Source organism: Spermophilus citellus, assembly GCF_964194105.1.
Source record: "Spermophilus citellus genome assembly, chromosome: 10".
NCBI lineage: Eukaryota > Metazoa > Chordata > Mammalia > Rodentia > Sciuridae > Spermophilus > Spermophilus citellus.
The window spans coordinates 22761608-22833696 of record NC_138197.1 but is presented as its reverse complement, the minus strand read 5'-3'; positions in this window follow the sequence as shown (position 1 = coordinate 22833696).

The window sequence follows — 72089 nt, the reverse complement described above, 5'->3', positions numbered from 1 at the left end:
ATTGTGTCAAGTTTGAAAGAGCTAGCACAAACCGTGTTTGATTTAGAGTTCAAAATACATGTATCAAAATAGGACAAAACAGAGTGAAACCTAAAAATTAAAACTGTTACTGTCAACGAACGGTTTAGCCTAGAAGAACGAAATTTGGTGAGCCAAGTGGGATTGGGTAGTGATCATTACCTGAAAGTGTCATCAAGATTGGGTGAAAAAATGTGTGCTGAGATTTCAGGAAACTCGTAGTTTTTTGGAAGCTTGGCAACCCCGTTCTATGAAAGTTATTTGCGCCAGTCTCTGCTTTGGGCTACATCAATAGGAAACAAACCATAGAGATAGAAATTGGAACTACTTTATTGTGTCAAGTTTCAAAGAGCTTGCACAAACCGTGTTTGATTTAGAGTTCCAACTACATGTTTCCATATAGGAGAAAACAGAGTGAAACTTAAAAATTGAAACTGTTACTGCAAACGAACGGTTTAGCCTAGAAGAACGAAATTTGGTGAGCCAAGTGGGATTGGGGTACTGATCATTACCTGTAAGTGTCATCAAGATGGGGTGAAAAAATTGTGCTGAGATTTCAGGAAATTCGTAGTTTTTTGGAAGCTTGGCAACCCCTTTCCCTGAAAGTGACTTGCGCCAGTCACTGCTTAGGGCTTCATCAATAGGAAACAAACCATAGAGTTAGATATTGGAACTATTTCATTGTGTCAAGTTTCAAAGAGCTAGTACAAACCGTGTTTGATTTAGAGTTCCGAATAAATGTATCCATATAGGAGAAAACAGAGTGAAACCTAAAAATTAAAAATGTTACTGCCAACGAACGGTTTAGCCTAGAAGAACGAAATTTGGTGAGCCGAGTGAGATTGGGGTAGTGATCATTACCTGAAAGTGTCATCAAGATTGGGTGAAAAAATGTGTGCTGAGATTTTAGGAGACACGTAGTTTTTTGGGAGCTTGGCAACCCCTTTCCATTAAAGTGATTTGCGCAAGTCTCTGCTTAGGGCTACATCAATAGGAAACAAACCATAGAGATAGAACTTGGAACTACTTTATTGTGACAAGTTTCAAAGAGCTAGCACAAACCGTGTTTGATTTAGAGTTCCAAATACATGTTTTCATATAGGAGAAAACAGAGTGAAACCTAAAAATTAAAACTGTTACTGCAAACGAACGGTTTAGCCTAGAAGAAGAAAATTTATTGAGCCAAGTGGGATTGGGGTACTGATCATTATCTGAAAGTGTCATCAAGATTGGGTGAAAAAATGTGTGCTGAGATTTCAGGAAACTCGTACTTTTTTGGAAGCTTGGCAACACCGTTCCATGAAAGTTATTCTCGCCAGTCTCTGCTTTGGGCTACATCAATAGGAAACAAAGCATAGAGATAGAACTTGGAACTACTTTATTGTGTCAAGTTTGAAAGAGCTAGCACAAACCGTGTTTGATTTAGAGTTCAAACTACATGTATCAAAATAGGAGAAAACAGAGTGAAACCTAAAAATTAAAACTGTTACTGTCAACGAACGGTTTAGACTAGAAGAACGAAATTTGGTGAGCCAAGTTGGATTGGTGTAGTGATCATTACCTGAAAGTGTCATCAAGATTGGGTGAAAAAATATGTTCTGAGATTTCAGGAAACTCGTAGTTTTTTGGAAGCTTGGCAACCCCTTTCCATGAAAGTGGTTTGCGCCAGTCTCCCCTTAGGTCTACATCAGTAGGAAACTAAGCATAGAGATAGAACTTGGAACTACTTTATTGTGTCAAGTTTCAAAGAACTAGCACAACCTTGTTTGATTTAGAGTTCCGACTACATGTATCCAAATAGGAGAAAACAGAGTGAAACCTAAAAATTAAAAGTGTTACTGCCAACAAGCGGTTTAGCTTAGAAGAACGAAATTTGGTGAGCCAAGTGGGTTTGGGGTACTGATCATTACCTGAAAGTGTCATCAAGATTGGGTGAAAAAATGTGTGCTGAGATTTCAGGAAATTCGTAGTTTTTTGAAAGCTTGGCAACCCATTTCCATGAAAGTGATTTGCGACAGTCTCTGCTTAGGGCTACATCAATAGTAAACAAACCATAGAGATATAACTTGGAACTACTTTATTGTGAAAAGTTTCAAAGAGCTAGCACAAACCGTGTTTGATTTAGAGTTCCAACTACATGTATCCAAATTGGAGAAAACAGAGTGAAAAATAAAAATTAAAACTGTTACTGCCAAGGAACGTTTAAGCCTAGAAGAACGAAATTTGGTGAGCCAAGAGGGACTGGGGTACTGATCATTACCTGAAAGTGTCATCAAGTTTGGGTGAGAAAATTTGTGCTGAGATTTCAGGAGACTCGTAGTTTTTTGGAAACTTGGCAACCCCTTTCCCTGAAAGTGATTTGCGCCAGTCTCTGCTTTGGGCTACATAAATAGGAAACAAACCATAGAGAGAGAACTGGAAGTAATTTATTGTGTCAAGTTACAAAGAGCTAGCACAAACCGTGTTTGATTTAGAGTTCCAAATACATGTTTCCATATAGGAGAAAACAGAGTGAAACCTAAAAATTAAAACCGTTACTGCAAACGAACAGTTTAGCCTAGAAGAACGAAATTTGGTGAGCCAAGTGGGATTGTGGTACTGATCATTACCTGAAAGTGCATCAAGAATGGGTGAAAAAATTGTGCTGAGATTTCAGGAAACTCGTAGTTTTTTGGAAGCTTGGCAACCCCTTTCCCTGAAAGTGATTTGCGCCAGTTTCTGCTTAGGGCTACATCAATAGGAAACAAACCATAGAGATAGAACTTGGAACTACTTTATTGTGTCAAGTTTCAAAGAGCTAGCACAAACCGTGTTTGATTTAGAGTTCCAAATACATGTTTCCATATAGGAGAAAACAGAGTGAAACCTAAAAATTAAAACTGTTACTGCAAACGAACGGTTTAGCCTAGAAGAACAAAATTTATTGAGCCAAGGGGGATTGGGGAACTGATCATTACCTGAAAGTGTCATCAAGATTGGGTGAAAAATGTGTGCTGAGATTTCAGGAAACTCGTAGGTTTTTGGAAGCTTGGCAACCCCTTTCCATGAAAGTGATTTGCGCCAGTCTCCCCTTAGGGCTACATCAATAGGAAAAAAAAACATAGAGATAGAACTTCGAACTAATTTATTGTGTCAAGATTCAAAGAGCTAGCACAAACCATGTTTGATTTAGAGTTCCGACTACATGTATCCATATAGGAAAAAACAGAGTGAAACCTAAAAATTAATACTGTTACTGCAAACGAACAGTTTAGCCTAGAAGATGAAATTTGGTGAGCCAAGTGGGATTGGGGAACTGATCATTACCTGAAAGTGTCATCAAGATTGGGTGAAAAAATTGTGCTGAGATTTCAGGAAACTCATAGTTTTTTGGAAGCTTGGCAACCCCTTTCCATGAAAGTGATTTGCGCCAGTCTCTGCTTAGGGCTACATCAATAGGAAACAAACCATAGAGATAGAACATGGAACTATTTTATTGTGTCAAGTTTCAAAGAGCTAGCAGAAACCGTGTTTGATTTAGAGTTCCAAATACATGTTTCCATATAGGAGAAAACAGAGTGAAACCTAAAAATTAAAAATGTTACTGCAAACGAACGGTTTAACCTAGAAGAACAAAATTTGGTAAACCAAGTGGGATTGGGGTACTGATCATTACCTGAAAGTGTCATAAGATTGGGTGAAAAAATGTGTGCTGAGATTTCAGGAAACTCGTAGTTTTTTGGAAGCTTGGCAACCCCGTTCCATGAAAGTTATTCTCGCCAGTCTCTGCTTTGGGCTACATCAATAGCAAACAAAGCATAGAGATAGAACTTGGAACTACTTTATTGTGTCAAGTTTCAAAGAGCTAGCACAAACCGTGTTTTATTTAGAGTTCAAAATACATGTATCCAAATAGGAGAAAACAGAGTGAAACCTAAAAATTAAAACTGTTACTGCCAACGAACGGTTAAGCCTAGAAGAAGGAAATTTGGTGAGCCAAGTGGGATTGGGGTACTGATCATTACCTGAAAATGTCATCAAGAATGGGTGAAAAAATTGTGCTGAGATTTCAGGAAACTCGTAGTTTTTTGGAAGCTTGGCAATCCCTTTCAATAAAAGTGATTTGGGCCAGTTTCTGCTTAGGGGTACATCAATAGGAAACAAACCATAGAGATAGAACTTGGAACTACTTTATTGTGTCAAGTTTCAAAGAGCTAGCACAAACCGTGTTTGATTTAGAGTTCCAAATACATGTATCCATGTAGGAGAAAAAAGAGTGAAAGCTAAAAATTAAAACTGTTACTGCAAACGATCGGTTTATCCTAGAAGAAGAAAATTTATTGAGCCAAGTGGGATTGGGGTACTGATCATTACCTGAAAATGTCATCAAGATTGGTTTAAAAAAATGTGTGCTGTGATTTCAGGAAACTCGTAGTTTTTTGGAAGCTTGGCAACCCCGTTCCATGAAAGTTATTCTCGCCAGTCGCTGCTTTGGGCTTCATCAATATGAAACAAAGCATAGAGATAGAATTTGGAACTACTTTATTGTGTCAAGTTTCAAAGAGCTAGCACAAACCGTGTTTGATTTAGAGTTCCGACTACATGTATCCAAGTAGGAGAAAACAGAGTGAAACCTAAAAATTAAAAATGTTACTGCCAACGAACGGATTATCCTAGAAGAACGACATTTGGTGAGCCAAGTGGGATTGGGGTACTGATCAATACCTGAAAGTGTCATCAAGATTGGGTGAAAAAATTTGTGCTGATATTTTAGGAAACTCGTAGTTTATCGAAGCTTGGCAACCCCGTTCCATGAAAGTTATTCACTCCAGTCTCTGCTTTGGGCTACATCAATAGGAAACAAACCATAGAGATAGAACTTGGAACTACTTTATTGTGTCAAGTTTGAAAGAGCTAGCACAAACCGTGTTTGATTTAGAGTTCCGACTTCATGTATCCAAATAGGAGAAAACAGAGTGAAACCTAAAAATTAAATATGTTACTGCCAACGAACGGATTAGCCTAGAAGAACGACATTTGGTGAGCCAAGTGGGAATGGGGTACTGATCATTACTTGAAAGTGTCATCAAGATTGGGTGAAAAAATGTGTGCTGAGATTTCAGGAAACTCGTAATTTTTTGGAACATTGCCAACCCCTTTCCATGAAAGTTATTTGCGCCAGTCACTGCTTTGGGCTACATAAATAGGAAACAAACCATAGAAAGAGAACTTGGAACTACTTTATTGTGTCAAGTTTCAAAGAGCTAGCACAAACTGTGATTGATTTATAGTTCAAACTACATATATCCAAATAGGAGAAAACAGAGTGAAACCTAAAAATTAAAACTGTTACTGACAACGAACTGTTTAGCCTAGAAGAACGAAATTTGGTGAGCCAAGTGGGATTGGGGTAGTGATCATTACCTGAAAGTGTCATCAAGATTGGGTGAAAAAATGTGTGCTGAGATTTCAGGAGACTCATAGTTTTTTGGAAGCTTGGCAACCCCTTTCCATGAAAGTGATTTGCCCCAGTCTCCCCTTAGGGCTACATCAATAGGAAAAAAAAAACAGAGAGATAGAACATGGAACTACTTTATTGTGTCAAGTTTCAAGGAGCTAGCACACACCGTGTTTGATTTAGAGTTCCGAATACATGTATCCAAATAGGAGAAAACAGAGAAAAACCTAAAAATTAAAAATGTTACTGCCAACGAACGGTTTAGCCTAGAAGAACGAAATTTGTTGAGACAAGTGGGATTGGGGTACTGATCATTACCTGAAAGTGTCATCAAGATTGGGTGAAAAAATGCGTGCTGAGATTTCAGGAAAGTCATAGTTTTTTGGAGGCTTGGCAACCCCTTTCCATGAAAGTTATTCACGCCAGTCTGTGCTTTGGGCTACATCAATAGGAAACAAACCATAGAGATAGAAGTTGGAACTACTTTATTGTGTCAAGATTCAAAGATCTAGCACAAACCGTGTTTGATTTAGAGTTCCGACTACATGTTTCCAAATTTGCCAAAACAGAGTGAAACCTAAAAATTAAAAATGTTAGTGCCAACGAACGGTTTAGACTAGAAGAACAAAATTTGGTGAGCCAAGTGGGATTGGGGTAATGATCATTACCTGAAAGTGTCATCAATATTGGTTGAAAAAATTGTGCTGAGATTTCAGGATCTCGTAGTTTTTTGGAAGCTTGGCAACCCCTTTCCCTGAAAGTGATTTGCGCCAGTCTCTGCTTAGGGCTACATCAAAAGGAAACAAACCATAGAGATAGAACTTGGAACTACTTTATTGTGTCAAGTTTCAAAGAGCTAGCACAAACCGTGTTTGATTTAGAGTTCCAACTAAATGTTTCCATATAGGAGAAAACAGAGTGAAAATTAAAAATTAAAAATATTACTGCCAACGAACTGTTTAGCCTAGAAGAACGAAATTTGGTGAGCCAAGTGGGATTGGGGTACTGATCATTATCTGAAAGTGTCATGAAGTTTGGGTGAAAAAATGTGTGCTGAGATTTCAGGAAACTCGTAGTTTTTTGGAAGCTTGGCAACCCCTTTCCATGAAAGTTATTCGCGCCAGTCTCCGCTTAGGGCTACATAAATAGGAAACAAACGATAGAGATAGAACTTCGAACTACTTTATTGTGTCGAATTTCAAAGAGCTAGCACAAAACGTGTTTGATTTAGAGTTCCATCTACATGTAACCATATAGGAGAAAACAGAGTGAAACCTAAAAATTAAAACTGTTACTGTCAACGAACGGTTTACCTAGAAGAACAAAATTTGGTGAGCAGAGTGGGATTGGGGTAGTGATCATTACATGAAAGTGTCATCAAGATTGGGTGAAAAAATGTGTGCTGAGATTTCAGGAAACTCGTAGTTTTTTGCAAGCTTGGCAACCCGTTCCATGAATGTTATTCACGCCAGTCTCTGCTTTGGGCTACATCATAGGAAACAAAGCATAGAGATAGAACTTGGAACTACTTTATTTTGTCAAGTTTCAAAGAGCTAGTACAAACTGTGTTTGATTTAGAGTTCCGACTTCATGTATCCAAATAGGAGAAAACAGAGTGAAACCTAAAAATTTAAACTGTTACTGCAAACGAACGGTTTAGCCTAGAAGAACAAAATTTGGTGAGCCAAGTGGGATTGGGGTAGTGATCATTACCTGAAAGTGTCATCAAGATTGGGTGAAAAAATGTGTGCTGAGATTTCAGGAAACTCGTAGTTTTTTGGAACATTGCCAACCCCTTTCCATTAAAGTTATTTGCACCAGTCACTGCTTTGGGCTACATAAATAGGAAACAAACCATAGAGAGAGAACTTGGAACTACTTTATTGTTTCAAGTTTCAAAGAGCTAGCACAAACTGTGATTGATTTATAGTTCAAACTACATGTATCCAAATAGGAGAAAACAGAGTGAAACCTAAAAATTAAAACTGTTACTGTCAACGAACTGTTTAGCCGAGAAGAACGAAATTTGGTGAGCCAAGTGGGATTGCGGTAGTGATCATTACCTGAAAATGTCATCAAGATTGGGTGATAAAATGTGTGCTGAGATTTCAGGAGACTCGTAGTTTTTTGAATGCTTGGCAACCCCTTTCCATGAAAGTGATTTGCCCCAGTCTCCCCTTAGGGCTACATCAGTAGGAAAAAAAAACCATAGAGATAGAACTTGGAACTACTTTATTGTGTCAAGATTCAAAGAGCTAACACAAACCGTGTTTAATTTAGAGTTCCGAATACATGTATCCAAATAGGAGAAAACAGATTGAAACCTAAAAATTAAAAATGTTACTGCCAACGAACGGTTTAGCCTAGAAGAACGAAATTTGGTGAGACAAGTGGGATTGGGGTACTGATCATTACCTGAAAGTGTCATCAAGAATGGGTGAAAAAATTGTGGTGAGACTTCCGGAAACTCATAATTTTTTGGAAGCTTGGCAACCCCTTTCCATGAAAGTCACTGGCGCCAGTCTCCCCTTAGGGCTACATCAATAGGAAAAAAAACCTTAGAGATAGAACTTGGAACTACTTTATTGTGTCAAGTTTCAAAGAGCTAACACAAACCGTGTTTGATTTAGAGTTCCGACTACATGTATCCATATAGGAGAAAACAGAGTGAAACCTAAAAATTAAAACTGTTCCTGCAAACGAACGGCTTAACCTAGAAGATGAAATTTGGTGAGGCAAGTGGGATTGGGGAACTGATCATTACCTGAAAGTGTCATCAAGATAGGGTGAAAAAATTGTGCTGAGATTTCAGGAAACTCATAGTTTTTTGGAAGCTTGGCAACCCCTTTCCATGAAAGTGATTTGCGCCAGTCTCTGCTTAGGGCTACATCAATAGGAAACAAACCATAGAGATAGAACTTGGAACTACTTTATTGTGTCAAGTTTCAAAGAGCTAGCACAAAGGGTGTTTGATTTAGAGTTCCAACTACATGTATCCATATAGGAGAAAACAGAGTGAAACCTAAAAATTAAAACTGTTACTGCCAACGAACGGTTTAACCTAGAAGAACAGAATTTGGTAAACCAAGTGGGATTGGGGTACTGATCATTACCTGAAAGTGTCATCAAGATTGGGTGAAAAAATATGTGCTGAGATTTCAGGAAACTCGTAGTTTTTTCGAAGCTTGGCAACCCCTTTCCATGAAAGTGATTTGCGCCAGTCTCTTCTTAGGGCTACATCAATAGGAAACAAACTATAGAGATAGAACTTGGAACTACTTTATTGTGTCAAGTTTCATAAAGCTAGCACAAACCGTGTTTGATTTAGAGTTCCAACTACATGTATCCATATAGGAGAAAACAGAGTGAAACCTAAAAATTAAATCTGTTACTGCCAATGAACGGTTTATCCTAGAAAAACGAAATTTGGTGAGCCAAGTGGGATTGGGGTACATTACCTGAAAGTGTCATCAAGATTGGGTGAAAAAATGTGTGCTGAGATTTCAGGAAACTGGTAGTTTTTTGAAAGCTTGGCGACTCCTTTCCATGAAAGTGATTTGTGACACCCTCTTCTTGGGGCTACATCAATAGGAAACAAACCATAGAGATAGAACTTGGAACTACTTTATTGTGCCAAGTTTCAAAGAGCTAGCACCAACCATGTTTGATTTAGAGTTCCAACTACATGTATCCCTATAGGAGAAAACAGAGTGAAAGATAAAAATTAAAACTGTTACTTCAAACGAATGGTTTAACCTAGAAGAACGAAATTTGGTGAGGCAAGTGTGATTGGGGTACTGATCATTATCTGAAAGTGTCATTAAGATTGGGTGAAAAAATGTGTGCTGAGATTACAGGAAACTCATAGTTTTTTGGAAGCTTGGCAACCCCTTTCCATGAAAGTGATTTGCGCCAGTCCTGCTTAGGGCTACATAAATAAGAAACAAATCATAGAGATAGAACTTGGAACTACTTTATTGTGTCAAGTTTGAAAGAGCTAGCACCAACCGTGTTTGATTTAGAGTTCCAAAGACATGTATCTATATAGGAGAAAACAGAGTGAAAGCTAAAAATTAAAACTGTTACTGCAAACGAACGGTTTAACCTAGAAAAATGAAATTTGGTGAGCCATGTGGGATTGGGTACATTACCTGAAAGTGTCATCAAGATTGGGTGAAAAAATGTGTGCTGAGATTTTCGGAAACTCGTAGTTTTTTGGAAGCTTGGCAACCCCTTTCCATGAAAGTGATTTCTGAAAGTCTCTGCTTAGGGCTACATCAATAGGAAACAAACCATAGAGATAGAACTTGGAACTACTTTATTGTGTCAAGTTTCAAAGAGCTAGAAAAACCGTGTTTGATTTAGAGTTTCAAAGACATGTATCCATATAGGAGAAAACAGAGTGAAAGCTAAAAATTAAAACTGTTACTGCAAACGAACGGCTAAACCTAGAAGAACGAAATTTGGTGAGCCTAGTGGGATTTGGGTACTGATCATTACCTGAAAGTGTCATCAAGATTGGGTGAAAAAATGTGTGCTGAGATTTCAGGAAACTCGTTGTTTTTTGGAAGCTTGGCAACCCCTTTCCATGAAAGTGATTTGTGCCAGTCTCTGCTTAGGGCTACATCAATAGGAAACAAACCATAGAGATAGAACTTGGAACTACTTTATTGTGTCAAGTTTCAAAGAGCTAGCACAAAGCGTGTTTGATTTAGAGTTCCAACTACATGTATCCATATAGGAGAAAACAGAGTGAAACCTAAAAATTTAAACTGTTACTGCCAAAGAACGGTTTAACCTAGAAGAACAAAATTTGGTAAACCAAGTGGGATTGGGGTACTGATCATTACCTGAAAGTGTCATCAAGATTGGGTGAAAAAATGTGTGCTGAGATTTCAGGAAACTGGTAGTTTTTTGGAAGCTTGGCAACCCCTTTCCATGAAAGTGATTTGCGCCAGTCTCTTCTTAGGGCTACATCAATAGGAAAAAAAAACCTTAGAGATAGAAATTCGATCTACTTTATTGTGTCAAGTTTCAAAGCGCTAGCACAAACCGTGTTTGATTTAGACTTCCGACTACATGTATCCATATAGGTGAAAACAGAGTGAAACCTAAAAATTAAAACTGTTACTGCAAACGAACAGTTTAGCCTAGAAGAAGGAAATTTGGTGAGCCAAGTGGGATTGGGGTCCTGATCATTACCTGAAAGTGTCATCAAGAATGGGTGAAAAAATTGTGCTGAGATTTCAGGAAACTCGTAGTTTTTTGGAAGCTTGGCAACCCCTTTCCCTGAAACTGATTTGCGCCAGTTTCTGCTTAGGGCTACATCAATAGGAAACAAACCATAGAGATAGAAGTTGGAACTACTTTATTGTGTCAAGTTTCAAAGAGCTAGCACAAACCGTGTTTGATTTAGAGTTCCGACTACATGTATCCAAATAGGAGAAAACAGAGTGAAACCTAAAAATTAAATATGTTACTGCCAACGAACGGATTAGCCTAGAAGAACGACATTTGGTGAGCCAAGTGGGATTGGGGTACTGATCATTACTTGAAAGTGTCATCAAGATTGGGTGAAAAAATGTGTGCTGAGATTTCAGGAAACTCGTAATTTTTTGGAACATTGCCAACCCCTTTCCATGAAAGTTATTTGCGCCAGTCACTGCTTTGGGCTACATAAATAGGAAACAAACCATAGAAATAGAACTTGGAACTACTTTATTGTGTCAAGTTTCAAAGAGCTAGCACAAACTGTGATTGATTTATAGTTCAAACTACATATATCCAAATAGGAGAAAACAGAGTGAAACCTAAAAATTAAAACTGTTACTGACAAAGAACTGTTTAGCCTAGAAGAACGAAATTTGGTGAGCCAAGTGGGATTGGGGTAGTGATCATTACCTGAAAGTGTCATCAAGATTGGGTGAAAAAATGTGTGCTGAGATTTCAGGAGACTCATAGTTTTTTGGAAGCTTGGCAACCCCTTTCCATGAAAGTGATTTGCCCCAGTCTCCCCTTAGGGCTACATCAATAGGAAAAAAAAAAAAAAACAGAGAGATAGAACATGGAACTACTTTATTGTGTCAAGTTTCAAGGAGCTAGCACACACCGTGTTTGATTTAGAGTTCCGAATACATGTATCCAAATAGGAGAAAACAGAGAAAAACCTAAAAATTAAAAATGTTACTGCCAACGAACGGTGTAGCCTAGAAGAACGAAATTTGTTGAGACAAGTGGGATTGGGGTACTGATCATTACCTGAAAGTGTCATCAAGATTGGGTGAAAAAATGCGTGCTGAGATTTCAGGAAAGTCATAGTTTTTTGGAGGCTTGGCAACCCCGTTCCATGAAAGTTATTCATGCCAGTCTGTGCTTTGGGCTACATCAATAGGAAACAAACCATAGAGATAGAAGTTGGAACTACTTTATTGTGTCAAGATTCAAAGATCTAGCACAAACCGTGTTTGATTTAGAGTTCGGACTACATGTTTCCAAATTTGCCAAAACAGAGTGAAACCTAAAAATTAAAAATGTTAGTGCCAACGAACGGTTTAGACTAGAAGAACATAATTTGGTGAGCCAAGTGGGATTGGGGTAATGATCATTACCTGAAAGTGTCATCAATATTGGTTGAAAAAATTGTGCTGAGATTTCAGGATCTCGTAGTTTTTTGGAAGCTTGGCAACCCCTTTCCTTGAAAGTGATTTGCGCCAGTCTCTGCTTAGGGCTACATCAAAAGGAAACAAACCATAGAGATAGGACTTGGAACTACTTTATTGTGTCAAGTTTCAAAGAGCTAGCACAAACCGTGTTTGATTTAGAGTTCCAACTAAATGTTTCCATATAGGAGAAAACAGAGTGAAAATTAAAAATTAAAAATATTACTGCCAACGAACTGTTTAGCCTAGAAGAACGAAATTTGGTGAGCCAAGTGGGATTGGGGTACTGATCATTATCTGAAAGTGTCATGAAGTTTGGGTGAAAAAATGTGTGCTGAGATTTCAGGAAACTCGTAGTTTTTTGGAAGCTTGGCAACCCCTTTCCATGAAAGTTATTCGCGCCAGTCTCCGCTTAGGGCTACATAAATAGGAAATAATCGATAGAGATAGAACTTCGAACTACTTTATTGTGTTGAATTTCAAAGAGCTAGCACAAAACGTGTTTGATTTAGAGTTCCATCTACATGTAACCATATAGGAGAAAACAGAGTGAAACCTAAAAATTAAAACTGTTACTGTCAACGAACGGTTTACCTAGAAGAACAAAATTTGGTGAGCAGAGTGGGATTGGGGTAGTGATCATTACATGAAAGTGTCATCAAGATTGGGTGAAAAAATGTGTGCTGAGATTTCAGGAAACTCGTAGTTTTTTGGAAGCTTGGCAACCCGTTCCATGAATGTTATTCACGCCAGTCTCTGCTTTGGGCTACATCAATAGGAAACAAAGGATAGAGATAGAACTTGGAACTACTTTATTTTGTCAAGTTTCAAAGAGCTAGTACAAACCGTGTTTGATTTAGAGTTCCGACTACATGTATCCAAATAGGAGAAAACAGAGTGAAACCTAAAAATTTAAACTGTTACTGCAAACGAACGGTTTAGCCTAGAAGAACAAAATTTGGTGAGCCAAGTGGGATTGGGGTAGTGATCATTACCTGAAAGTGTCATCAAGATTGGGTGAAAAAATGTGTGCTGAGATTTCAGGAAACTCGTAGTTTTTTGGAACATTGCCAACCCTTTTCCATTAAAGTTATTTGCACCAGTCACTGCTTTGGGCTACATAAATAGGAAACAAACCATAGAGAGAGAACTTGGAACTACTTTATTGTTTCAAGTTTCAAAGAGCTAGCACAAACTGTGATTGATTTATAGTTCAAACTACATGTATCCAAATAGGAGAAAACAGAGTGAAACCTAAAAATTAAAACTGTTACTGTCAACGAACTGTTTAGCCGAGAAGAACGAAATTTGGTGAGCCAAGTGGGATTGCGGTAGTGATCATTACCTGAAAATGTCATCAAGATTGGGTGATAAAATGTGTGCTGAGATTTCAGGAGACTCGTAGTTTTTTGGATGCTTGGCAACCCCTTTCCATGAAAGTGATTTGCCCCAGGCTCCCCTTAGGGCTATATCAGTAGGAAAAAAAAAACCATAGAGATAGAACTTGGAACTACTTTATTGTGTCAAGATTCAAAGAGCTAGCACAAACCGTGTTTGATTTAGAGTTCCGAATACATGTATCCAAATAGGAGAAAACAGATTGAAACCTAAAAATTAAAAATGTTACTGCCAACGAACGGTTTAGCCTAGAAGAACGAAATTTGGTGAGACAAGTGGGATTGGGGTACTGATCATTACCTGAAAGTGTCATCAAGAATGGGTGAAAAAATTGTGGTGAGACTTCAGGAAACTCATAATTTTTTGGAAGCTTGGCAACCCCTTTCCATGAAAGTCACTGGCGCCAGTCTCCCCTTAGGGCTACATCAATAGGAAAAAAAACCTTAGAGATAGAACTTGGAACTACTTTATTGTGTCAAGTTTCAAAGAGCTAACACAAACCGTCTTTGATTTAGAGTTCCGACTACATGTATCCATATAGGAGAAAACAGAGTGAAACCTAAAAATTAAAACTGTTACTGCAAACGAACGGCTTAACCTAGAAGAACGAAATTTGGTGAGCAAAGTGGGATTCGGGTACTGATCATTACCTGAAAGTGTCATCAAGATTGGGTGAAAAAATGTGTGCTGAGATTTCAGGAAACTCGTTGATTTTTGGAAGCTTGGCAACCCCTTTCCATGAAAGTGATTTGCGCCAGTCTCTGCTTAGGGCTACATCAATAGGAAACAAACCATAGAGATAGAACTTGGAACTACTTTATTGTGTCAAGTTTCAAAGAGCTAGCACAAAGTGTGTTTGATTTAGAGTTCCAACTACATGTATCCATATAGGAGAAAACAGAGTGAAACCTAAAAATTAAAACTGTTACTGCCAACGAACGGTTTAACCTAGAAGAACAAAATTTGGTAAACCAAGTGGGATTGGGGTACTGATCATTACCTGAAAGTGTCATCAAGATTGGGTGAAAAAATGTGTGCTGAGATTTCAGGAAACTCGTAGTTTTTTCGAAGATTGGCAACCACTTTCCATGAAAGTGATTTGCGCCAGTCTCTTCTTAGGGCTACATCAATAGGAAACAAACTATAGAGATAGAACTTGGAACTACTTTATTGTGTCAAGTTTCATAGAGCTAGCACAAACCGTGTTTGATTTAGAGTTCCAACTACATGTATCCATATAGGAGAAAACAGAGTGAAACCTAAAAATTAAATCTGTTACTGCCAATGAACGGTTTATCCTAGAAAAACGAAATTTGGTGAGCCAAGTGGGATTGGGGTACATTACCTGAAAGTGTCATCAAGATTGGGTGAAAAAATGTGTGCTGAGATTTCAGGAAACTGGTAGTTTTTTGAAAGCTTGGCGACTCCTTTCCATGAAAGTGATTTGTGACACCCTCTGCTTGGGGCTACATCAATAGGAAACAAACCATAGAGATAGAACTTGGAACTACTTTATTGTGCCAAGTTTCAAAGAGCTAGCACCAACCATGTTTGATTTAGAGTTCCAACTACATGTATCCCTATAGGAGAAAAGAGAGGGAAACCTAAAAATTAAAACTGTTACTGCAAACGAACGGTTTAGCCTAGAAGAAGAAAATTTATTGAGCCAAGTGGGATTGGGGTACTGATCATTATCTGAAAGTGTCATTAAGATTGGGTGAAAAAATGTGTGCTGAGATTTCAGGAAACTCATAGTTTTTTGGAAGCTTGGCAACCCCTTTCCATGAAAGTGATTTGCGCGAGTCCTGCTTAGGGCTACATAAATAAGAAACAAGTCATAGAGATAGAACTTAGAACTACTTTATTGTGTCAAGTTTGAAAGATCTAGCACCAACCGTGTTTGATTTAGAGTTCCAAAGACATGTATCCATATAGGAGAAAACAGAGTGAAAGCTAAAAATTAAAACTGTTACTGCAAACGAACGGTTTAACCTAGAAAAATGAAATTTGGTGAGCCATGTGGGATTGGGTACATTACCTGAAAGTGTCATCAAGATTGGGTGAAAAAATGTGTGCTGAGATTTTCGGAAACTCGTAGTTTTTTGGAAGCTTGGCAACCCCTTTCCATGAAAGTGATTTCTGACAGTCTCTGCTTAGGGCTACATCAATAGGAAACAAACCATAGAGATAGAACTTGGAACTACTTTATTGTGTCAAGTTTCAAAGAGCTAGGAAAAACCGTGTTTGATTTAGAGTTTCAAAGACATGTATCCATATAGGAGAAAACAGAGTGAAAGCTAAAAATTAAAACTGTTACTGCAAACGAACGGCTTAACCTAGAAGAACGAAATTTGGTGAGCCTAGTGGGATTTGGGTACTGATCATTACCTGAAAGTGTCATCAAGATTGGGTGAAAAAATGTGTGCTGAGATTTCAGGAAACTCGTTGTTTTTTGGAAGCTTGGCAACCCCTTTCCATGAAAGTGATTTGCGCCAGTCTCTGCTTAGGGCTACATCAATAGGAAACAAACCATAGAGATAGAACTTGGAACTACTTTATTGTGTCAAGTTTCAAAGAGCTAGCACAAAGCGTGTTTGATTTAGAGTTCCAACTACATGTATCCATATAGGAGAAAAGAGAGTGAAACCTAAAAATTTAAACTGTTACTGCCAAAGAACGGTTTAACCTAGAAGAACAAAATTTGGTAAACCAAGTGGGATTGGGGTACTGATCATTACCTGAAAGTGTCATCAAGATTGGCTGAAAAAATGTGTGCTGAGATTTCAGGAAACTGGTCGTTTTTTGGAAGCTTGGCAACCCCTTTCCATGAAAGTGATTTGCGCCAGTCTCTTCTTAGGGCTACATCAATAGGAAAAAAAAAAACATAGAGATAGAAATTCGATCTACTTTATTGTGTCAAGTTTCAAAGCGCTAGCACAAACCGTGTTTGATTTAGACTTCCGACTACATGTATCCATATAGGTGAAAACAGAGTGAAACCTAAAAATTAAAACTGTTACTGCAAATGAACAGTTTAGCCTAGAAGAAGGAAATTTGGTGAGCCAAGTGGGATTGGGGTCCTGATCATTATCTGAAAGTGTCATCAAGAATGGGTGAAAAAATTGTGCTGAGATTTCAGGAAACTCGTAGTTTTTTGGAAGCTTGGCAACCCCTTTCCCTGAAAGTGATTTGCGCCAGTTTCTGCTTAGGGCTACATCAATAGGAAACAAACCATAGAGATGGAAGTTGGAACTACTTTATTGTGTCAAGTTTCAAAGAGCTAGCACAAACCGTGTTTGATTTAGAGTACCAAATACATGTTTCCATATAGGAGAAAACAGAGTGAAACCTAAAAATTAAAACTGTTACTGCAAACGAACGGTTTAGCCTAGAAGAAGAAAATTTATTGAGCCAAGTGGGATTGGGGTACTGATCATTACCTGAAAGTGTCATCAAGATTGGGTGAAAAAATGTGTGCTGAGATTTCAGGAAACTCGTAGTTTTTTGGAAGCTTGGCAACTCATTTCCATGAAAGTGATTTGTGACAGTCTCTGCTTAGGGCTACATCAATAGTAAACAAACCATAGAGATAGAACTTGGAACTACTTTGTAGTGTCAAGTTTCAAAGAGCTAGCACAAACCGTGTTTGATTTAGAGTTCCAACTACATGTATCCAAATAGGAGAAAACAGAGTGAAAAATGAATATTAAAACTTTTACTGCCAACGAGCGGTTAAGCCTAGAAGAACGAAATTTGGTGAGCCAAGAGGGACTGGGGTACTGATCATTACCTGAAAGTGTCATCAAGATTGGGTGAAAAAATTTGTGCTGAGATTTCAGGAGACTCGTAGTTTTTTGGAAGCTTGGCAACCCCTTTTCCTGAAAGTGATTTGCGCCAGTCTCTGCTTTGGTCTACATAAATTGAAACAAACCATAGAGAGAGAACTTGGAATTAATTTATTGTGTCAAGTTACAAAGAGCTAGCACAAACCGTGTTTGATTTAGAGTTCCAAATACATGTTTCCATATAGGAGAAAACAGAGTGAAACCTAAAAATTAAAACCGTTACTGCAAACGAACGGTTTAGCCTAGAAGAACGAAATTTGGTGAGCCAAGTGGGATTGGGGTACTGATCATTACCTGAAAGTGTCATCAAGAATGTGTGAAAAAATTGTGCTGAGATTTCAGGAAACTAGTAGTTTTTTGGAAGCTTGGCAACCCCTTTCACTGAAAGTGATTTGCGCCAGTTTCTGCTTAGGGCTACATCAATAGGAAACAAACCATAGAGATAGAACTTGGAACTACTTTATTGTGTCAAGTTTGAAAGAGCTAGCACAAACCGTGTTTGATTTAGAGTTCAAAATACATGTTTCCATATAGGAGAAAACAGAGTGAAACCTAAAAATTAAAAATGTTACTGCAAACGAACGGTTTAGCCTAGAAGAAGAAAATTTATTGAGCCAAGTGGGATTGGGGTACTGATCATTACCTGAAAATGTCATCAAGATTTGGTGAAAAAAATGTGTGCTGAGATTTCAGGAAACTCGTAGTTTTTTGGAAGCTTGGCAACACCGTTCAATGAAAGATATTCTCGCCAGTCTCTGCTTTGGGTTACATCAATAGGAAACAAAGCATAGAGATAGAACTTGGAACTACTTTATTGTGTCAAGTTTGAAAGAGCTAGCACAAACCGTGTTTGATTTAGAGTTCAAAATACATGTATCAAAATAGGACAAAACAGAGTGAAACCTAAAAATTAAAACTGTTACTGTCAACGAACGGTTTAGCCTAGAACAACGAAATTTGGTGAGCCAAGTGGGATTGGGGTAGTGATCATTACCTGAAAGTGTCATCAAGATTGGGTGAAAAAATGTGTGCTGAGATTTCAGGAAACTCGTAGTTTTTTGGAAGCTTGGCAACCCCGTTCTATGAAAGTTATTTGTGCCAGTCTCTGCTTTGGGCTACATCAATAGGAAACAAACCATAGAGATAGAAATTGGAAATACTTTATTGTGTCAAGTTTCAAAGAGGTTGCACAAACCGTGTTTGATTTAGAGTTCCAACTACATGTTTCCATATAGGAGAAAACAGAGTGAAACTTAAAAATTGAAACTGTTACTGCAAACGAACGGTTTAGCCTAGAAGAACGAAATTTGGTGAGCCAAGTGGGATTGGGGTACTGATCATTACCTGAAAGTGTCATCAAGATTGGGTGAAAAAATTGTGCTGAGATTTCAGGAAACTCGTAGATTTTTGGAAGCTTGGCAACCCCTTTCCATGAAAGTGATTTGCGCCAGTCTCTTCTTAGGGCTACATCAATAGGAAACAAACTATAGAGATAGAACTTGGAACTACTTTATTGTGTCAAGTTTCATAGAGCTAGCACAAACCGTGTTTGATTTAGAGTTCCAACTACATGTATCCATATAGGAGAAAACAGAGTGAAACCTAAAAATTAAATCTGTTACTGCCAATGAACGGTTTATCCTAGAAAAACGAAATTTGGTGAGCCAAGTGGGATTGGGGTACTGATCATTACCTGAAAGTGTCATCAAGATTGGGTGAAAAAATGTGTGCTGAGATTTCAGGAAATTCGTAGTTTTTTGAAAGCTTGGCAACCCATTTCCATGAAAGTGATTTGCGACAGTCTCTGCTTAGGGCTACATCAATAGTAAACAAACCATAGAGATATAACTTGGAACTACTTTATTGTGACAAGTTTCAAAGAGCTAGCACAAACCGTGTTTGATTTAGAGTTCCAACTACATGTATCCAAATTGGAGAAAACAGAGTGAAAAATAAAAATTAAAACTGTTACTGCCAACGAACGTTTAAGCCTAGAAGAACGAAATTTGGTGAGCCAAGAGGGACTGGGGTACTGATCATTACCTGAAAGTGTCATCAAGTTTGGGTGAGAAAATTTGTGCTGAGATTTCAGGAGACTCGTAGTTTTTTGGAAACTTGGCAACCCCTTTCCCTGAAAGTGATTTGCGCCAGTCTCTGCTTTGGGCTACATAAATAGGAAACAAACCATAGAGAGAGAACTTGGAAGTAATTTATTGTGTCAAGTTACAAAGAGCTAGCACAAACCGTGTTTGATTTAGAGTTCCAAATACATGTTTCCATATAGGAGAAAACAGAGTGAAACCTAAAAATTAAAACCGTTACTGCAAACGAACAGTTTAGCCTAGAAGAACGAAATTTGGTGAGCCAAGTGGGATTGTGGTACTGATCATTACCTGAAAGTGCATCAAGAATGGGTGAAAAAATTGTGCTGAGATTTCAGGAAACTCGTAGTTTTTTGGAAGCTTGGCAACCCCTTTCCCTGAAAGTGATTTGCGCCAGTTTCTGCTTAGGGCTACATCAATAGGAAACAAACCATAGAGATAGAACTTGGAACTACTTTATTGTGTCAAGTTTCAAAGAGCTAGCACAAACCGTGTTTGATTTAGAGTTCCAAATACATGTTTCCATATAGGAGAAAACAGAGTGAAACCTAAAAATTAAAACTGTTACTGCAAACGAACGGTTTAGCCTAGAAGAAGAAAATTTATTGAGCCAAGTGGGATTGGGGTACTGATCATTACCTGAAAGTGTCATCAAGATTGGGTGAAAAATGTGTGCTGAGATTTCAGGAAACTCGTAGGTTTTTGGAAGCTTGGCAACCCCTTTCCATGAAAGTGATTTGCGCCAGTCTCCCCTTAGGGCTACATCAATAGGAAAAAAAAACCATAGAGATAGAACTTCGAACTAATTTATTGTGTCAAGATTCAAAGAGCTAGCACAAACCATGTTTGATTTAGAGTTCCGACTACATGTATCCATATAGGAAAAAACAGAGTGAAACCTAAAAATTAATACTGTTACTGCAAACGAACAGTTTAGCCTAGAAGATGAAATTTGGTGAGCCAAGTGGGATTGGGGAACTGATCATTACCTGAAAGTGTCATCAAGATTGGGTGAAAAAATTGTGCTGAGATTTCAGGAAACTCATAGTTTTTTGGAAGCTTGGCAACCCCTTTCCATGAAAGTGATTTGCGCCAGTCTCTGCTTAGGGCTATATCAATAGGAAACAAACCATAGAGATAGAACTTGGAACTACTTTATTGTGTCAAGTTTCAAAGAGCTAGCAGAAACCGTGTTTGATTTAGAGTTCCAAATACATGTTTCCATATAGGAGAAAACAGAGTGAAACCTAAAAATTAAAAATGTTACTGCAAACGAACGGTTTAGCCTAGAAGAACGAAATTTGGTGAGACAAGTGGGATTGGGGTACTGATCATTACCTGAAAGTGTCATAAGATTGGGTGAAAAAATGTGTGCTGAGATTTCAGGAAACTCGTAGTTTTTTGGAAGCTTGGCAACCCCGTTCCATGAAAGTTATTCTCGCCAGTCTCTGCTTTGGGCTACATCAATAGCAAACAAAGCATAGAGATAGAACTTGGAACTACTTTGTTGTGTCAAGTTTCAAAGAGCTAGCACAAACCGTGTTTTATTTAGAGTTCAAAATACATGTATCCAAATAGGAGAAAACAGAGTGAAACCTAAAAATTAAAACTGAACTGCCAACGAACGGTTAAGCCTAGAAGAAGGAAATTTGGTGAGCCAAGTGGGATTGGGGTACTGATCATTACCTGAAAATGTCATCAAGAATGGGTGAAAAAATTGTGCTGAGATTTCAGGAAACTCGTAGTTTTTTGGAAGCTTGGCAATCCCTTTCAATAAAAGTGATTTGGGCCAGTTTCTGCTTAGGGCTACATCAATAGGAAACAAACCATAGAGATAGAACTTGGAACTACTTTATTGTGTCAAGTTTCAAAGAGCTAGCACAAACCGTGTTTGATATAGAGTTCCAAATACATGTATCCATATAGGAGAAAAAAGAGTGAAACCTAAAAATTAAAACTGTTACTGCAAACGAACGGTTTATCCTAGAAGAAGAAAATTTATTGAGCCAAGTGGGATTGGGGTACTGATCATTACCTGAAAATGTCATCAAGATTGGTTTAAAAAAATGTGTGCTGAGATTTCAGGAAACTCGTAGTTTTTTGGAAGCTTGGCAACCCCGTTCCATGAAAGTTATTCTCGCCAGTCGCTGCTTTGGGCTTCATCAATAGGAAACAAAGCATAGAGATAGAACTTGGAACTACTTTATTGTGTCAAGTTTCAAACAGGTAGCACAAACCGTGTTTGATTTAGAGTTCCGACTACATGTATCCAAGTAGGAGAAAACAGAGTGAAACCTAAAAATTAAAAATGTTACTGCCAACGAACGGATTATCCTAGAAGAACGACATTTGGTGAGACAAGTGGGATTGGGGTACTGATCATTACCTGAAAGTGTCATAAGATTGGGTGAAAAAATGTGTGCTGAGATTTCAGGAAACTCGTAGTTTTTGGGTAGCTTGGCCACCCCTTTCCATGAAAGTGATTTGCACCAGTCTCTGCTTAGGGCTACATCAATAGGAAACAAACCATAGAGATAGAACTAGGAACTACTTTATTGTGTCAAGTTTCAAAGAGCTAGCACAAACCGTGTTTGACTTAGAGTTCCAAATACATATTTCCATATAGGAGAAAACAGAGTGAAACCTAAAAATTAAAACTGTTACTGCAAATGAACGGTTTAGCCTAGAAGGAGGAAATTTGGTGAGCCAAATGGGATTGGGGTACTGATCAATACCTGAAAGTGTCATCAAGATTGGGTGAAAAAATTTGTGCTGATATTTTAGAAAACTCGTAGTTTATCGAAGCTTGGCAACCCCGTTCCATGAAAGTTATTCACTCCAGTCTCTGCTTTGGGCTACATCAATAGGAAACAAAGCATAGAGATAGAACTTGGAACTACTTTATTGTGTCAAGTTTGAAAGAGCTAGCACAAACCGTGTTTTATTTAGAGTTCCGACTACATGTATCCAAATAGGAGAAAACAGAGTGAAACCTAAAAATTAAATATGTTACTGCCAACGAACGGATTAGCCTAGAAGAACGACATTTGGTGAGCCAAGTGGGATTGGGGTACTGATCATTACCTGAAAGTGTCATCAAGATTGGGTGAAAAAATGTGCTCTGAGATTTCAGGAAACACGTAGTTTTTTGGAAGCTTGGCAACCCCTTTCCATGAAAGTGGTTTGCGCCAGTCTCCCCTTACGGCTACATCAATAGGAAACTAAGCATAGAGATAGAACTTGGAACTACTTTATTGTGTCAAGTTTCAAAGAACTAGCACAACCTTGTTTGATTTAGAGTTCCGACTACATGTATCCAAATTGGAGAAAACAGAGTGAAACCTAAAAATTAAAACAGTTACTGCCAACGAACTGTTTAACCGAGAAGAATGAAATTTGGTGATCCAAGAGGGATTGGGGTACTGATCGTTACCTGAATGTGTCATCAAGATTGGGTGAAAAATGTGTGCTGAGATTTCAGGAAATTCGTAGTTTTTTGGAAGCTTGGCAACCCCTTTCCATGAAAGTGATTTGCGCCAGTCTCCGCTTAGGGCTACATCAATAGGAAACAAACGATAGAGATAAAACTTGGAACTACTTTATTGTGTCAAGTTTCAAAGAGCTAGCACAAACCGTGTTTGATTTAGAGTTCCGACTACATGTATCCAAATAGGAGAAAACAGAGTGAAACCTAAAAATTAAAAATGTTACTGCCAACAAGCGGTTTAGCTTAGAAGAGCGAAATTTGGTGAGCCAAGTGGGTTTGGGGTACTGATCATTACCTGAAAGTGTCATCAAGATTGGGTGAAAAAATGTGTGCTGAGATTTCAGGAAATTCGTAGTTTTTTGAAAGCTTGGCAACCCATTTCCATGAAAGTGATTTGCGACAGTCTCTGCTTAGGGCTACATCAATAGTAAACAAACCATAGAGATATAACTTGGAACTACTTTATTGTGACAAGTTTCAAAGAGCTAGCACAAACCGTGTTTGATTTAGAGTTCCAACTACATGTATCCAAATTGGAGAAAACAGAGTGAAAAATAAAAATTAAAACTGTTACTGCCAACGAACGTTTAAGCCTAGAAGAACGAAATTTGGTGAGCCAAGAGGGACTGGGGTACTGATCATTACCTGAAAGTGTCATCAAGTTTGGGTGAGAAAATTTGTGCTGAGATTTCAGGAGACTCGTAGTTTTTTGGAAACTTGGCAACCCCTTTCCCTGAAAGTGATTTGCGCCAGTCTCTGCTTTGGGCTACATAAATAGGAAACAAACCATAGAGAGAGAACTTGGAAGTAATTTATTGTGTCAAGTTACAAAGAGCTAGCACAAACCGTGTTTGATTTAGAGTTCCAAATACATGTTTCCATATAGGAGAAAACAGAGTGAAACCTAAAAATTAAAACCGTTACTGCAAACGAACTGTTTAGCCTAGAAGAACGAAATTTGGTGAGCCAAGTGGGATTGTGGTACTGATCATTACCTGAAAGTGCATCAAGAATGGGTGAAAAAATTGTGCTGAGATTTCAGGAAACTCGTAGTTTTTTGGAAGCTTGGCAACCCCTTTCCCTGAAAGTGATTTGCGCCAGTCTCCCCTTAGGGCTACATCAATAGGAAAAAAAAACCATAGAGATAGAACTTCGAACTAATTTATTGTGTCAAGATTCAAAGAGCTAGCACAAACCATGTTTGATTTAGAGTTCCGACTACATGTATCCATATAGGAAAAAACAGAGTGAAACCTAAAAATTAATACTGTTACTGCAAACGAACAGTTTAGCCTAGAAGATGAAATTTGGTGAGCCAAGTGGGATTGGGGAACTGATCATTACCTGAAAGTGTCATCAAGATTGGGTGAAAAAATTGTGCTGAGATTTCAGGAAACTCATAGTTTTTTGGAAGCTTGGCAACCCCTTTCCATGAAAGTGATTTGCGCCAGTCTCTGCTTAGGGCTACATCAATAGGAAACAAACCATAGAGATAGAACTTGGAACTACTTTATTGTGTCAAGTTTCAAAGAGCTAGCAGAAACCGTGTTTGATTTAGAGTTCCAAATACATGTTTCCATATAGGAGAAAACAGAGTGAAACCTAAAAATTAAAAATGTTACTGCAAACGAACGGTTTAGCCTAGAAGAACGAAATTTGGTGAGACAAGTGGGATTGGGGTACTGATCATTACCTGAAAGTGTCATAAGATTGGGTGAAAAAATGTGTGCTGAGATTTCAGGAAACTCGTAGTTTTTTGGCAGCTTGGCAACCCCGTTCCATGAAAGTTATTCTCGCCAGTCTCTGCTTTGGGTACATCAATAGGAAACAAAGCATAGAGATAGAACTTGGAACTACTTTATTGTGTCAAGTTTGAAAGAGCTAGCACAAACCGTGTTTTATTTAGAGTTCCGACTACATGTATCCAAATAGGAGAAAACAGAGTGAAACCTAAAAATTAAATATGTTACTGCCAACGAACGGATTAGCCTAGAAGAAGGAAATTTGGTGAGCCAAGTGGGATTGGGGTACTGATCATTACCTGAAAATGTCATCAAGAATGGGTGAAAAAATTGTGCTGAGATTTCAGGAAACTCGTAGTTTTTTGGAAGCTTGGCAATCCCTTTCAATAAAAGTGATTTGGGCCAGTTTCTGCTTAGGGCTACATCAATAGGAAACAAACCATAGAGATAGAACTTGGAACTACTTTATTGTGTCAAGTTTCAAAGAGCTAGCACAAACCGTGTTTGATATAGAGTTCCAAATACATGTATCCATATAGGAGAAAAAAGAGTGAAACCTAAAAATTAAAACTGTTACTGCAAACGAACGGTTTATCCTAGAAGAAGAAAATTTATTGAGCCAAGTGGGATTGGGGTACTGATCATTACCTGAAAATGTCATCAAGATTGGTTTAAAAAAATGTGTGCTGAGATTTCAGGAAACTCGTAGTTTTTTGGAAGCTTGGCAACCCCGTTCCATGAAAGTTATTCTCGCCAGTCGCTGCTTTGGGCTTCATCAATAGGAAACAAAGCATAGAGATAGAACTTGGAACTACTTTATTGTGTCAAGTTTCAAACAGGTAGCACAAACCGTGTTTGATTTAGAGTTCCGACTACATGTATCCAAGTAGGAGAAAACAGAGTGAAACCTAAAAATTAAAAATGTTACTGCCAACGAACGGATTATCCTAGAAGAACGACATTTGGTGAGACATGTGGGATTGGGGTACTGATCATTACCTGAAAGTGTCATAAGATTGGGTGAAAAAATGTGTGCTGAGATTTCAGGAAACTCGTAGTTTTTGGGTAGCTTGGCCACCCCTTTCCATGAAAGTGATTTGCACCAGTCTCTGCTTAGGGCTACATCAATAGGAATCAAACCATAGAGATAGAACTAGGAACTACTTTATTGTGTCAAGTTTCAAAGAGCTAGCACAAACCGTGTTTGACTTAGAGTTCCAAATACATATTTCCATATAGGAGAAAACAGAGTGAAACCTAAAAATTAAAACTGTTACTGCAAATGAACGGTTTAGCCTAGAAGGAGGAAATTTGGTGAGCCAAATGGGATTGGGCTACTGATCAATACCTGAAAGTGTCATCAAAATGGGTGAAAAAATTTGTGCTGATATTTTAGGAAACTCGTAGTTTATCGAAGCTTGGCAACCCCGTTCCATGAAAGTTATTCACTCCAGTCTCTGCTTTGGGTACATCAATAGGAAACAAAGCATAGAGATAGAACTTGGAACTACTTTATTGTGTCAAGTTTGAAAGAGCTAGCACAAACCGTGTTTTATTTAGAGTTCCGACTACATGTATCCAAATAGGAGAAAACAGAGTGAAACCTAAAAATTAAATATGTTACTGCCAACGAACGGATTAGCCTAGAAGAACGACATTTGGTGAGCCAAGTGGGATTGGGGTACTGATCATTACCTGAAAGTGTCATCAAGATTGGGTGAAAAAATGTGCTCTGAGATTTCAGGAAACTCGTAGTTTTTTGGAAGCTTGGCAACCCCTTTCCATGAAAGTGGTTTGCGCCAGTCTCCCCTTAGGGCTACATCAATAGGAAACTAAGCATAGAGATAGAACTTGGAACTACTTTATTGTGTCAAGTTTCAAAGAACTAGCACAACCTTGTTTGATTTAGAGTTCCGACTACATGTATCCAAATTGGAGAAAACAGAGTGAAACCTAAAAATTAAAACAGTTACTGCCAACGAACTGTTTAACCGAGAAGAATGAAATTTGGTGATCCAAGAGGGATTGGGGTACTGATCGTTACCTGAATGTGTCATCAAGATTGGGTGAAAAATGTGTGCTGAGATTTCAGGAAATTCGTAGTTTTTTGGAAGCTTGGCAACCCCTTTCCATGAAAGTGATTTGCGCCAGTCTCCGCTTAGGGCTACATCAATAGGAAACAAACGATAGAGATAAAACTTGGAACTACTTTATTGTGTCAAGTTTCAAAGAGCTAGCACAAACCGTGTTTGATTTAGAGTTCCGACTACATGTATCCAAATAGGAGAAAACAGAGTGAAACCTAAAAATTAAAAATGTTACTGCCAACAAGCGGTTTAGCTTAGAAGAACGAAATTTGGTGAGCCAAGTGGGTTTGGGGTACTGATCATTACGTGAAAGTGTCATCAAGATTGGGTGAAAAAATGTGTGCTGAGATTTCAGGAAATTCGTAGTTTTTTGAAAGCTTGGCAACCCATTTCCATGAAAGTGATTGCGACAGTCTCTGCTTAGGGCTACATCAATAGTAAACAAACCATAGAGATATAACTTGGAACTACTTTATTGTGACAAGTTTCAAAGAGCTAGCACAAACCGTGTTTGATTTAGAGTTCCAACTACATGTATCCAAATTGGAGAAAACAGAGTGAAAAATAAAAATTAAAATTGTTACTGCCAACGAACGTTTAAGCCTAGAAGAACGAAATTTGGTGAGCCAAGAGGGACTGGGGTACTGATCATTACCTGAAAGTGTCATCAAGTTTGGGTGAGAAAATTTGTGCTGAGATTTCAGGAGACTCGTAGTTTTTTGGAAACTTGGCAACCCCTTTCCCTGAAAGTGATTTGCGCCAGTCTCTGCTTTGGGCTACATAAATAGGAAACAAACCATAGAGAGAGAACTTGGAAGTAATTTATTGTGTCAAGTTACAAAGAGCTAGCACAAACCGTGTTTGATTTAGAGTTCCAAATACATGTTTCCATATAGGAGAAAACAGAGTGAAACCTAAAAATTAAAACCGTTACTGCAAACGAACAGTTTAGCCTAGAAGAACGAAATTTGGTGAGCCAAGTGGGATTGTGGTACTGATCATTACCTGAAAGTGCATCAAGAATGGGTGAAAAAATTGTGCTGAGATTTCAGGAAACTCGTAGTTTTTTGGAAGCTTGGCAACCCCTTTCCCTGAAAGTGATTTGCGCCAGTTTCTGCTTAGGGCTACATCAATAGGAAACAAACCATAGAGATAGAACTTGGAACTACTTTATTGTGTCAAGTTTCAAAGAGCTAGCACAAACCGTGTTTGATTTAGAGTTCCAAATACATGTTTCCATATAGGAGAAAACAGAGTGAAACCTAAAAATTAAAACCGTTACTGCAAACGAACAGTTTAGCCTAGAAGAACGAAATTTGGTGAGCCAAGTGGGATTGTGGTACTGATCATTACCTGAAAGTGCATCAAGAATGGGTGAAAAAATTGTGCTGAGATTTCAGGAAACTCGTAGTTTTTTGGAAGCTTGGCAACCCCTTTCCCTGAAAGTGATTTGCGCCAGTTTCTGCTTAGGGCTACATCAATAGGAAACAAAGCATAGAGATAGAACTTGGAACTACTTTATTGTGTCAAGTTTCAAAGAGCTAGCACAAACCGTGTTTGATTTAGAGTTCCAAATACATGTTTCCATATAGGAGAAAACAGAGTGAAACCTAAAAATTAAAACTGTTACTGCAAACGAACGGTTTAGCCTAGAAGAAGAAAATTTATTGAGCCAAGTGGGATTGGGGTACTGATCATTACCTGAAAGTGTCATCAAGATTGGGTGAAAAATGTGTGCTGAGATTTCAGGAAACTCGTAGGTTTTTGGAAGCTTGGCAACCCCTTTCCATGAAAGTGATTTGCGCCAGTCTCCCCTTAGGGCTACATCAATAGGAAAAAAAAAAACCATAGAGATAGAACTTCGAAGTAATTTATTGTGTCAAGATTCAAAGAGCTAGCACAAACCATGTTTGATTTAGAGTTCCGACTACATGTATCCATATAGGAAAAAACAGAGTGAAACCTAAAAATTAATACTGTTACTGCAAACGAACAGTTTAGCCTAGAAGATGAAATTTGGTGAGCCAAGTGGGATTGGGGAACTGATCATTACCTGAAAGTGTCATCAAGATTGGGTGAAAAAATTGTGCTGAGATTTCAGGAAACTCATAGTTTTTTGGAAGCTTGGCAACCCCTTTCCATGAAAGTGATTTGCGCCAGTCTCTGCTTAGGGCTACATCAATAGGAAACAAACCATAGAGATAGAACTTGGAACTACTTTATTGTGTCAAGTTTCAAAGAGCTAGCAGAAACCGTGTTTGATTTAGAGTTCCAAATACATGTTTCCATATAGGAGAAAACAGAGTGAAACCTAAAAATTAAAAATGTTACTGCAAACGAACGGTTTAGCCTAGAAGAACGAAATTTGTTGAGACAAGTGGGATTGGGGTACTGATCATTACCTGAAAGTGTCATAAGATTGGGTGAAAAAATGTGTGCTGAGATTTCAGGAAACTCGTAGTTTTTTGGAAGCTTGGCAACCCCGTTCCATGAAAGTTATTCTCGCCAGTCTCTGCTTTGGGCTACATCAATAGCAAACAAAGCATAGAGATAGAACTCGGAACTACTTTGTTGTGTCAAGTTTCAAAGAGCTAGCACAAACCGTGTTTTATTTAGAGTTCAAAATACATGTATCCAAATAGGAGAAAACAGAGTGAAACCTAAAAATTAAAACTGTTATTGCCAACGAACGGTTAAGCCTAGAAGAAGGAAATTTGGTGAGCCAAGTGGGATTGGGGTACTGATCATTACCTGAAAACGTCATCAAGAATGGGTGAAAAAATTGTGCTGAGATTTCAGGAACCTCGTAGTTTTTTGGAAGCTTGGCAATCCCTTTCAATAAAAGTGATTTGGGCCAGTTTCTGCTTAGGGCTACATCAATAGGAAACAAACCATGCAGATAGAACTTGGAACTACTTTATTGTGTCAAGTTTCAAAGAGCTAGCACAAACCGTGTTTGATATAGAGTTCCAAATACATGTATCCATATAGGAGAAAAAAGAGTGAAACCTAAAAATTAAAACTGTTACTGCAAACGAACGGTTTATCCTAGAAGAAGAAAATTTATTGAGCCAAGTGGGATTGGGGTACTGATCATTACCTGAAAATGTCATCAAGATTGGTTTAAAAAAATGTGTGCTGAGATTTCAGGAAACTCGTAGTTTTTTGGAAGCTTGGCAACCCCGTTCCATGAAAGTTATTCTCGCCAGTCGCTGCTTTGGGCTTCATCAATAGGAAACAAAGCATAGAGATAGAACTTGGAACTACTTTATTGTGTCAAGTTTCAAACAGGTAGCACAAACCGTGTTTGATTTAGAGTTCCGACTACATGTATCCAAGTAGGAGAAAACAGAGTGAAACCTAAAAATTAAAAATGTTACTGCCAACGAACGGATTATCCTAGAAGAACGACATTTGGTGAGACAAGTGGGATTGGGGTACTGATCATTACCTGAAAGTGTCATAAGATTGGGTGAAAAAATGTGTGCTGAGATTTCAGGAAACTCGTAATTTTTGGGTAGCTTGGCCACCCCTTTCCATGAAAGTGATTTGCACCAGTCTCTGCTTAGGGCTACATCAATAGGAAACAAACCATAGAGATAGAACTAGGAACTACTTTATTGTGTCAAGTTTCAAAGAGCTAGCACAAACCGTGTTTGACTTAGAGTTCCAAATACATATTTCCATATAGGAGAAAATAGAGTGAAACCTAAAAATTAAAACTGTTACTGCAAATGAACGGTTTAGCCTAGAAGGAGGAAATTTGGTGAGCCAAATGGGATTGGGGTACTGATCAATACCTGAAAGTATCATCAAGATTGGGTGAAAAAATTTGTGCTGATATTTTAGGAAACTCGTAGTTTATCGAAGCTTGGCAACCCCGTTCCATGAAAGTTATTCACTCCAGTCTCTGCTTTGGGCTACATCAATAGGAAACAAAGCATAGAGATAGAACTTGGAACTACTTTATTGTGTCAAGTTTGAAAGAGCTAGCACAAACCATGTTTTATTTAGAGTTCCGACTACATGTATCCAAATAGGAGAAAACAGAGTGAAACCTAAAAATTAAATATGTTACTGCCAACGAACGGATTAGCCTAGAAGAACGACATTTGGTGAGCCAAGTGGGATTGGGGTACTGATCATTACCTGAAAATGTCATCAAGATTGGTTTAAAAAAATGTGTGCTGAGATTTCAGGAGACTCATAGTTTTTTGGAAGCTTGGCAACCCCTTTCCATGAAAGTGATTTGCCCCAGTCTCCCTTTAGGGCTACATCAATAGGAAAAAAAAAAACATAGAGATAGAACATGGAACTACTTTATTGTGTCAAGTTTCAAGGAGCTAGCACAAACCGTGTTTGATTTAGAGTTCCAAATACATGTATCCAAATAGGAGAAAACAGATTGAAACCTAAAAATTAAAAATGTTACTGCCAACGAACGGTTTAGCCTAGAATAACGAAATTTGTTGAGACAAGTGGGATTGGGGTACTGATCATTACCTGAAAGTGTCATCAAGAATGGGTGAAAAAATTGTGCTGAGATTTCAGGAAACTCGTAGTTTTTTGGAAGCTTGGCAATCCCTTTCAATAAAAGTGATTTGGGCCAGTTTCTGCTTAGGGCTACATCAATAGGAAAAAAACCATAGAGATAGAACTTGTAACTACTTTATTGTGTCAATGTTCAAAGAGCTAGCACAAACCGTGTTTGATTTAGAGTTCCGACTACATGTATCCAAATAGGAGAAAACAGAGTGAAACCTAAAAATTAAAAATGTTACTGCCAATGAACGGTTTAGCCTAGAAGAACGAAATTTGGTGAGCCAAGTGGCAATGGGGTACTGATCATTACCTGAAAGTGTCATCAAGATTGGGTGAAAAAATGTGTGCTGAGATTTCAGGAATCTCGTAGTTTTTTGGAAGCTTGGCAACCCCTTTCCATGAAAGTTATTTGCGCCAGTCTCTGCTTTGGGCTACATAAATAGGAAACAAACCATAGAGAGAGAACTTGGAACTACTTTATTGTGTCAAGTTTCAAAGAGCTAGCACAAACCGTGTTTGATTTAGAGTTCCAACTACATGTATCCAAATAGGAGAAAACAGAGTGAAAAATAAAAATTTAAAACTGTTACTGCCAAAGAACGGGTAAGCCTAGAATAACGAAATTTGGTGAGCCAAGTCGGATTGGGGTACTGATCATTACCTGAAAGTGTCATCAAGAATGGGTGAAAAAATTGTGCTGAGATTTCAGGAAACTCGTAGTTTTTTGGAAGCTTGGCAACCCCTTTCCCTGAAAGTGATTTGCGCCAGTTTCTGCTTAGGGCTACCTCAATAGGAAACAAAGCATAGAGATAGAACTTGGAACTACTTTATTGTGTCAAGTTTGAAAGAGCTAGCACAAACCGTGTTTGATTTAGAGTTCAAAATACATGTATCAAAATAGGACAAAACAGAGTGAAACCTAAAAATTAAAACTGTTACTGTCAACGAACGGTTTAGCCTAGAACAACGAAATTTGGTGAGACAAGTGGGATTGGGGTAGTGATCATTACCTGAAAGTGTCATCAAGATTGGGTGAAAAAATGTGTGCTGAGATTTCAGGAAACTCGTAGTTTTTTGGAAGCTTGGCAACCCCGTTCTATGAAAGTTATTTGCGCCAGTCTCTGCTTTGGGCTACATCAATAGGAAACAAACCATAGATATAGAAATTGGAACTACTTTATTGTGTCAAGTTTCAAAGAGCTTGCACAAACCGTGTTTGATTTAGAGTTCCGACTACATGTATCCAAATATTAGAAAACAGAGTGAAACCTAAAAATTAAAAATGTTAGTGCCAACGAACGGTTTAGCCTAGAAGAAGGAAATTTGGTGAGCCAAGTGGGATTGGGGTACTTATCATTACCTGAAAGTGTTATCAGGATTGGGTGAAAAAATGTGTGCTGAGATTTCAGGAGACTCGTAGTTTTTTGGAAGTTTTGCAACCCCTTTTCCTGAAAGTGATTTGTGCCAGTCTCTGGTTAGGGCTACATCAATAGTAAACAAACCATAGAGATAGAACTTGGAACTACTTTATTGTGTCAAGTTTCAAAGAGCTAGCACAAACCGTGTTTGACTTAGAGTTCCAAATACATATTTCCATATAGGAGAAAACAGAGTGAAACCTAAAAATTAAAACTGTTACTGTCAACGAACGGTTTAGCCTAGAACAACGAAATTTGGTGAGACAAGTGGGATTGGGGTAGTGATCATTACCTGAAAGTGTCATCAAGATTGGGTGAAAAAATGTGTGCTGAGATTTCAGGAAACTCGTAGTTTTTTGGAAGCTTGCAAACTCCTTTCCATGAAAGTTATTTCCGCAAGTCTCTGCTTTTGGCTACATCAATAGGAAACAAAGCATAGAGATAAAACTTGGAACTACTTTATTGTGTCAAGTTTCAAAGAGCTAGCACAAACCGTGTTTGATTTAGAGTTCCATATACATGTATCCAAATAGGAGAAAACAGAGTGAAAAATAAAAATTAAAACTGTTACTGCCAAAGAACGGTTAAGCCTGGAAGAACGAAATTTGGTGAGCCAAGTCGGATTGCGGTACTGATCATTACCTGAAAGTGTCATCAAGATTGGGTGAAAAAATGTGTGCTGAGATTTCAGGAGACTCGTAGTTTTTTGGAAGTTTTGCAACCCCTTTTCCTGAAAGTGATTTGTGCCAGTCTCTGGTTAGGGCTACATCAATAGTAAACAAACCATAGAGATAGAACTTGGAACTACTTTATTGTGTCAAGTTTCAAAGAGCTAGCACAAACCGTGTTTGATTTAGAGTTCCAACTACATGTTTCCATATAGGAGAAAACAGAGTGAAACCTAAAAATTAAAACTGTTACTGCAAATGAACGGTTTAGCCTAGAAGAACGAAATTTTGTGAGCCAAGTGGGATTGGGGAATTGATCATTAACTGAAAGTGTCATCAAGATTGGGTGAAAAAATGTGTGCTGAGCTTTCAGGAAACTCGTAGTTTTTTGGAAGCTTGCAAACTCCTTTCCATGAAAGTTATTTCCGCAAGTCTCTGCTTTTGGCTACATCAATAGGAAACAAAGCATAGAGATAAAACTTGGAACTACTTTATTGTGTCAAGTTTGAAAGAGCTAGCACAAACCGTGTTTGATTTAGAGTTCCGACTACATGTATCCAAATAAAAGAAAACAGAGTGAAACCTAAAAATTAAAAATGTTACTGCCAACGAACGGATTATCCTAGAAGAATGACATTGGTGAGACAAGTGGGATTGGGGTACTGATCATTACCTGAAAGTGTCATAAGATTGGGTGAAAAAATGTGTGCTGAGATTTCAGGAAACTCGTAGTTTTTGGGTAGCTTGGCCACCCCTTTCCATGAAAGTGATTTGCGCCAGTCTCTGCTTAGGGCTACATCAATAGGAAAGAAACCATAGAGATAGAACTTGGAACTACTTTATTGTGTCAAGTTTCAAAGAGCTAGCACAAACCGTGTTTGACTTAGAGTTCCAAATACATATTTCCATATAGGAGAAAACAGAGTGAAACCTAAAAATTAAAACTGTTACTGCAAATGAACGGTTTAGCCTAGAAGATGGAAATTTGGTGAGCCAAATGGGATTGGGGTACTGATCAATACCTGAAAGTGTCATCAAGATTGGGTGAAAAAATTTGTGCTGATATTTTAGGAAACTCGTAGTTTATCGAAGCTTGGCAACCCCGTTCCATGAAAGTTATTCACTCCAGTCTCTGCTTTGGGCTACATCAATAGGAAACAAAGCATAGAGATAGAACTTGGAACTACTTTATTGTGTCAAGTTTGAAAGAGCTAGCACAAACCGTGTTTTATTTAGAGGTCCGACTACATGTATCCAAATAGGAGAAAACAGAGTGAAACCTAAAAATTAAAACTGTTACTGACAACGTACTGTTTAGCCTAGAAGAACGACATTTGGTGAGCCAAGTGGGATTGGGGTACTGATCATTACCTGAAAGTGTCATCAAGATTGGGTGAAAAAATGTGTGCTGAGATTTCAGGAGACTCATAGTTTTTTGGAAGCTTGGCAACCCCTTTCCATGAAAGTGATTTGCCCCAGTCTCCCTTTAGGGCTACATCAATAGGAAAAAAAAAAAACAAAGAGATAGAACATGGAACTACTTTATTGTGTCAAGTTTCAAGGAGCTAGCACAAACCGTGTTTGATTTAGAGTTCCAAATACATGTATCCAAATAGGAGAAAACAGATTGAAACCTAAAAATTAAAAATGTTACTGCCAACGAACGGTTTAGCCTAGAAGAACGAAATTTGTTGAGACAAGTGGGATTGGGGTACTGATCATGACCTGAAAGTGTCATCAAGATTGGGTGAAAAAATTGTGCTGAGATTTCAGGAAACTCGTAGTTTTTTGGAAGCTTGGCAATCCCTTTCAATAAAAGTGATCTGGGCCAGTTTCTGCTTAGGGCTACATCAATAGGAAAAAAACCATAGAGATAGAACTTGTAACTACTTTATTGTGTCAATGTTCAAAGAGCTAGCACAAACCGTGTTTGATTTAGAGTTCCGACTACATGTATTCAAATAGGAGAAAACAGAGTGAAACCTAAAAATTAAAAATGTTACTGCCAACGAACGGTTTAGCCTAGAAGAACGAAATTTGGTGAGCCAAGTGGGAATGGGGTACTGATCATTACCTGAAAGTGTCATCAAGATTGGGTGAAAAAATGTGTGCTGAGATTTCAGGAATCTCGTAGTTTTTTGGAAGCTTGGCAACCCCTTTCCATGAAAGTTATATGCGCCAGTCTCTGCTTTGGGCTACATAAATAGGAAACAAACCATAGAGAGAGAACATGGAACTACTTTATTGTGTCAAGTTTCAAAGAGCTAGCACAAACCGTGTTTGATTTAGAGTTCCAACTACATGTATCCAAATAGGAGAAAACAGAGTAAAAAATAAAAATTTAAACTGTTACTGCCAAAGAACGGGTAAGCCTAGAATAACGAAATTTGGTGAGCCAAGTCGGATTGGGGTACTGATCATTAGCTGAAAGTGTCATCAAGAATGGGTGAAAAAATTGTGCTGAGATTTCAGGAAACTCGTAGTTTTTTGGAAGCTTGGCAACCCCTTTCCCTGAAAGTGATTTGCGCCAGTTTCTGCTTAGGGCTACATCAATAGGAAACAAACCATAGAGATAGAACTTGGAACTACTTTATTGTGTCAAGTTTCAAAGAGCTAGCACAAACCGTGTTTGATTTAGAGTTCCAACTACATGTTTCCAAATAGGAGAAAACAGAGTGAAACCTAAAAATTAAAACTGTTACTGCAAACGAACGGTTTATCCTAGAAGAAGAAAATTTATTGAGCCAAGTGGGATTGGGGTACTGATCATTACCTGAAAGTGTCATCAAGATTGGGTTAAAAAAATGTGTGCTGAGATTTCAGGAAACTCGTAGTTTTTTGGAAGCTTGGCAACCCCGTTCCATGAAAGATATTCTCGCCAGTCGCTGCTTTGGGCTACCTCAATAGGAAACAAAGCATAGAGATAGAACTGGGAACTACTTTATTGTGTCAAGTTTGAAAGAGCTAGCACAAACCGTGTTTGATTTAGAGTTCCGACTACATGTATCCAAATAGGAGAAAACAGAGTGAAACCTAAAAATTAAAATGTTACTGCAAACGAACAGTTTAGCCTAGAAGAAGGAAATTTGGTGAGCCAAGTGGGATTGGGGTACTGATGATTATCTGAAAGTTTCATCAAGAATGAATGAAAAAATTGTTCTGAGATTTCAGGAAACTCGTAGTTTTTGGAAGCTTGGCAACCCCTTTTCCTGAAAGTGATTTGCGCCAGTCTCTGCTTAGGGCTACATCAATAGGAAACAAACCATAGATATAGAACTTGGAACTACTTTATTGTGTCAACTTTCAAAGAGCTTGCACAAACCGTGTTTGATTTAGAGTTCCGACTACATGTATCCAAATATGAGAAAACAGAGTGAAACCTAAAAATTAAAAATGTTAGTGCCAACGAACGGTTTAGCCTAGAAGAAGGAAATTTGGTGAGCCAAGTGGGACTGGGGTACTGATCATTACCTGAAAGTGTTATCAGGATTGGGTGAAAAAATGTGTGCTGAGATTTCAGGCAACTCGTAGGTTTTTGGAAGCTTGGCAACCTATTTCGATGAAAGTGATTTGTGATAGTCTCTGCTTAGGGCTACATCAATAGTAAACAAACCATAGAGTTAGAACTTGGAACTACTTTATTGTGTCAAGTTTCAAAGTGCTAGCACAAACCGTGTTTGATTTAGAGTTCCAACTACATGTATCCAAATAGGAGAAAACAGAGTGAAAAATAAAAATTAAAACTGTTACTGCCAAAGAACGGTTAAGCCTAGAAGAACGAAATTTGGTGAGCCAAGTCGGATTGGGGTACTGATCATTACCTGAAAGTGTCATCAAGAATGGGTGAAAAAATTGTGCTGAGATTTCAGGAAACTCATAGTTTTTTGGAAGCTTGGCAACCCCGTTCAATGAAAGATATTCTCGCCAGTCTCTGCTTTGGGTTACATCAATAGGAAACAAAGCATAGAGACAGAACTTGGAACTACTTTATTGTGTCAAGTTTGAAAGAGCTAGCACAAACCGTGTTTGATTTAGAGTTCAAAATACATGTATCAAAATAGGACAAAACAGAGTGAAACCTAAAAATTAAAACTGTTACTGTCAACGAACGGTTTAGCCTAGAACAACGAAATTTGGTGAGACAAGTGGGATTGGGGTAGTGATCATTACCTGAAAGTGTCATCAAGATTGGGTGAAAAAATGTGTGCTGAGATTTCAGGAAACTCGTAGTTTTTTGGAAGCTTGGCAACCCCGTTCTATGAAAGTTATTTGCGCCAGTCTCTGCTTTGGGCTACATCAATAGGAAACAAACCATAGAGATAGAAATTGGAACTACTTTATTGTGTCAAGTTTCAAAGAGCTTGCACAAACCGTGTTTGATTTAGAGTTCCGACTACATGTATCCAAATATTAGAAAACAGAGTGAAACCTAAAAATTAAAAATGTTAGTGCCAACGAACGGTTTAGCCTAGAAGAAGGAAATTTGGTGAGCCAAGTGGGATTGGGGTACTTATCATTACCTGAAAGTGTTATCAGGATTGGGTGAAAAAATGTGTGCTGAGATTTCAGGCAACTCGTAGGTTTTTGGAAGCTTGGCAACATATTTCCATGAAAGTGATTTGTGACAGTCTCTGCTTAGGGCTACATCAATAGTAAACAAACCATAGAGATAGAACTTGGAACTACTTTATTGTGTCAAGTTTCAAAGAGCTAGCACAAACCGTGTTTGATTTAGAGTTCCATATACATGTATCCAAATAGGAGAAAACAGAGTGAAAAATAAAAATTAAAACTGTTACTGCCAAAGAACGGTTAAGCCTGGAAGAACGAAATTTGGTGAGCCAAGTCGGATTGCGGTACTGATCATTACCTGAAAGTGTCATCAAGATTGGGTGAAAAAATGTGTGCTGAGATTTCAGGAGACTCGTAGTTTTTTGGAAGTTTTGCAACCCCTTTTCCTGAAAGTGATTTGTGCCAGTCTCTGGTTAGGGCTACATCAATAGTAAACAAACCATAGAGATAGAACTTGGAACTACTTTATTGTGTCAAGTTTCAAAGAGCTAGCACAAACCGTGTTTGATTTAGAGTTCCAACTACATGTTTCCATATAGGAGAAAACAGAGTGAAACCTAAAAATTAAAACTGTTACTGCAAATGAACGGTTTAGCCTAGAAGAACGAAATTTTGTGAGCCAAGTGGGATTGGGGAATTGATCATTAACTGAAAGTGTCATCAAGATTGGGTGAAAAAATGTGTGCTGAGCTTACAGGAAACTCGTAGTTTTTTGGAAGCTTGCAAACTCCTTTCCATGAAAGTTATTTCCGCAAGTCTCTGCTTTTGGCTACATCAATAGGAAACAAAGCATAGAGATAAAACTTGGAACTACTTTATTGTGTCAAGTTTGAAAGAGCTAGCACAAACCGTGTTTGATTTAGAGTTCCGACTACATGTATCCAAATAAAAGAAAACAGAGTGAAACCTAAAAATTAAAAATGTTACTGCCAACGAACGGATTATCCTAGAAGAATGACATTGGTGAGACAAGTGGGATTGGGGTACTGATCATTACCTGAAAGTGTCATAAGATTGGGTGAAAAAATGTGTGCTGAGATTTCAGGAAACTCGTAGTTTTTGGGTAGCTTGGCCACCCCTTTCCATGAAAGTGATTTGCGCCAGTCTCTGCTTAGGGCTACATCAATAGGAAAGAAACCATAGAGATAGAACTTGGAACTACTTTATTGTGTCAAGTTTCAAAGAGCTAGCACAAACCGTGTTTGACTTAGAGTTCCAAATACATATTTCCATATAGGAGAAAACAGAGTGAAACCTAAAAATTAAAACTGTTACTGCAAATGAACGGTTTAGCCTAGAAGATGGAAATTTGGTGAGCCAAATGGGATTGGGGTACTGATCAATACCTGAAAGTGTCATCAAGATTGGGTGAAAAAATTTGTGCTGATATTTTAGGAAACTCGTAGTTTATCGAAGCTTGGCAACCCCGTTCCATGAAAGTTATTCACTCCAGTCTCTGCTTTGGGCTACATCAATAGGAAACAAAGCATAGAGATAGAACTTGGAACTACTTTATTGTGTCAAGTTTGAAAGAGCTAGCACAAACCGTGTTTTATTTAGAGGTCCGACTACATGTATCCAAATAGGAGAAAACAGAGTGAAACCTAAAAATTAAAACTGTTACTGACAACGTACTGTTTAGCCTAGAAGAACGACATTTGGTGAGCCAAGTGGGATTGGGGTACTGATCATTACCTGAAAGTGTCATCAAGATTGGGTGAAAAAATGTGTGCTGAGATTTCAGGAGACTCATAGTTTTTTGGAAGCTTGGCAACCCCTTTCCATGAAAGTGATTTGCCCCAGTCTCCCTTTAGGGCTACATCAATAGGAAAAAAAAAAAAACAAAGAGATAGAACATGGAACTACTTTATTGTGTCAAGTTTCAAGGAGCTAGCACAAACCGTGTTTGATTTAGAGTTCCAAATACATGTATCCAAATAGGAGAAAACAGATTGAAACCTAAAAATTAAAAATGTTACTGCCAACGAACGGTTTAGCCTAGAAGAACGAAATTTGTTGAGACAAGTGGGATTGGGGTACTGATCATGACCTGAAAGTGTCATCAAGATTGGGTGAAAAAATTGTGCTGAGATTTCAGGAAACTCGTAGTTTTTTGGAAGCTTGGCAATCCCTTTCAATAAAAGTGATCTGGGCCAGTTTCTGCTTAGGGCTACATCAATAGGAAAAAAACCATAGAGATAGAACTTGTAACTACTTTATTGTGTCAATGTTCAAAGAGCTAGCACAAACCGTGTTTGATTTAGAGTTCCGACTACATGTATTCAAATAGGAGAAAACAGAGTGAAACCTAAAAATTAAAAATGTTACTGCCAACGAACGGTTTAGCCTAGAAGAACGAAATTTGGTGAGCCAAGTGGGAATGGGGTACTGATCATTACCTGAAAGTGTCATCAAGATTGGGTGAAAAAATGTGTGCTGAGATTTCAGGAATCTCGTAGTTTTTTGGAAGCTTGGCAACCCCTTTCCATGAAAGTTATATGCGCCAGTCTCTGCTTTGGGCTACATAAATAGGAAACAAACCATAGAGAGAGAACATGGAACTACTTTATTGTGTCAAGTTTCAAAGAGCTAGCACAAACCGTGTTTGATTTAGAGTTCCAACTACATGTATCCAAATAGGAGAAAACAGAGTAAAAAATAAAAATTTAAACTGTTACTGCCAAAGAACGGGTAAGCCTAGAATAACGAAATTTGGTGAGCCAAGTCGGATTGGGGTACTGATCATTAGCTGAAAGTGTCATCAAGAATGGGTGAAAAAATTGTGCTGAGATTTCAGGAAACTCGTAGTTTTTTGGAAGCTTGGCAACCCCTTTCCCTGAAAGTGATTTGCGCCAGTTTCTGCTTAGGGCTACATCAATAGGAAACAAACCATAGAGATAGAACTTGGAACTACTTTATTGTGTCAAGTTTCAAAGAGCTAGCACAAACCGTGTTTGATTTAGAGTTCCAACTACATGTTTCCAAATAGGAGAAAACAGAGTGAAACCTAAAAATTAAAACTGTTACTGCAAACGAACGGTTTATCCTAGAAGAAGAAAATTTATTGAGCCAAGTGGGATTGGGGTACTGATCATTACCTGAAAGTGTCATCAAGATTGGGTTAAAAAAATGTGTGCTGAGATTTCAGGAAACTCGTAGTTTTTTGGAAGCTTGGCAACCCCGTTCCATGAAAGATATTCTCGCCAGTCGCTGCTTTGGGCTACCTCAATAGGAAACAAAGCATAGAGATAGAACTGGGAACTACTTTATTGTGTCAAGTTTGAAAGAGCTAGCACAAACCGTGTTTGATTTAGAGTTCCGACTACATGTATCCAAATAGGAGAAAACAGAGTGAAACCTAAAAATTAAAATGTTACTGCAAACGAACAGTTTAGCCTAGAAGAAGGAAATTTGGTGAGCCAAGTGGGATTGGGGTACTGATGATTATCTGAAAGTTTCATCAAGAATGAATGAAAAAATTGTTCTGAGATTTCAGGAAACTCGTAGTTTTTGGAAGCTTGGCAACCCCTTTTCCTGAAAGTGATTTGCGCCAGTCTCTGCTTAGGGCTACATCAATAGGAAACAAACCATAGATATAGAACTTGGAACTACTTTATTGTGTCAACTTTCAAAGAGCTTGCACAAACCGTGTTTGATTTAGAGTTCCGACTACATGTATCCAAATATGAGAAAACAGAGTGAAACCTAAAAATTAAAAATGTTAGTGCCAACGAACGGTTTAGCCTAGAAGAAGGAAATTTGGTGAGCCAAGTGGGACTGGGGTACTGATCATTACCTGAAAGTGTTATCAGGATTGGGTGAAAAAATGTGTGCTGAGATTTCAGGCAACTCGTAGGTTTTTGGAAGCTTGGCAACCTATTTCGATGAAAGTGATTTGTGATAGTCTCTGCTTAGGGCTACATCAATAGTAAACAAACCATAGAGTTAGAACTTGGAACTACTTTATTGTGTCAAGTTTCAAAGTGCTAGCACAAACCGTGTTTGATTTAGAGTTCCAACTACATGTATCCAAATAGGAGAAAACAGAGTGAAAAATAAAAATTAAAACTGTTACTGCCAAAGAACGGTTAAGTCTAGAAGAACGAAATTTGGTGAGCCAAGTCGGATTGGGGTACTGATCATTACCTGAAAGTGTCATCAAGAATGGGTGAAAAAATTGTGCTGAGATTTCAGGAAACTCATAGTTTTTTGGAAGCTTGGCAACCCCGTTCAATGAAAGATATTCTCGCCAGTCTCTGCTTTGGGTTACATCAATAGGAAACAAAGCATAGAGACAGAACTTGGAACTACTTTATTGTGTCAAGTTTGAAAGAGCTAGCACAAACCGTGTTTGATTTAGAGTTCAAAATACATGTATCAAAATAGGACAAAACAGAGTGAAACCTAAAAATTAAAACTGTTACTGTCAACGAACGGTTTAGCCTAGAACAACGAAATTTGGTGAGACAAGTGGGATTGGGGTAGTGATCATTACCTGAAAGTGTCATCAAGATTGGGTGAAAAAATGTGTGCTGAGATTTCAGGAAACTCGTAGTTTTTTGGAAGCTTGGCAACCCCGTTCTATGAAAGTTATTTGCGCCAGTCTCTGCTTTGGGCTACATCAATAGGAAACAAACCATAGAGATAGAAATTGGAACTACTTTATTGTGTCAAGTTTCAAAGAGCTTGCACAAACCGTGTTTGATTTAGAGTTCCGACTACATGTATCCAAATATTAGAAAACAGAGTGAAACCTAAAAATTAAAAATGTTAGTGCCAACGAACGGTTTAGCCTAGAAGAAGGAAATTTGGTGAGCCAAGTGGGATTGGGGTACTTATCATTACCTGAAAGTGTTATCAGGATTGGGTGAAAAAATGTGTGCTGAGATTTCAGGCAACTCGTAGGTTTTTGGAAGCTTGGCAACATATTTCCATGAAAGTGATTTGTGACAGTCTCTGCTTAGGGCTACATCAATAGTAAACAAACCATAGAGATAGAACTTGGAACTACTTTATTGTGTCAAGTTTCAAAGAGCTAGCACAAACCGTGTTTGATTTAGAGTTCCATATACATGTATCCAAATAGGAGAAAACAGAGTGAAAAATAAAAATTAAAACTGTTACTGCCAAAGAACGGTTAAGCCTGGAAGAACGAAATTTGGTGAGCCAAGTCGGATTGCGGTACTGATCATTACCTGAAAGTGTCATCAAGATTGGGTGAAAAAATGTGTGCTGAGATTTCAGGAGACTCGTAGTTTTTTGGAAGTTTTGCAACCCCTTTTCCTGAAAGTGATTTGTGCCAGTCTCTGGTTAGGGCTACATCAATAGTAAACAAACCATAGAGATAGAACTTGGAACTACTTTATTGTGTCAAGTTTCAAAGAGCTAGCACAAACCGTGTTTGATTTAGAGTTCCAACTACATGTTTCCATATAGGAGAAAACAGAGTGAAACCTAAAAATTAAAACTGTTACTGCAAATGAACGGTTTAGCCTAGAAGAACGAAATTTTGTGAGCCAAGTGGGATTGGGGAATTGATCATTAACTGAAAGTGTCATCAAGATTGGGTGAAAAAATGTGTGCTGAGCTTACAGGAAACTCGTAGTTTTTTGGAAGCTTGCAAACTCCTTTCCATGAAAGTTATTTCCGCAAGTCTCTGCTTTTGGCTACATCAATAGGAAACAAAGCATAGAGATAAAACTTGGAACTACTTTATTGTGTCAAGTTTGAAAGAGCTAGCACAAACCGTGTTTGATTTAGAGTTCCGACTACATGTATCCAAATAAAAGAAAACAGAGTGAAACCTAAAAATTAAAAATGTTACTGCCAACGAACGGATTATCCTAGAAGAATGACATTGGTGAGACAAGTGGGATTGGGGTACTGATCATTACCTGAAAGTGTCATAAGATTGGGTGAAAAAATGTGTGCTGAGATTTCAGGAAACTCGTAGTTTTTGGGTAGCTTGGCCACCCCTTTCCATGAAAGTGATTTGCGCCAGTCTCTGCTTAGGGCTACATCAATAGGAAAGAAACCATAGAGATAGAACTTGGAACTACTTTATTGTGTCAAGTTTGAAAGAGCTAGCACAAACCGTGTTTGACTTAGAGTTCCAAATACATATTTCCATATAGGAGAAAACAGAGTGAAACCTAAAAATTAAAACTGTTACTGCAAATGAACGGTTTAGCCTAGAAGAAGGAAATTTGGTGAGCCAAGTGGGATTGGGGTACTGATCAATACCTGAAAGTGTCATCAAGATTGGGTGAAAAAATGTGTGCTGATATTTCAGGAAACTCGTAGTTTTTTCGAAGCTTGGCAACCCCGTTCCATGAAAGTTATTCACTCCAGTCTCTGCTTTGGGCTACATCAATAGGAAACAAAGCATAGAGATAGAACTTGGAACTACTTTATTGTGTCAAGTTTCAAAGAGCTAGCACAAACTGTGATTGATTTATAGTTCAAACTACATGTATCCAAATAGGAGAAAACAGAGTGAAACCTAAAAATTAAAACTGTTACTGACAACGTACTGTTTAGCCTAGAAGAACGAAATTTGGTGATCCAAGTGGGATTGGGTAGTGATCATTACCTGAAAGTGTCATCAAGATTGGGTGAAAAAATGTGTGCTGAGATTTCAGGAAACTCGTAGTTTTTTCGAAGCTTGGCAACCCCTTTCCATGAAAGTGATTTGTGCCAGTCTCTTCTTAGGGCTACATCAATAGGAAACAAACTATAGAGATAGAAATTGGAACTACTTTATTGTGTCAAGTTTCATAGAGCTAGCACCAACCGTGTTTGATTTAGAATTCCAACTACATGTATCCCTATAGGAGAAAACAGAGTAAAACCTAAAAATTAAAACTGTTACTGCCAACGAACGGTTTAACCCAGAAGAACGAAATTTGGTCAGCCCAGTGGGATTGGGGTCCTGATCATTACCTGAAAGTGTCATCAAGATTGGGTGATAAAATTTGTGCTGAGATTTCAGGAAACTCGTAGTTTTTTGGAAGCTTGGCAACCCCTTTCCATGAAAGTGATTTGCGCCAGTCTCTTCATAGGGCTACAACAATAGGAAACAAACAATAGAGATAGAACTTGGAACTACTTTATTGTGTCAAGTTTCAAAGAGCTAGCACCAACCATGTTTGATTTAGAGTTCCAACTACATGTATCCCTATAGGAGAAAACAGAGTGAAAGATAAAAATTAAAACTGTTACTGCCAACGAACGGTTTAACCTAGAAGAAAGAAATATGGTGAGTCAAGTGGGATTGGGGTACTGATCATTACCTGAATGTGTCATCAAGATTGGGGAAAAATGTGTGCGGAGTTTTCAGGAAACTCGTAGTTTTTTCGAAGATTGGCAACCCCTTTCCATGAAAGTGATTTGCGCCAGTCGCTGCTTAGGGCTATATCAATAAAAATCAAACCATAGAGATAGAACTTGGAACTACTTTATTGTGTCAAGTTTAAAAGAGCTAGCACAAACCGTGTTTGATTTAGAGTTCCAACTACATGTATCCATATAGGAGAAAACAGATTGAAACCTAAAAATTAAATCTGTTACTGCCAATGAACGGTTTATCCTAGAAAAACGAAATTTGGTGAGCCAAGTGGGAGTGGGGTACATTACCTGAAAGTGTCATCAAGATTGGGTGAAAAAATGTGTGCTGAGATTTCAGGAAACTGGTAGTTTTTTGAAAGCTTGGCAACTCCTTTCCATGAAAGTGATTTGTGACACCCTCTGCTTGGGGCTACATCAATAGGAAACAAACCATAGAGATAGAACTTGGAACTACTTTATTGTGCCAAGTTTCAAAGAGCTAGCACAAACCGTGTTTGATTTAGAGTTCCAACTACATGTATCCATATAGGAGAAAACAAAGTGTGAGCTAAAAATTAAAACTGTTACTTCAAACGAATGGTTTAACCTAGAAGAACGAAATTTGGTGAGGCAAGTGTGATTGGGGTACTGATCATTATCTGAAAGTGTCATTAAGATTGGGTGAAAAAATGTGTGCTGAATTTCAGGAAACTCATAGTTTTTTGGAAGCTTGGCAACCCCTTTCCATGAAAGTGATTTGCGCCAGTCCTGCTTAGGGCTACATAAATAAGAAACAAATCATAGAGATAGAACTTGGAACTACTTTATTGTGTCAAGTTTGAAAGAGCTAGCACCAACCGTGTTTGATTTAGAGTTCCAAAGACATGTATCCATATAGGAGAAAACAGAGTGAAAGCTAAAAATTAAAAATGTTACTGCCAACGAACGGATTATCCTAGAAGAATGACATTGGTGAGACAAGTGGGATTGGGGTACTGATCATTACCTGAAAGTGTCATAAGATTGGGTGAAAAAATGTGTGCTGAGATTTCAGGAAACTCGTAGTTTTTGGGTAGCTTGGCCACCCCTTTCCATGAAAGTGATTTGCGCCAGTCTCTGCTTAGGGCTACATCAATAGGAAAGAAACCATAGAGATAGAACTTGGAACTACTTTATTGTGTCAAGTTTCAAAGAGCTAGCACAAACCGTGTTTGACTTAGAGTTCCAAATACATATTTCCATATAGGAGAAAACAGAGTGAAACCTAAAAATTAAAACTGTTACTGCAAATGAACGGTTTAGCCTAGAAGAAGGAAATTTGGTGAGCCAAGTGGGATTGGGGTACTGATCAATACCTGAAAGTGTCATCAAGATTGGGTGAAAAAATTTGTGCTGATATTTTAGGAAACTCGTAGTTTATCGAAGCTTGGCAACCCCGTTCCATGAAAGTTATTCACTCCAGTCTCTGCTTTGGGCTACATCAATAGGAAACAAAGCATAGAGATAGAACTTGGAACTACTTTATTGTGTCAAGTTTGAAAGAGCTAGAACAAACCGTGTTTTATTTAGAGGTCCGACTACATGTATCCAAATAGGAGAAAACAGAGTGAAACCTAAAAATTAAAACTGTTACTGACAACGTACTGTTTAGCCTAGAAGAACGACATTTGGTGAGCCAAGTGGGATTGGGGTACTGATCATTACCTGAAAGTGTCATCAAGATTGGGTGAAAAAATGTGTGCTGAGATTTCAGGAGACTCATAGTTTTTTGGAAGCTTGGCAACCCCTTTCCATGAAAGTGATTTGCCCCAGTCTCCCTTTAGGGCTACATCAATAGGAAAAAAAAAACAAAGAGATAGAACAGGGAACTACTTTATTGTGTCAACTTTCAAGGAGCTAGCACAAACCGTGTTTGATTTAGAGTTCCAAATACATGTATCCAAATAGGAGAAAACAGATTGAAACCTAAAAATTAAAAATGTTACTGCCAACGAACGGTTTAGCCTAGAAGAACGAAATTTGTTGAGACAAGTGGGATTGGGGTACTGATCATGACCTGAAAGTGTCATCAAGATTGGGTGAAAAAATTGTGCTGAGATTTCAGGAAACTCGTAGTTTTTTGGAAGCTTGGCAATCCCTTTCAATAAAAGTGATTTGGGCCAGTTTCTGCTTAGGGCTACATCAATAGGAAAAAAACCATAGAGATAGAACTTGTAACTACTTTATTGTGTCAATGTTCAAAGAGCTAGCACAAACCGTGTTTGATTTAGAGTTCCGACTACATGTATTCAAATAGGAGAAAACAGAGTGAAACCTAAAAATTAAAAATGTTACTGCCAACGAACGGTTTAGCCTAGAAGAACGAAATTTGGTGAGCCAAGTGGGAATGGGGTACTGATCATTACCTGAAAGTGTCATCAAGATTGGGTGAAAAAATGTGTGCTGAGATTTCAGGAATCTCGTAGTTTTTTGGAAGCTTGGCAACCCCTTTCCATGAAAGTTATATGCGCCAGTCTCTGCTTTGGGCTACATAAATAGGAAACAAACCATAGAGAGAGAACATGGAACTACTTTATTGTGTCAAGTTTCAAAGAGCTAGCACAAACCGTGTTTGATTTAGAGTTCCAACTACATGTATACAAATAGGAGAAAACAGAGTGAAAAATAAAAACTTAAAACTGTTACTGCCAAAGAACGGGTATGCCTAGAATAACGAAATTTGGTGAGCCAAGTCGGATTGGGGTACTGATCATTAGCTGAAAGTGTCATCAAGAATGGGTGAAAAAATTGTGCTGAGATTTCAGGAAACTCGTAGTTTTTTGGAAGCTTGGCAACCCCTTTCCCTGAAAGTGATTTGCGCCAGTTTCTGCTTAGGGCTACATCAATAGGAAACAAACCATAGAGATAGAACTTGGAACTACTTTATTGTGTCAAGTTTCAAAGAGCTAGCACAAACCGTGTTTGATTTAGAGTTCCAACTACATGTTTCCAAATAGGAGAAAACAGAGTGAAACCTAAAAATTAAAACTGTTACTGCAAACGAACGGTTTATCCTAGAAGAAGAAAATTTATTGAGCCAAGTGGGATTGGGGTACTGATCATTACCTGAAAGTGTCATCAAGATTGGGTTAAAAAAATGTGTGCTGAGATTTCAGGAAACTCGTAGTTTTTTGGAAGCTTGGCAACCCCGTTCCATGAAAGATATTCTCGCCAGTCGCTGCTTTGGGCTACCTCAGTAGGAAACAAAGCATAGAGATAGAACTGGGAACTACTTTATTGTGTCAAGTTTGAAAGAGCTAGCACAAACCGTGTTTGATTTAGAGTTCCGACTACATGTATCCAAATAGGAGAAAACAGAGTGAAACCTAAAAATTAAAATGTTACTGCAAACGAACAGTTTAGCCTAGAAGAAGGAAATTTGGTGAGCCAAGTGGGATTGGGGTACTGATGATTATCTGAAAGTTTCATCAAGAATGAATGAAAAAATTGTTCTGAGATTTCAGGAAACTCGTAGTTTTTGGAAGCTTGGCAACCCCTTTTCCTGAAAGTGATTTGCGCCAGTCTCTGCTTAGGGCTACATCAATAGGAAACAAACCATAGATATAGAACTTGGAACTACTTTATTGTGTCAACTTTCAAAGAGCTTGCACAAACCGTGTTTGATTTAGAGTTCCGACTACATGTATCCAAATATGAGAAAACAGAGTGAAACCTAAAAATTAAAAATGTTAGTGCCAACGAACGGTTTAGCCTAGAAGAAGGAAATTTGGTGAGCCAAGTGGGACTGGGGTACTGATCATTACCTGAAAGTGTTATCAGGATTGGGTGAAAAAATGTGTGCTGAGATTTCAGGCAACTCGTAGGTTTTTGGAAGCTTGGCAACCTATTTCGATGAAAGTGATTTGTGATAGTCTCTGCTTAGGGCTACATCAATAGTAAACAAACCATAGAGTTAGAACTTGGAACTACTTTATTGTGTCAAGTTTCAAAGTGCTAGCACAAACCGTGTTTGATTTAGAGTTCCAACTACATGTATCCAAATAGGAGAAAACAGAGTGAAAAATAAAAATTAAAACTGTTACTGCCAAAGAACGGTTAAGCCTAGAAGAACGAAATTTGGTGAGCCAAGTCGGATTGGGGTACTGATCATTACCTGAAAGTGTCATCAAGAATGGGTGAAAAAATTGTGCTGAGATTTCAGGAAACTCATAGTTTTTTGGAAGCTTGGCAACCCCGTTCAATGAAAGATATTCTCGCCAGTCTCTGCTTTGGGTTACATCAATAGGAAACAAAGCATAGAGACAGAACTTGGAACTACTTTATTGTGTCAAGTTTGAAAGAGCTAGCACAAACCGTGTTTGATTTAGAGTTCAAAATACATGTATCAAAATAGGACAAAACAGAGTGAAACCTAAAAATTAAAACTGTTACTGTCAACGAACGGTTTAGCCTAGAACAACGAAATTTGGTGAGACAAGTGGGATTGGGGTAGTGATCATTACCTGAAAGTGTCATCAAGATTGGGTGAAAAAATGTGTGCTGAGATTTCAGGAAACTCGTAGTTTTTTGGAAGCTTGGCAACCCCGTTCTATGAAAGTTATTTGCGCCAGTCTCTGCTTTGGGCTACATCAATAGGAAACAAACCATAGAGATAGAAATTGGAACTACTTTATTGTGTCAAGTTTCAAAGAGCTTGCACAAACCGTGTTTGATTTAGAGTTCCGACTACATGTATCCAAATATTAGAAAACAGAGTGAAACCTAAAAATTAAAAATGTTAGTGCCAACGAACGGTTTAGCCTAGAAGAAGGAAATTTGGTGAGCCAAGTGGGATTGGGGTACTTATCATTACCTGAAAGTGTTATCAGGATTGGGTGAAAAAATGTGTGCTGAGATTTCAGGCAACTCGTAGGTTTTTGGAAGCTTGGCAACATATTTCCATGAAAGTGATTTGTGACAGTCTCTGCTTAGGGCTACATCAATAGTAAACAAACCATAGAGATAGAACTTGGAACTACTTTATTGTGTCAAGTTTCAAAGAGCTAGCACAAACCGTGTTTGATTTAGAGTTCCATATACATGTATCCAAATAGGAGAAAACAGAGTGAAAAATAAAAATTAAAACTGTTACTGCCAAAGAACGGTTAAGCCTGGAAGAACGAAATTTGGTGAGCCAAGTCGGATTGCGGTACTGATCATTACCTGAAAGTGTCATCAAGATTGGGTGAAAAAATGTGTGCTGAGATTTCAGGAGACTCGTAGTTTTTTGGAAGTTTTGCAACCCCTTTTCCTGAAAGTGATTTGTGCCAGTCTCTGGTTAGGGCTACATCAATAGTAAACAAACCATAGAGATAGAACTTGGAACTACTTTATTGTGTCAAGTTTCAAAGAGCTAGCACAAACCGTGTTTGATTTAGAGTTCCAACTACATGTTTCCATATAGGAGAAAACAGAGTGAAACCTAAAAATTAAAACTGTTACTGCAAATGAACGGTTTAGCCTAGAAGAACGAAATTTTGTGAGCCAAGTGGGATTGGGGAATTGATCATTAACTGAAAGTGTCATCAAGATTGGGTGAAAAAATGTGTGCTGAGCTTTCAGGAAACTCGTAGTTTTTTGGAAGCTTGCAAACTCCTTTCCATGAAAGTTATTTCCGCAAGTCTCTGCTTTTGGCTACATCAATAGGAAACAAAGCATAGAGATAAAACTTGGAACTACTTTATTGTGTCAAGTTTGAAAGAGCTAGCACAAACCGTGTTTGATTTAGAGTTCCGACTACATGTATCCAAATAAAAGAAAACAGAGTGAAACCTAAAAATTAAAAATGTTACTGCCAACGAACGGATTATCCTAGAAGAATGACATTGGTGAGACAAGTGGGATTGGGGTACTGATCATTACCTGAAAGTGTCATAAGATTGGGTGAAAAAATGTGTGCTGAGATTTCAGGAAACTCGTAGTTTTTGGGTAGCTTGGCCACCCCTTTCCATGAAAGTGATTTGTGCCAGTCTCTGCTTAGGGCTACATCAATAGGAAAGAAACCATAGAGATAGAACTTGGAACTACTTTATTGTGTCAAGTTTGAAAGAGCTAGCACAAACCGTGTTTGACTTAGAGTTCCAAATACATATTTCCATATAGGAGAAAACAGAGTGAAACCTAAAAATTAAAACTGTTACTGCAAATGAACGGTTTAGCCTAGAAGAAGGAAATTTGGTGAGCCAAGTGGGATTGGGGTACTGATCAATACCTGAAAGTGTCATCAAGATTGGGTGAAAAAATGTGTGCTGATATTTCAGGAAACTCGTAGTTTTTTCGAAGCTTGGCAACCCCGTTCCATGAAAGTTATTCACTCCAGTCTCTGCTTTGGGCTACATCAATAGGAAACAAAGCATAGAGATAGAACTTGGAACTACTTTATTGTGTCAAGTTTCAAAGAGCTAGCACAAACTGTGATTGATTTATAGTTCAAACTACATGTATCCAAATAGGAGAAAACAGAGTGAAACCTAAAAATTAAAACTGTTACTGACAACGTACTGTTTAGCCTAGAAGAACGAAATTTGGTGAGCCAAGTGGGATTGGGTAGTGATCATTACCTGAAAGTGTCATCAAGATTGGGTGAAAAAATGTGTGCTGAGATTTCAGGAAACTCGTAGTTTTTTCGAAGCTTGGCAACCCCTTTCCATGAAAGTGATTTGTGCCAGTCTCTTCTTAGGGCTACATCAATAGGAAACAAACTATAGAGATAGAAATTGGAACTACTTTATTGTGTCAAGTTTCATAGAGCTAGCACCAACCGTGTTTGATTTAGAATTCCAACTACATGTATCCCTATAGGAGAAAACAGAGTAAAACCTAAAAATTAAAACTGTTACTGCCAACGAACGGTTTAACCTAGAAGAACGAAATTTGGTCAGCCCAGTGGGATTGGGGTCCTGATCATTACCTGAAAGTGTCATCAAGATTGGGTGATAAAATTTGTGCTGAGATTTCAGGAAACTCGTAGTTTTTTGGAAGCTTGGCAACCCCTTTCCATGAAAGTGATTTGCGCCAGTCTCTTCATAGGGCTACAACAATAGGAAACAAACAATAGAGATAGAACTTGGAACTACTTTATTGTGTCAAGTTTCAAAGAGCTAGCACCAACCATGTTTGATTTAGAGTTCCAACTACATGTATCCCTATAGGAGAAAACAGAGTGAAAGATAAAAATTAAAACTGTTACTGCCAACGAACGGTTTAACCTAGAAGAAAGAAATATGGTGAGTCAAGTGGGATTGGGGTACTGATCATTACCTGAATGTGTCATCAAGATTGGGGAAAAATGTGTGCGGAGTTTTCAGGAAACTCGTAGTTTTTTCGAAGATTGGCAACCCCTTTCCATGAAAGTGATTTGCGCCAGTCGCTGCTTAGGGCTATATCAATAAAAATCAAACCATAGAGATAGAACTTGGAACTACTTTATTGTGTCAAGTTTAAAAGAGCTAGCACAAACCGTGTTTGATTTAGAGTTCCAACTACATGTATCCATATAGGAGAAAACAGATTGAAACCTAAAAATTAAATCTGTTACTGCCAATGAACGGTTTATCCTAGAAAAACGAAATTTGGTGAGCCAAGTGGGAGTGGGGTACATTACCTGAAAGTGTCATCAAGATTGGGTGAAAAAATGTGTGCTGAGATTTCAGGAAACTGGTAGTTTTTTGAAAGCTTGGCAACTCCTTTCCATGAAAGTGATTTGTGACACCCTCTGCTTGGGGCTACATCAATAGGAAACAAACCATAGAGATAGAACTTGGAACTACTTTATTGTGCCAAGTTTCAAAGAGCTAGCACAAACCGTGTTTGATTTAGAGTTCCAACTACATGTATCCATATAGGAGAAAACAGAGTGTGAGCTAAAAATTAAAACTGTTACTTCAAACGAATGGTTTAACCTAGAAGAACGAAATTTGGTGAGGCAAGTGTGATTGGGGTACTGATCATTATCTGAAAGTGTCATTAAGATTGGGTGAAAAAATGTGTGCTGAATTTCAGGAAACTCATAGTTTTTTGGAAGCTTGGCAACACCTTTCCATGAAAGTGATTTGCGCCAGTCCTGCTTAGGGCTACATAAATAAGAAACAAATCATAGAGATAGAACTTGGAACTACTTTATTGTGTCAAGTTTGAAAGAGCTAGCACCAACCGTGTTTGATTTAGAGTTCCAAAGACATGTATCCATATAGGAGAAAACAGAGTGAAAGCTAAAAATTAAAACTGTTACTGCAAACGAACGGTTTAACCTAGAAAAATGAAATTTGGTGAGCCATATGGGATTGGGTACATTACCTGAAAGTATCATCAAGATTGGGTGAAAAAATATGTGCTGAGATTTTCGGAAACTCGTAGTTTTTTGGAAGCTTGGCAACCCCATTCCATGAAAGTGATTTCTGAAAGTCTCTGCTTAGGGCTACATCAATAGGAAACAAACCATAGAGATAGAACTTGGAACTACTTTATTGTGTCAAGTTTCAAAGAGCTCGGAAAAACCGTGTTTGATTTAGAGTTTCAAAGACATATATCCATATAGGAGAAAACAGAGTGAAAGCTAAAAATTAAAACTGTTACTGCCAATGAACGGTTTAACCTAGAAGAAGGAAATTTGGTGAGCCAAGTGGGATTGGGGTACTGATCATTACCTGAAAGTGTCATCAAGATTGGGTGAAAAAATATTTGCTGAGATTTCAGGAAACTCGTAGTTTTTTCGAAGCTTGGCAACCCATTTCCATGAAAGTCACTGGCGCCAGTCTCTGCTTAGGGCTACATCAATAGGAAAAAAACCATAGAGATAGAACTTGTAACTACTTTATTGTGTCAATGTTCAAAGAGCTAGCAGAAACCGTGTTTGATTTAGAGTACGAACTACATGTATCCATATAGGAGAAAACAGAGTGAAAGCTAAAAATTAAAACTGTTACTGCAAACGAACGGCTTAACCTAGAAGAACGAAATTTGGTGAGCCTAGTGGGATTTGGGTACTGATCGTGACCTGAAAGTGTCATCAAGATTGGGTGAAAAAATGTGTGCTGAGATTTCAGGAAACTCGTTGTTTTTTGGAAGCTTGGCAACCCCTTTCCATGAAAGTGATTTGCGCCAGTCTCTGCTAAGGGCTACATCAATAGGAAACAAACCATGGAGATAGAACTTGGAACTACTTTATTGTGTCAAGTTTCAAAGAGCTAGCACAAAGCGTGTTTGATTTAGAGTTCCAACTACATGTATCCATATAGGAGAAAACAGAGTGAAACCTAAAAATTTAAACTGTTACTGCCAAAGAACGGTTTAACCTAGAACAACAAAATTTGGTAAACCAAGTGGGATTGGGGTACTGATCATTACCTGAAAGTGTCATCAAGATTGGGTGAAAAAATGTGTGCTGAGATTTCAGGAAACTCGTAGATTTTTGGAAGCTTGGCAACCCCTTTCCATGAAAGTGATTTGCGCCAGACTCTTAGGGCTACATTAATAGGAAAAAAAAACCATAGAGATAGAAATTCGATCTACTTTATTGTGTCAAGTTTCAAAGCGCTAGCACAAACCGTGTTTGATTTAGACTTCCGACTACATGTATCCATATAGGTGAAAACAGAGTGAAACCTAAAAATGAAAACTGTTACTGCAAACGAACGGTTTAGCCTAGAAGAAGAAAATTTATTGAGCCAAGTGGGATTGGGGTACTGATCATTACCTGAAAGTGTCATCAAGATTGGGTGAAAAAATGTGTGCTGAGATTTCAGGAAACTCGTAGTTTTTTGGAAGCTTGGCAACCCATTTCCATGAAAGTGATTTGCGACAGTCTCTGCTTAGGGCTACATCAATAGTAAACAAACCATAGAGATAGAACTTGTAACTACTTTATAGCGTCAAGTTTCAAAGAGCTAGCACAAACCGTGTTTGATTTAGAGTTCCAACTACATGTATCCAAATAGGAGAAAACAGAGTGAAAAATAAATATTAAAACTGTTACTGCCAACGAACGGTTAAGCCTAGAAGAACGAAATTTGGTGAGCCAAGAGGGACTGGGGTACTGATCATTACCTGAAAGTGTCATCAAGATTGGGTGAAAAAATTTGTGCTGAGATTTCAGGAGACTCGTAGTTTTTTGGAAGCTTGGCAACCCCTTTTCCTGAAAGTGATTTGCGCCAGTCTCTGCTTTGGTCTACATAAATAGGAAACAAACCATAGAGAGACAACTTGGAATTAATTTATTGTGTCAAGTTACAAAGAGCTAGCACAAACCGTGTTTGATTTAGAGTTCCAAATACATGTTTCCATATAGGAGAAAACAGAGTGAAACCTAAAAATTAAAACCGTTACTGCAAACGAACGGTTTAGCCTAGAAGAACGAAATTTGGTGAGCCAAGTGGGATTGGGGTACTGATCATTACCTGAAAGTGTCATCAAGAATGTGTGAAAAAATTGTGCTGAGATTTCAGGAAACTCGTAGTTTTTTGGAAGCTTGGCAACCCCTTTCACTGAAAGTGATTTGCGCCAGTTTCTGCTTAGGGCTATATCAATAAAAATCAAACCATAGAGATAGAACTTGGAACTACTTTATTGTGTCAAGTTTCAAAGAGCTAGCACAAACCGTGTTTGATTTAGAGTTCCAAAGACATGTATCCATATAGGAGAAAACAGAGTGAAAGCTAAAAATTAAAACTGTTACTGCAAACGAACGGTTTAACTTAGAAAAATGAAATTTGGTGAGCCATGTGGGATTGGGTACATTACCTGAAAGTGTCATCAAGATTGGGTGAAAAAATGTGTGCTGAGATTTTCGGAAACTCGTAGTTTTTTGGAAGCTTGGCAACCCCTTTCCATGAAAGTGATTTCTGAAAGTCTCTGCTTAGGGCTACATCAATAGGAAACAAACCATAGAGATAGAACTTGGAACTACTTTATTGTGTCAAGTTTCAAAGAGCTAGGAAAAACCGTGTTTGATTTAGAGTTTCAAAGACATGTATCCATATAGGAGAAAACAGAGTGAAAGCTAAAAATTAAAACTGTTACTGCCAATGAACGGTTTATCCTAGAACAAGGAAATTTGGTGATCCAAGTGGGATTGGGGTACTGATCATTACCTGAAAGTGTCATCAAGATTGGGTGAAAAAATATTTGCTGAGATTTCAGGAAACTCGTAGTTTTTTCGAAGCTTGGCAACCCATTTCCATGAAAGTCACTGGCGCCAGTCTCTGCTTAGGGCTACATCAATAGGAAACAAACCATAGAGATAGAACTTGGAACTACTTTATTGTGTCAAGTTTCAAAGAGCTAGCACAAAGCGTGTTTGATTTAGAGTTCCAACTACATGTATCCATATAGGAGAAAACAGAGTGAAACCTAAAAATTAAAACTGTTACTGCTAACGAACGGTTTAACCTAGAAGAACAAAATTTGGAGAACCAAGTGGGATTGGGGTACTGATCATTACCTGAAAGTGTCATCAAGATTGGGTGAAAAAATGTGTGCTGAGATTTTCGGAAACTCGTAGTTTTTTGGAAGCTTGGCAACCCCTTTCCATAAAAGTGATTTCTGAAAGTCTCTGCTTAGGGCTACATCAATAGGAAACAAACCATAGAGATAGAACTTGGAACTACTTTATTGTGTCAAGTTTCAAAGAGCTAGGAAAAACCGTGTTTGATTTAGAGTTTCAAAGACATGTATCCATATAGGAGAAAACAGAGTGAAAGCTAAAAATTAAAACTGTTACTGCCAATGAACGGTTTAACGTAGAAGAAGGAAATTTGGTGAGCCAAGTGGGATTGGGGTACTGATCATTAACTGAAAGTGTCATCAAGATTGGGTGAAAAAATATTTGCTGAGATTTCAGGAAACTCGTAGTTTTTTCGAAGCTTGGCAACCCATTTCCATGAAAGTCACTGGCGCCAGTCTCTGCTTAGGGCTACATCAATAGGAAACAAACCATAGAGATAGAACTTGGAACTACATTATTGTGTCAAGTTTCAAAGAGCTAGCACAAAGCGTGTTTGATTTAGAGTTCCAACTACATGTATCCATATAGGAGAAAACAGAGTGAAACCTAAAAATTAAAACTGTTACTGCCAACGAACGGTTTAACCTAGAAGAACAAAATTTGGTGAACCAAGTGGGATTGGTGTACTGATCATTACCTGAAAGTGTCATCAAGATTGGGTGAAAAAATGTGTGCTGAGATTTCAGGAAACTCGTAGTTTCTTGGAAGCTTGGCAACCCCTTTCCATGAAAGGGATTGGTGCCAGTCTCTGCTGAGGTCTACATCAATAGGAAACAAACCATAGAGATAGAACTTGGAACTACTTTATTGTGTCAAGTTTCAAAGAGCTAGCACAAAGCGTGTTTGATTTAGAGTTCCAACTACATGTATCCATATAGGAGAAAACAGAGTGAAACCTAAAAATTAAAACTGTTACTGCCAACGAACGGTTTAACCAAGAAGAAAGAAATATGGTGAGCCAAGTGGGATTGGGGTACTGATCATTACCTGAAAGTGTCATCAAGATTGGGTGAAAAAATGTGTGCTGAGATTTCAGGAAACTCGTAGTTTTTTGGAAGCTTGGCAACCCCTTTCCATGAAAGTGATTTGCGCCAGTCTCTTCTTAGGGCTACATGAATAGGAAACAAACCATAGAGATAGATCTTGGAACTACTTTATTGTGTCAAGTTTCATAGAGCTAGCACCAACCGTGTTTGATTTAGAGTTCCAACTACATGTAACCCTATAGGAGAACACAGAGTAAAACCTAAAAATTAAAACTGTTACTGCCAACGAACGGTTTAACCTAGAAGAACGAAATTTGGTCAGCCCAGTGGGATTGGGGTCCTGATCATTACCTGAAAGTGTCATCAAGATTGGGTGAAAAAATGTGTGCTGAAATTTCAGGAAACTCGTAGTTTTTTGGAAGCTTGGCAACCCCTTTCCATGAAAGTGATTTGCGCTAGTCTCTTCTTAGGGCTACATCAATAGAAAACAAACCATAGAGTTAGAACTTGGAACTACTTTATTGTGTCAAGTTTCAAAGAGCTAGCACCAACCATGTTTGATTTAGAGTTCCAACTACATGTGTCCCTAAAGGAGAAAACATAGTGAAAGATAAAAATTAAAACTGTTACTGCCAACGAACGGTTTAACCTAGAAGAAGGAAATTTGGTGAGTCAAGTGGGATTGGGGTACTGATCATTACCTGAATGTGTCATGAAGATTGGGGAAAAATGTGTGCGGAGATTTCAGGAAACTCGTAGTTTTTTCGAAGATTGGCAACCCCTTTCCATGAAAGTGATTTGCGCCAGTCGCTGCTTCGGGCTATATCAATAAAAATCAAACCATAGAGATAGAACTTGGAACTACTTTATTGTGTCAAGTTTCAAAGAGCTAGCACCAACCATGTTTGATTTAGAGTTCCAACTACATGTATCCATATAGGAGAAAACAGAGTGAAACCTAAAAATTAAATCTGTTACTGCCAATGAACGGTTTAACCTAGAAAAACGAAATTTGGTGAGCCAAGTGGGATTGGGGTACATTACCTGAAAATGTCATCAAGATTGGGTGAAAAAATGTGTGCTGAGATTTCAGGAAACTGGTAGTTTTTTGGAAGCTTGGCAACTCCTTTCCATGAAAGTGATTTGTGACACCCTCTGCTTGGGGCTACATCAATAGGAAACAAACCATAGAGATAGAACTTGGAACTACATTATTGTGCCAAGTTTCAAAGAGCTAGCACAAACCGTGTTTGATTTAGAGTTCCAACTACATGTATCCATATAGGAGAAAACAGAGTGAAACCTAAAAATTTAATCTGTTACTGCCAAAGAACGGTTTAACCTAGAAGAACAAAATTTGGTAAACCAAGTGGGATTGGGGTACTGATCATTACCTGAAAGTGTCATCAAGATTGGGTGAAAAAATGTGTGCTGAGATTTCAGGAAACTCGTAGTTTTTTGGAAGCTTGGCAACCCCTTTCCATGAAAGTGATTTGCGCCAGTCTCTTCTTAGGGCTACATGAATAGGAAACAAACCATAGAGATAGATCTTGGAACTACTTTATTGTGTCAAGTTTCATAGAGCTAGCACCAACCGTGTTTGATTTAGAGTTCCAACTACATGTATCCCTATAGGAGAACACAGAGTAAAACCTAAAAATTTAAACTGTTACTGCCAACGAACGGTTTAACCTAGAAGAACGAAATTTGGTCAGCCCAGTGGGATTGGGGTCCTGCTCATTACCTGAAAGTGTCATCAAGATTGGGTGAAAAAATGTGTGCTGAGATTTCAGGAAACTCGTAGTTTTTTGGAAGCTTGGCAACCCCTTTCCATGAAAGTGATTTGCGCTAGTCTCTTCTTAGGGCTACATCAATAGGAAACAAACCATAGAGTTAGAACTTGGAACTACTTTATTGTGTCAAGTTTCAAAGAGCTAGCACCAACCATGTTTGATTAAGAGTTCCAACTACATGTATCCCTATAGGAGAAAACAGAGTGAAAGATAAAAATTAAAATTGTTACTGCCAACGAACGGTTTAACCTAGAAGAAGGAAATTTGGTGAGTCAAGTGGGATTGGGGTACTGATCATTACCTGAATGTGTCATCAAGATTGGGGAAAAATGTGTGCAGAGATTTCAGGAAACTCGTAGTTTTTTCGAAGATTGGCAACCCCTTTCCATGAAAGTGATTTGCGCCAGTCGCTGCTTAGGGCTATATCAATAAAAATCAAACCATAGAGATAGAACTTGGAACTACTTTATTGTGTCAAGTTTAAAAGAGCTAGCACAAACCGTGTTTGATTTAGAGTTCCAACTACATGTATCCATATAGGAGAAAACAGATTGAAACCTAAAAATTAAATCTGTTACTGCCAATGAACGGTTTAACCTAGAAAAACGAAATTTGGTGAGCCAAGTGGGATTGGGGTACATTACCTGAAAGTGTCATCAAGATTGGGTGAAAAAATGTGTGCTGAGATTTCAGGAAACTGGTAGTTTTTTGAAAGCTTGGCAACTCCTTTCCATGAAAGTGATTTGTGACACCCTCTGCTTGGGGCTACATCAATAGGAAACAAACCATAGAGATAGAACTTGGAACTACTTTATTGTGCCAAGTTTCAAAGAGCTAGCACAAACCGTGTTTGATTTAGAGTTCCAACTACATGTATCCATATAGGAGAAAACAGAGTGTGAGCTAAAAATTAAAACTGTTACTTCAAACCAATGGTTTAACCTAGAAGAACGAAATTTGGTGAGGCAAGTGTGATTGGGGTACTGATCATTATCTGAAAGTGTCATTAAGATTGGGTGAAAAAATGTGTGCTGAGATTTCAGGAAACTCATAGTTTTTTGGAAGCTTGGCAACCCCTTTCCATGAAAGTGATTTGCGCCAGTCCTGCTTAGGGCTACATAAATAAGAAACAAATCATAGAGATAGAACTTGGAACTACTTTATTGTGTCAAGTTTGAAAGAGCTAGCACCAACCGTGTTTGATTTAGAGTTCCAAAGACATGTATCCATATAGGAGAAAACAGAGTGAAAGCTAAAAATTAAAACTGTTACTGCAAACGAACGGTTTAACCTAGAAAAATGAAATTTGGTGAGCCATGTGGGATTGGGTACATTACCTGAAAGTGTCATCAAGATTGGGTGAAAAAATGTGTGCTGAGATTTTCGGAAACTCGTAGTTTTTTGGAAGCTTGGCAACCCCTTTCCATGAAAGTGATTTCTGAAAGTCTCTGCTTAGGGCTACATCAATAGGAAACAAACCATAGAGATAGAACTTGGAACTACTTTATTGTGTCAAGTTTCAAAGAGCTAGGAAAAACCGTGTTTGATTTAGAGTTTCAAAGACATGTATCCATATAGGAGAAAACAGAGTGAAAGCTAAAAATTAAAACTGTTACTGCCAATGAACGGTTTAACCTAGAAGAAGGAAATTTGGTGAGCCAAGTGGGATTGGGGTACTGATCATTACCTGAAAGTGTCATCAAGATTGGGTGAAAAAATATTTGCTGAGATTTCAGGAAACTCGTAGTTTTTTCGAAGCTTGGCAACCCATTTCCATGAAAGTCACTGGCGCCAGTCTCTGCTTAGGGCTACATCAATAGGAAAAAAACCATAGAGATAGAACTTGGAACTACTTTATTGTGTCAAGTTTCAAAGAGCTAGCACAAACCGTGTTTGATTTAGAGTTCCAAATACAAGTATCCATATAGGAGAAAACAGAGTGAAACCTAAAAATTAAAACTGTTACTGCCAACGAACGGTTTAACCTAGAAGAACAAAATTTGGTAAGCCAAGTGGGATTGGGGTACTGATCATTACCTGAAAGTGTCATCAAGATTGGGTGAAAAAATGTGTGCTGAGATTTCAGGAAACTCGTAGTTTTTTGGAAGCTTGGCAACCCCTTTCCATGAAAGTGATTTGCGCCAGTCTCTTCTTAGGGCTACATCAATAGGAAACAAACTATAGAGATAGAACTTGGAACTACTTTATTGTGTCAAGTTTCATAGAGCTAGCACCAACCGTGTTTGATTTAGAATTCCAACTACATGTATCCCTATAGGAGAAAACAGAGTAAAACCTAAAAATTAAAACTGTTACTGCCAACGAACGGTTTAACCTAGAAGAACGAAATTTGGTCAGCCCAGTGGAATTGGGGTCCTGATCATTACCTGAAAGTGTCATCAAGATTGGGTGAAAAAATTTGTGCTGAGATTTCAGGAAACTCGTAGTTTTTTGGAAGCTTGGCAACCCCTTTCCATGAAAGTGATTTGCGCCAATCTCTTCATAGGGCTACAACAATAGGAAACAAACAATAGAGATAGAACTTGGAACTACTTTATTGTGTCAAGTTTCAAAGAGCTAGCACCAACCATGTTTGATTTAGAGTTCCAACTACATGTATCCCTATAGGAGAAAACAGAGTGAAAGATAAAAATTAAAACTGTTACTGCCAACGAACGGTTTAACCTAGAAGAAGGAAATTTGGTGAGTCAAGTGGGATTGGGGTACTGATCATTACCTGAATGTGTCATCAAGATTGGGGAAAAATGTGTGCGGAGTTTTCAGGAAACTCGTAGTTTTTTCGAAGATTGGCAACCCCTTTCCATGAAAGTGATTTGCGCCAGTCGCTGCTTAGGGCTATATCAATAAAAATCAAACCATAGAGATAGAACTTGGAACTACTTTATTGTGTCAAGTTTAAAAGAGCTAGCACAAACCGTGTTTGATTTAGAGTTCCAACTACATGTATCCATATAGGAGAAAACAGATTGAAACCTAAAAATTAAATCTGTTACTGCCAATGAACGGTTTAACCTAGAAAAACGAAATTTGGTGAGCCAAGTGGGATTGGGGTACATTACCTGAAAGTGTCATCAAGATTGGGTGAAAAAATGTGTGCTGAGATTTCAGGAAACTGGTAGTTTTTTGAAAGCTTGGCAACTCCTTTCCATGAAAGTGATTTGTGACACCCTCTGCTTGGGGCTACATCAATAGGAAACAAACCATAGAGATAGAACTTGGAACTACTTTATTGTGCCAAGTTTCAAAGAGCTAGCACAAACCGTGTTTGATTTAGAGTTCCAACTACATGTATCCATATAGGAGAAAACAGAGTGTGAGCTAAAAATTAAAACTGTTACTTCAAACCAATGGTTTAACCTAGAAGAACGAAATTTGGTGAGGCAAGTGTGATTGGGGTACTGATTATTATCTGAAAGTGTCATTAAGATTGGGTGAAAAAATGTGTGCTGAGATTTCAGGAAACTCATAGTTTTTTGGAAGCTTGGCAACCCCTTTCCATGAAAGTGATTTGCGCCAGTCCTGCTTAGGGCTACATAAATAAGAAACAAATCATAGAGATAGAACTTGGAACTACTTTATTGTGTCAAGTTTGAAAGAGCTAGCACCAACCGTGTTTGATTTAGATTTCCAAAGACATGTATCCATATAGGAGAAAACAGAGTGAAAGCTAAAAATTAAAACTGTTACTGCAAACGAACGGTTTAACCTAGAAAAATGAAATTTGGTGAGCCATGTGGGATTGGGTACATTACCTGAAAGTGTCATCAAGATTGGGTGAAAAAATGTGTGCTGAGATTTTCGGAAACTCGTAGTTTTTTGGAAGCTTGGCAACCCCTTTCCATGAAAGTGATTTCTGAAAGTCTCTGCTTAGGGCTACATCAATAGGAAACAAACCATAGAGATAGAACTTGGAACTACTTTATTGTGTCAAGTTTCAAAGAGCTAGGAAAAACCGTGTTTGATTTAGAGTTTCAAAGACATGTATCCATATAGGAGAAAACAGAGTGAAAGCTAAAAATTAAAACTGTTACTGCCAATGAACGGTTTAACCTAGAAGAAGGAAATTTGGTGAGCCAAGTGGGATTGGGGTACTGATCATTACCTGAAAGTGTCATCAAGATTGGGTGAAAAAATATTTGCTGAGATTTCAGGAAACTCGTAGTTTTTTCGAAGCTTGGCAACCCATTTCCATGAAAGTCACTGGCACCAGTCTCTGCTTAGGGCTACATCAATAGGAAAAAACCATAGAGATAGAACTTGGAACTACTTTATTGTGTCAAGTTTCAAAGAGCTAGCACAAACCGTGTTTGATTTAGAGTTCCAAATACATGTATCCATATAGGAGAAAACAGAGTGAAACCTAAATATTAAAACTGTTACTGCCAACGAACGGTTTAACCTAAAAGAACAAAATTTGGTGAACCAAGTGGGATTGGGGTACTGATCATTACCTGAAAGTGTCATCAAGATTGGGTGAAAAAATGTATGCTGAGATTTCAGGAAACTGGTAGTTTCTTGGAAGCTTGGCAACCCCTTTCCATGAAAGGGATTGGTGCCAGTCTCTGCTTAGGTCTACATCAATAGGAAACAAACCATAGAAATAGAACTTGGAACTACTTTATTGTGTCAAGTTTGAAAGAGCTAGCACAAACCGTGTTTGATTTAGAGTTCCAAATACATGTATCCATATAGGAGAAAACAGAGTGAAACCTAAAAATTAAAACTGTTACTGCCAACGAACGGTTTAACCAAGAAGAAAGAAATTTGGTGAGCCAAGTGGGATTGGTGTACTGATCATTACCTGAAAGTGTCATCAAGATTGGTTGAAAAAATGTGTGCTGAGATTTCAGGAAACTCGTAGTTTTTTGGAAGCTTGGCAACCCCTTTCCATGAAAGTGATTTGCGCCAGTCTCTTCTTAGGGCTACATCAATAGGAAACAAACTATAGAGATAGAACTTGGAACTACTTTATTGTGTCAAGTTTCATAGAGCTAGCACCAACCGTGTTTGATTTAGAATTCCAACTACATGTATCCCTATAGGAGAAAACAGAGTAAAACCTAAAAATTAAAACTGTTACTGCCAACGAACGGTTTAACCTAGAAGAACGAAATTTGGTCAGCCCAGTGGAATTGGGGTCCTGATCATTACGTGAAAGTGTCATCAAGATTGGGTGAAAAAATTTGTGCTGAGATTTCAGGAAACTCATAGTTTTTTGGAAGCTTGGCAACCCCTTTCCATGAAAGTGATTTGCGCCAGTCTCTTCATAGGGCTACAACAATAGGAAACAAACAATAGAGATAGAACTTGGAACTACTTTATTGTGTCAAGTTTCAAAGAGCTAGCACCAACCATGTTTGATTTAGAGTTCCAACTACATGTATCCCTATAGGAGAAAACAGAGTGAAAGATAAAGATTAAAACTGTTACTGCCAACGAACGGTTTAACCTAGAAGAAGGAAATTTGGTGAGTCAAGTGGGATTGGGGTACTGATAATTACCTGAATGTGTCATCAAGATTGTGGAAAAATGTGTGCGGAGTTTTCAGGAAACTCGTAGTTTTTTCGAAGATTGGCAACCCCTTTCCATGAAAGTGATTTGCGCCAGTCGCTGCTTAGGGCTATATCAATAAAAATCAAACCATAGAGATAGAACTTGGAACTACTTTATTGTGTCAAGTTTAAAAGAGCTAGCACAAACCGTGTTTGATTTAGAGTTCCAACTACATGTATCCATATAGGAGAAAACAGATTGAAACCTAAAAATTAAATCTGTTACTGCCAATGAACGGTTTAACCTAGAAAAACGAAATTTGGTGAGCCAAGTGGGATTGGGGTACATTACCTGAAAGTGTCATCAAGATTGGGTGAAAAAATGTGTGCTGAGATTTCAGGAAACTGGTAGTTTTTTGAAAGCTTGGCAACTCCTTTCCATGAAAGTGATTTGTGACACCCTCTGCTTGGGGCTACATCAATAGGAAACAAACCATAGAGATAGAACTTGGAACTACTTTATTGTGCCAAGTTTCAAAGAGCTAGCACAAACCGTGTTTGATTTAGAGTTCCAACTACATGTATCCATATAGGAGAAAACAGAGTGTGAGCTAAAAATTAAAACTGTTACTTCAAACGAATGGTTTAACTTAGAAGAACGAAATTTGGTGAGGCAAGTGTGATTGGGGTACTGATCATTATCTGAAAGTGTCATTAAGATTGGGTGAAAAAATGTGTGCTTAGATTTCAGGAAACTCATAGTTTTTTGGAAGCTTGGCAACCCCTTTCCATGAAAGTGATTTGCGCCAGTCCTGCTTAGGGCTACATAAATAAGAAACAAATCATAGAGATAGAACTTGGAACTACTTTATTGTGTCAAGTTTGAAAGAGCTAGCACCAACCGTGTTTGATTTACAGTTCAAAAGACATGTATCCATATAGGAGAAAACAGAGTGAAAGCTAAAAATTAAAACTGTTACTGCAAACGAACGGTTTAACCTAGAAAAATGAAATTTGGTGAGCCATGTGGGATTGGGTACATTACCTGAAAGTGTCATCAAGATTGGGTGAAAAAATGTGTGCTGAGATTTTCGGAAACTCGTAGTTTTTTGGAAGCTTGGCAACCCCTTTCCATGAAAGTGATTTCTGAAAGTCTCTGCTTAGGGCTACATCAATAGGAAACAAACCATAGAGATAGAACTTGGAACTACTTTATTGTGTCAAGTTTCAAAGAGCTAGGAAAAACCGTGTTTGATTTAGAGTTTCAAAGACATGTATCCATATAGGAGAAAACAGAGTGAAAGCTAAAAATTAAAACTGTTACTGCCAATGAACGGTTTAACCTAGAAGAAGGAAATTTGGTGAGCCAAGTGGGATTGGGGTACTGATCATTACCTGAAAGTGTCATCAAGATTGGGTGAAAAAATATTTGCTGAGATTTCAGGAAACTCGTAGTTTTTTCGAAGCTTGGCAACCCATTTCCATGAAAGTCACTGGCGCCAGTCTCTGCTTAGGGCTACATCAATAGGAAACAAACCATAGAGATAGAACTTGGAACTACTTTATTGTGTCAAGTTTCAAAGAGCTAGCACAAAGCGTGTTTGATTTAGAGTTCCAACTACATGTATCCATATAGGAGAAAACAGAGTGAAACCTAAAAATTAAAACTGTTACTGCCAACGAACGGTTTAACCTAGAAGAACAAAATTTGGTGAACCAAGTGGGATTGGGGTACTGATCATTACCTGAAAGTGTCATCAAGATTGGGTGAAAAAATGTGTGCTGAGATTTCAGGAAACTCGTAGTTTCTTGGAAGCTTGGCAACCCCTTTCCATGAAAGTGATTGGTGCCAGTCTCTGCTTAGGTCTACATCAATAGGAAACAAACCATAGAGATAGATATTGGAACTACTTTATTGTGTCAAGTTTCAAAGAGCTAGCACAAACCGTGATTGATTTAGAGTTCCAAATACATGTATCCATATAGGAGAAAACAGAGTGAAACCTAAAAATTAAAACTGTTACTGCAAACGAACGGCTTAACCTAGAAGAACGAAATTTGGTGAGCCTAGTGGGATTTGGGTACTGATCATTACCTGAAAGTGTCATCAAGATTGGGTGAAAAAATGTGTGCTGAGATTTCAGGAAACTCGTTCTTTTTTGGAAGCTTGGCAACCCCTTTCCATGAAAGTGATTTGCGCCAGTCTCTGCTTAGGGCTACATCAATAGGAAACAAACCATAGAGATAGAACTTGGAACTACTTTATTGTGTCAAGTTTCAAAGAGCTAGCAAAAAGCGTGTTTGATTTAGAGTTCCAACTACATGTATCCATATAGGAGAAAACAGAGTGAAACCTAAATATTAAAACTGTTACTGCCAACGAACGGTTTAACCTAGAAGAACAAATTTGGTGAACCAAGTGGGATTGGGGTACTGATCATTACCTGAAAGTGTCATCAAGATTGGGTGAAAAAATGTGTGCTGAGATTTCAGGAAACTTGTAGTTTCTTGGAAGCTTGGCAACCCCTTTCCATGAAAGTGATTGGTGCCAGTCTCTGCTTAGGTCTACATCAATAGGAAACAAACCATAGAAATAGAACTTGGAACTACTTTATTGTGTCAAGTTTCAAAGAGCTAGCACAAACCGTGTTTGATTTAGAGTTCCAAATACATGTATCCATATAGGAGAAAACAGAGTGAAACCTAAAAATTAAAACTGTTACTGCCAACGAACGGTTTAACCAAGAAGAAAGAAATTTGGTGAGCCAAGTGGGATTGGGGTACTGATCATTACCTGAAAGTGTCATCAAGATTGGTTGAAAAAATGTGTGCTGAGATTTCAGGAAACTCGTAGTTTTTTGGAAGCTTGGCAACCCCTTTCCATGAAAGTGATTTGCGCCAGTCTCTTCATAGGGCTACATCAATAGGAAACAAACTATAGAGATAGAACTTGGAACTACTTTATTGTGTCAAGTTTCATAGAGCTAGCACCAACCGTGTTTGATTTAGAATTCCAACTACATGTATCCCTATAGGAGAAAACAGAGTAAAACCTAAAAATTAAAACTGTTACTGCCAACGAACGGTTTAACCTAGAAGAACGAAATTTGGTCAGCCCAGTGGAATTGGGGTCCTGATCATTACGTGAAAGTGTCATCAAGATTGGGTGAAAAAATTTGTGCTGAGATTTCAGGAAACTCGTAGTTTTTTGGAAGCTTGGCAACCCCTTTCCATGAAAGTGATTTGCGCCAGTCTCTTCATAGGGCTACAACAATAGGAAACAAACAATAGAGATAGAACTTGGAACTACTTTATTGTGTCAAGTTTCAAAGAGCTAGCACCAACCATGTTTGATTTAGAGTTCCAACTACATTTATCCCTATAGGAGAAAACAGAGTGAAAGATAAAGATTAAAACTGTTACTGCCAACGAATGGTTTAACCTAGAAGAAGGAAATTTGGTGAGTCAAGTGGGATTGGGGTACTGATCATTACCTGAATGTGTCATCAAGATTGTGGAAAAATGTGTGCGGAGTTTTCAGGAAACTCGTAGTTTTTTCGAAGATTGGCAACCCCTTTCCATGAAAGTGATTTGCGCCAGTCGCTGCTTAGGGCTATATCAATAAAAATCAAACCATAGAGATAGAACTTGGAACTACTTTATTGTGTCAAGTTTAAAAGAGCTAGCACAAACCGTGTTTGATTTAGAGTTCCAACTACATGTATCCATATAGGAGAAAACAGATTGAAACCTAAAAATTAAATCTGTTACTGCCAATGAACGGTTTAACCTAGAAAAACGAAATTTGGTTAGCCAAGTGGGATTGGGGTACATTACCTGAAAGTGTCATCAAGATTGGGTGAAAAAATGTGTGCTGAGATTTCAGGAAACTGGTAGTTTTTTGAAAGCTTGGCAACTCCTTTCCATGAAAGTGATTTGTTACACCCTCTGCTTGGGGCTACATCAATAGGAAACAAACCATAGAGATAGAACTTGGATCTACTTTATTGTGCCAAGTTTCAAAGAGCTAGCACAAACCGTGTTTGATTTAGAGTTCCAACTACATGTATCCATATAGGAGAAAACAGAGTGTGAGCTAAAAATTAAAACTGTTACTTCAAACGAATGGTTTAACCTAGAAGAACGAAATTTGGTGAGGCAAGTGTGATTGGGGTACTGATCATTATCTGAAAGTGTCATTAAGATTGGGTGAAAAAATGTGTGCTGAGATTTCAGGAAACTCACAGTTTTTTGGAAGCTTGGCAACCCCTTTCCATGAAAGTGATTTGCGCCAGTCCTGCTTAGGGCTACATAAATAAGAAACAAATCATAGAGATAGAACTTGGAACTACTTTATTGTGTCAAGTTTGAAAGAGCTAGCACCAACCGTGTTTGATTTAGAGTTCCAAAGACATGTATCCATATAGGAGAAAACAGAGTGAAAGCTAAAAATTAAAACTGTTACTGCAAACGAACGGTTTAACCTAGAAAAATGAAATTTGGTGAGCCATGTGGGATTGGGTACATTACCTGAAAGTGTCATCAAGATTGGGTGAAAAAATATGTGCTGAGATTTTCGGAAACTCGTAGTTTTTTGGAAGCTTAGCAACCCCTTTCCATGAAAGTGATTTCTGAAAGTCTCTGCTTAGGGCTACATCAATAGGAAACAAACCATAGAGATAGAACTTGGAACTACTTTATTGTGTCAAGTTTCAAAGAGCTAGGAAAAACCGTGTTTGATTTAGAGTTTCAAAGACATGTATCCATATAGGAGAAAACAGAGTGAAAGCTAAAAATTAAAACTGTTACTGCCAATGAACGGTTTAACCTAGAAGAAGGAAATTTGGTGAGCCAAGTGGGATTGGGGTACTGATCATTACCTGAAAGTTTCATCAAGATTGGGTGAAAAAATATTTGCTGAGATTTCAGGAAACTCGTAGTTTTTTCGAAGCTTGGCAACCCATTTCCATGAAAGTCACTGGCGCCAGTCTCTGCTTAGGGTTACATCAATAGGAAAAAAACCATAGAGATAGAACTTGGAACTACTTTATTGTGTCAAGTTTCAAAGAGCCAGCACAAAGCGTGTTTGATTTAGAGTTCCAACTACATGTATCCATATAGGAGAAAACAGAGTGAAACCTAAAAATTAAAACTGTTACTGCAAATGAACGGTTTAACCTAGAAAAATGAAATTTGGTGAGCCATGTGGGATTGGGTACATTACCTGAAAGTGTCATCAAGATTGGGTGAAAAAATGTGTGGTGAGATTTTCGGAAACTCGTAGTTTTTTGGAAGCTTGGCAACCCCTTTCCATGAAAGTGATTTCTGAAAGTCTCTGCTTAGGGCTACATCAATAGGAAACAAACCATAGAGATAGAACTTGGAACTACTTTATTGTGTCAAGTTTCAAAGAGCTAGGAAAAACCGTGTTTGATTTAGAGTTTCAAAGACATGTATCCATATAGGAGAAAACAGAGTGAAAGCTAAAAATTAAAACTGTTACTGCCAATGAACGGCTTAACCTAGAAGAACGAAATTTGGTGAGCCTAGTGGGATTTGGGTACTGATCATTACCTGAAAGTGTCATCAAGATTGGGTGAAAAAATGTGTGCTGACATTTCAGGAAACTCGTAGTTTTTTCAAAGCTTGGCAACCCATTTCCATGAAAGTCACTGGCGCCAGTCTCTGCTTAGGGCTACATCAATAGGAAAAAAACCATAGAGATAGAACTTGTAACTACTTTATTGTGTCAATGTTCAAAGAGCTAGCAGAAACCGTGTTTGATTTAGAGTACGAACTACATGTATCCATATAGGAGAAAACAGAGTGAAAGCTAAAAATTAAAACTGTTACTGCAAACGAACGGCTTAACCTAGAAGAACGAAATTTGGTGAGCCTAGTGGGATTTGGGTACTGATCATTACCTGAAAGTGTCATCAAGATTGGGTGAAAAAATGTGTGCTGAGATTTCAGGAAACTCGTTGTTTTTTGGAAGCTTGGCAACCCCTTTCCATGAAAGTGATTTGCGCCACTCTCTGCTTAGGGCTACATCAATAGGAAACAAACCATAGAGATAGAACTTGGAACTACTTTATTGTGTCAAGTTTCAAAGAGTTAGCACAAAGCGTGCATGATTTAGAGTTCCAACTACATGTATCCATATAGGAGAAAACAGAGTGAAACCTAAAAATTAAAACTGTTACTGCCAACGAACGGTTTAACCTAGAAGAACAAAATTTGGTAAGCCAAGTGGGATTGGGGTACTGATCATTACCTGAAAGTGTCATCAAGATTGGGTGAAAAAATGTGTGCTGAGATTTCAGGAAACTCGTAGTTTTTTGGAAGCTTGGCAACCCCTTTCCATGAAAGTGATTTGCGCCAGTCTCTTCTTAGGGCTACATCAATAGGAAACAAACTATAGAGATAGAACTTGGAACTACTTTATTGTGTCAAGTTTCATAGAGCTAGCACCAACCGTGTTTGATTTAGAATTCCAACTACATGTATCCCTATAGGAGAAAACAGAGTAAAACCTAAAAATTAAAACTGTTACTGCCAACGAACGGTTTAACCTAGAAGAACGAAATTTGGTCAGCCCAGTGGGATTGGGGTCCTGATTATTACCTGAAAGTGTCATCAAGATTGGGTAAAAAAATTTGTGCTGAGATTTCAGGAAACTCGTAGTTTTTTGGAAGCTTGGCAACCCCTTTCCATGAAAGTGATTTGCGCCAGTCTCTTCATAGGGCTACAACAATAGGAAACAAACAATAGAGATAGAACTTGGAACTACTTTATTGTGTCAAGTTTCAAAGAGCTAGCACCAACCATGTTTGATTTAGAGTTCCAACTACATGTATCCCTATAGGAGAAAACAGAGTGAAAGATAAAAATTTAAACTGTTACTGCCAACGAACGGTTTAACCTAGAAGAAGGAAATTTGGTGAGTCAAGTGGGATT